Below are 72,089 nucleotides of genomic sequence, written 5' to 3'. Positions count from 1 at the left end.
CCTAAGCCTAGGCTACAATACTCAATGGGCCATACACATAACTAGACATGTCCCAAACATTGGGAAAGCTGGAAGTATCATATTTTCATATCTGGTTACGGACAAACTAAAGTTGACTGATAGGGGTGTAAGAGAACCAGAGCAGAGAATAAACTCAACATGATTGAAAATCAGAGACAGGTGTAAAAGTCTTCAGTAGAGTTCAACCCTCCCGGGGCTCTGCTATCCATTTCTAATATATATCTGCTTTCCAACCTCCTAAGGGCTCCCTCCCTGTCTCCTCCTCTTCTCAATGGGCCCACACTGTCCACCGCATAATATCGTAACAGGGTGCTATCATTATTGTGGTGCTCTTTAAAATGGCGGGCCACCGGATATGCCGGGTCACTTGTATTGATGGCCCTTATGTGCTGGAGTATCCTCTTGTGCACCTGCAGCTTGGTACTACCCACATACCGCAGGGCACACGGACACTCCAGCACATAAACCACAAATTCACTCTTGCAAGTCAGTTGTTTCTTGATCTTGCGTGCACTAGGGGTGAATGGGACTGCATATTCCGTTTTGTTTAGCCCATGTTGGCAAGCTTTACAGGAAGAACACTTCCTGAAGCCTTTGCTCTTATCAAGCCAGTTCTTACTTGATAACACTTCTGGACTTGATTTAACCAGTGCATCTTGCATCAAATATGCTTTTCTATAGGTGATTGATGGTGTAGATGGAATTTTATCACCTATGATAGGGTCACATTTGATTAAGCCCCAGTGTTTGGAAATAATCTTACTGAGCACCCTATGCTGCTTGTTGTAGGCCCAGATAAGTCTGGCTGTCTGATCTTGGGAGGGTGTGGCCACGACAGCGATTTTGCGTTGCAAAGTTTCACTGCGTGACAACGCATTGGCCTTGGCAATAGCCTTATCAATCACGCCAGGGTTATAACCCCTTGCCAGGAATCTGGTCTTGCTAGCCTGCTGAGCTAGATGACATTGAGCTTCAGTGCTACTCAACCTCCTGATACGCAGCATCTCTCCATGGGGGATGCTGCGTATAAGATGGGCCGGATGGTGGCTACTGGCATGGAGTATTGTATTGCCCGCCGTGGGCTTTCTGTATAACCTGGTTTCAAGTTTGTCCTGTCCAGCCGATACTGTCATGTCTAGGAAATGTACCTGTTCCCTGCTGATGTCAGAAGTAAACTGTAAATTATAGTTGTTGCAGTTAAGGGACTCAATAAAATGCTCAGCTTCTTGACGGGTTCCCCTCCAGACTAGGAACACATCGTCTATGAAACAATACCAGCACACAATGGATCTCATAGCAATGTCGGCGTGTTCGCCGTAGAGGGCCTGTCTCTCCCAGTAGCCCATATGAAGGCAGGCATAACTGGGAGAGAAACAGGGCCCCATGGCTACACCCCTGACTTGCTGGTAATATCTGTTGTTAAACATAAAGAAATTGTGATGTAAACAGAATGAAATCATAGATAACAACATACGGTTATGATCTGCCATAATTATCGGTCTCAATCCCAGGAAGAATTCTGTTGCTCGTAAACCATCTTGATGATTAATACTAGTATACAAAGACGTAACGTCTACTGTGATAAGCCATAGTTCTGGGTCCCACTTTATGCCCTCAATCTTACGCACAAAGTCATTGGAGTCCTGAACAAAGGATGGAAGGCTTTGTACAAATTCCTGCAAGAATGAGTCCACATAGATTGTTGTTGTTTTCTAGCAGTCCACCACAAGCTGCTATTATTGGCCTTCCCATGGGGTTGTCATATATATATAAAGTCAAAAGTTCCTCTTTATTCAGAAGATCACTCCGGACACTGCGGGGCTTTAAAAACATGTACTTTTATTCAGGATTTCTTAGCAGACCGGTTTCGGCATGTGCCTTCTTCACGTGCTATCATCCTTTTACTTTGAATGCACTTCACTTAAAATTATATTCTGGCTCCTCCCTCCTAGTGGCGGCCGGGCTCACCTGCGCCAAATTGCTTCTACTCGCATCAGTGTTTGGAACTACCACTCCCGAGATATATATATGCAGCACAACTCTTCAATAAGTAGTTTTAGTGCTCAAATCAATCACCCAGATATTGTCATGTGAGGCTACGGAGAAACAGGAGAAGTGTCCCTGACTGGCACAGGTGACAGTAACACAGGTGCAGTTGTTGGGCTCTTAGGATTATCAGGTGGAGAAGTCACATTTCTTACATCAGTAGTTGGTGAATGTCAAAGCAGGTGCTTGAAATGCAAAGAATTTTATGTAATGGACTCTCCAGGACGGTGAGCAGTCACCATGTGTCCTTTACTAGTCACATCCCTAAGGGGGTCAGCATCAAAAGGAGAATCAGACTTGTATTTTAATTTCTTTCTGACAAGGACTCTGTCTCCTTCTGTAAAGCAAGGGTTCCTCACACATCGGCGTTGTCTACATAGATCATCATCTTTTGTTTGTGACATGAATCTGTTTGATGATATTCATCATCATCAATCAATCTTTGTGTGGTCTATTGTGCCAATTTGGTCTTCATGGCTCTCTTAAAAATCAGGGTGAATGAAGAGTCGACCGGTACGCATGAAGAGCAGAATGAAGAGCGGATTTGAGTTCAAGCTTTTCCAGTGCAGCACGATAAAAGGTCTTTTTGACGGTGCTCATAAAACACTCAACAATGCTGTTTGCTTATGGCCCAAGAGGTGTGCTTTTCTGATTCTTGACATTCAGATGAGTAAGAAAGTCTTTGAATTCTCAACTGTTGAAAGGTGGGACATTGTTGGACTTCAGAATTGAAGGAACGCTTCGTGCTGCAAAAATACCACCTATCCTCTCGATTACTTTTGCCTGAGTGATCGACAAGATGTCTTCTACCCAGAGAAAATGAGACTACTCATCAATGACTACACTTAGATGATGTCCATTGTCAAGGGGTCAAAAATTCAGCAGAGATTCTCTCCCACACATGCTTTGGAAAATCAGACATGTTCAATGGATGTTGGGTTGTTTTGAGAGATAAGCAGTTGCACAAATGACAGGCCTTTAATTCCCTGTCATCAAGATGAGGAAATCAAGCTCAGTCTTGGAGAGCTCTCTCAGAGGTGACAATTCCACAATGTCCCTCGTGTGCCCCTTCATTGGCTTGCTGTTTCAAACTCTTTGGTATAATAAATCTCAAACCTCATAAGACGATACCTTCTTGGGTCACATTTTTGAATCTCTGATATTCACTGTCATTTATAAAAGGTCGAGTGTGTTGTTTCCAGGATAATGTCCTTGAGTATTAGCATACTAGTCTGTGCTTCTGGCAGCAATGATTTATTTGTTCCATTGATATTGTGACAGGTGTACTAGACAATGAAATTAAGGTAGGCATCAGCCATTTTTGAAGTGGTGCTATGACACAGTAATGGCACTCATGAAAAGTAGTCAGCAGGGATTTGATCTTTCTTTGGTCAGGGCACAGTAGTGAAACCATATTCCTGCAGTCTCAGGCCCCACATCTCAATGCAAAGGGGCATTGTTGCTTTGGAAGTGGCAAAGATGATAAGCACTGCTTGATGAACTGTGACAAAAGTGAAATATTTTCCATATATTAACACATGAAAATGTTCACAAGCCGACACCACAGGTAGGCCTTCTTTTTCAGGTTGTGAATAGGCACGTTCAGTTTGTGAGAAACTTCTCCTATTATAAGCCACCATCTGTCTTCGAGCATTTGGATATCCATTCTATTGGGCAAGAATCATGACCAACCCTACTGGGCTTGCGTCAACAACAACTTCTGGACACAGATTTGGATCAAATTAGGCCATTTCAGTGATATTCTCGATTGCATGTTTGATTTTCTTGAAGCTTTGTTCACTTTCATGTGACCATTGAAATGAAGCATTTTGTTTTGTTAAGTTTGTTAATGGTGCATTTATTCTAGAAGAATTCTGGATGTACCTAGAACAGTAGCTGGCCATGCCAATGAAAGAGATTAACATGGTAACATACTTTGGGGAACAGGTGGCTGAGAAAGCCTGTACTTTATCTGGATCTGAAGTATTCACCCATCAGGGAAAATATGGCTAAAGAATTTGAGTTTTGTTTTGTGGAATTCACACTTCTCTTCATTCAAAGTGAGACCTGCATCAGCAGGTAAACAGCACACTTGTGTAAGAGCTTTATCATGTATCCTTTCATTTGACACCAAAGACCAATATATCATCTCTGTAATTGAAGGCATGCATGACAGGCTGTATTATGCAGCGAATGACATCTTGAAACAGATCTGAAGCTGATTACACCAAAACTTAGGGGGCTATGTACAATAGAAGTGGTGGAATGAGGTGTTAGCCATCATGGCTTAACACCTCACTCCACCACTTCTGAAACGCAAAGCTGCACCATATATTACAATGACATAGTGCAGCCTTTCGTTTCCCCCTGCGATGGCGCTACACATAGCATAGCGCCAATGCAGGCACCCTTGCACCATAGTGTAAGGGTGTCTGCATGCAGGGGAGGATTGTTTATGTGTAGAAAGGTGTCCCTTCCTGCACATAAACAATCCTGAAATGCCATTTTGTGACTTTCATGAAAGTCACAAAATGGCATTTTTCTTATAGATTGTTTATGTACAGGAATGGGAGCCTTCTTGTACATAAACAATTCATGGCATTGTGCTTTTTCCATGTGTGCTGCACAAGGCAGCAAACATGTAAAGAGCAAAAACAAGGAGAAATAATGCATTTCCCCTCATTTCGCCAACTTAAGGCCAGGTTTCACCTGGTCTTAATTGTGGTGCTGCCTTCTACGTATGCTGCCCTTGTACATAGGGGTCAGCATCAAAAAGATGGGTGTTGTGGTGGAAAGCCCACCGCAATGCCCACTGCCCACCCCTTTTGCGATAAGCATAGCGAGAAAGGGGGCCTTATTTACAAGGTAGCGTTAAGCCACATTAAGTGGCTTAACGCTGCCTTGTAAATAAGGCCAAGCCCCTATCGCCACCAAAACGTTGTTAAAAGTGACGTGGTGACGATAGGGGTTTGTACATATTCCCCTTAATCTTTCATATCTGAACAAATGCATATGGGTAGAAAAGGTGCAATTTTCTACTAGTTCCAATTGATGCTATCCTTTGTTCAGATCAAGGCGAGAGAAGACTTTGACAACAATCAGCTGTGTGATCATATTAGCAATGTGTGGACCTGGATGTTGTTTTCTTCCAATTGCCTTATTAGCTTCATGCATTTCAACACATAGTCATACAGCTCCTTCACTATCCTTCTTAGGCACTACCACTATGGGCAAAACCTATCGTGTCGGACCAGTAGATATTATGCTTTACTAATGTCTCAAGTTCTTTTTCAACAGATTCTTGTAAATTAAATGCAATTAGACAATGTCGCTGAGCAACAGAACGAATGTCCTCATTCATATACAGTTGCATTTTCATTGTCGTAAGTTTTCCTAATCTATGAAACAAGGGAAACTGCCTCACTATTTAGTGATGAGCATTTATATTGTAATTTAGAAATATCAGTCCTATTTCAGCAGCATTACTGAAACTGAGTAAACAAGCAGTTGCCGATGTACCTTGAAGTACATTAATTAGTGCTTGTACTTTCGTCTTTTTGTGCTTCATGGTTGCTACAGATGTACCTTGACTTTTTAATGGCATCAATGCAGCTCATGTATACACTTTAGTCTTCGACAATGTGAGAAGGGGCACTGGAGACCGTTTGTTGAACTTCTCGTAAGGCATGATGTTTAACGACCTACCACTATGATGAAAGGTATGGAACAAGCAGTCACCTTAAGTGTGATTTTAGGGTAGTGTCTAAATTAGTTTTGCGACTTCACACAGACCTTTCTTCAATTTGTATTTGTCCTTGCATGTGTCTAATCCAACATGCGCACTTTTCTCTGTAGTTGACATTGATCTTGCACATCTATCTTATTCACTCTCGCTTGACAATCACATTGAAAAACAGTTGGACAACATTTTAGGTGATGATCGTCTTAGTTTAGTTTCTATTTGCCTCAAATAATGTGACAGCTTGGACTTGTGGGTGTAAGTAGAAAGTTTCGGGGTCCATTTTGCTTTCACGAGATGATGCACTTAGGTTTTCCTTCACTTTGCAAACCGTTCCAAAAGGTTCTCTTTACCATAACCCTTTCAAATTTGTTCAATGGTGGGACATTTATCTTCATGTGGAAAAGAAAATCTGAATCGAAGCCCAGTTTGTTTTTATTCCTTGTGTCTCTGCTTAATTTTCATGTTAAGTGCTGACTCACTCTAGTCTCCTCCAGCCTCCATGTCAACACCTTGTTGCTCTGGATGTTCCTTGGATATTGCAGCCATGAGTACTCGCTCAACACTGAGCATTTCTCTCAGCATTCATCATCTGAATGAATCAGAAAGGCAACCATCCATGACTCTGAGGCATATGGCTTCTTCATCCTTGAATTCATTGAACTTGCAATGTTTGATGAGAGAATCATGTCTTTTGACCAACTCGTCGATCTTTTCACCAGCTTTCTAACTTTCATGATTGAAAATGTATCTTTCGTAATCAACATTCGGCATTGGATTGAACTTGATATTTAGCGCCTCTTTGATATAACAGAATGAGACTTCATCAGCGTGTGGATTTTCTTTACTACTTCCTTTACTTGATCACCTGAAGGTTTCATGAGATATTTGATGATCATTTTACTTTCTGCTTCTTCCAATGCATCAAGGAAATCATCAAAAGTTTAGATCCAGGTAGTCCATCTAGTGCCAATATTCTGCTTCTTGGCAGTTTCAAATGGAAGCAGTGGTTTCAGGAAAATGGCAGTGTTATAACCTGCTGTGGAACTCACTGACAATGAGAGTATGTGCTATTCACACAGCGCTTAATTGGCACCTAATTCAGTACCTTCTGGGAGTACTGGCTCACTCACTGGACGTGCAGTGCCTCCTTTCTCTTATACAGTCAGTACTTGTTTCATCTCTTGCATTTTCAATCCTATGCATTGCACTTGGTTTCAACTGCCTTTAAAGTTTATCTGTCTCTGGCTATTTCTCTCCAGTGCTTCCTTGCAACTGGCTATCACTGGCTATCACTGCCTTTAGCGCTTCTATGTACCTGGCTGCTGCTGCCTTTAGCATTATCATTCTGCATGGCTTATAGCTCTGTTTTGCTTTTTGACATAGTACCTCTTTCACAGCCTCACCAAGAAATTCCTGGCTGATAATACACACATTTCTCTGTAAGGCCTTTTTCTTCTTTCAAATCTTTGTACTGACTGGAGTGGTGCTTTGACTCCTCATATGCCAACTATTGATCTTCATTTTGACTGAGGCACATGTGGCATGCATGAACATTTTTCTGGATTCATGGCACACTCGGTGAGAGAGCACTGTCAGTTCTTCGGGTTACGTAGCCCAAATCTTGTCTCCAGTTGTAGCGTCCTAACCAGCCAAGGAGCATGTAAATGATTATGCCACACATGTAACTTGGCATTACATGTCTTTATTCTTCAGCCAATAACCATTTAATGAACTTTCTACATCATGAATTCTATCAACCACATCCAAGTACTAACTTCACTGTTCTACAAAGTCTATTCCAAATTAAAAGTGTCCTGTCATCTTTAACTCACAAGACACTAGAGATACTAGTAATAATGTACACTGGGGCGGAATGGATGCACCAACTGTAAGGGCTTCCCCCACAAACATGTCTCCATCCTCCTAATAAGTGTCAATTTCTAGATACAGAGTTAAATTTGTATTCTCAAAAATTGGAACTCGAGTAACAACAACAATGATGAGATCACTTGACATGCTACAGGTGAGTGCATTCTAAATCTTCTCATCGAAGTAGCCAAACAAATACAACGGTTTGTGCTTGATCTCAAAACTTAATTGTACTTATTTTCTCTGTTAGTTTAAATGTTCAGTTCATGGTTTGAGTCTCTAGTGTTGCTCAAGGTTTAGCCAGTCACATCTTCAGAAGAGAATAAGGGTGTCCTCTATTGAGCAGACCTCAGGAGCCTTCAATAAAACTGCCTTGGTTTTGTAAAACGTGGACTGCATCGTTCCCCAAGTATTACACTGGCATCATATCCCTTTCTTTGAGCAGATTGAAGGGTGAAGAACTGCTGCTGTTTTCTCTGTGGAACATGATTTGTTTAAAAACTAAAATGTGCTGAGAAAAATTGAAATTGCACTATAAATGCAGCCATGAGAGCACACACTACCAACGGGAAAGGTCAGTTTGATGGAGTGCAGACTTTGGAAGAGCTCTGACTTCTTGGAGTATTTAGTAACTACTTGGGGCAGTGCACAGTTTTATAAGGTGCTTGCTTTGATATGGACTCCAAAGTCAGAGGCTTTAGTAACCACTACAATTCTTCTAGAACAGAGCACGATTAACCCTCCTGGGGTCAAGTGGTTTGCCTACCTCACTGTACATGTCTGAAAAAGGAGAAGAATGGGGTCAAAAGTATTGCTCAGACTCTCAGTGGATTTTAAGCGTTGCTGTTACATCAAAAGGACTGTTTATGCGTAACATATGTGGGAAAAGTGAGGCATGTTAGGACCATGCTGCCAATGGTTCTCTTTTCTCTGGTGAATGCTTCATGAGTGAAAGTCCGGAAACAGCTGCTGCTAATGTGTCAGGAAGGCCAGGTTATACCCCTACATGCAGCAGCCCAGATCACCTCAAGATGCGCCTAGAAGGATTGAAAAGGCACTTCTCTCTATGCATCCATCATCCGTCACCGCTGGGATCCCTGAGAGCGTGGATAAAGCCAAGTGTGGTGGCTTAGGGGTCTGATGTGTCCACTCTAATAGCCTGTGTTCGACCTCATGTTCACAGGATAAAAATCTTCCTGGGTTTACTCTGCCTATCATCCTTCTGAGGTCGATAAAATGAGTGCCATTGAGTAGGGTAACAATAAACATCTGTTATTCAGTGCCAAGATACCCTTGGGTGAATGTGTTCTTTACAAATACACACTATGTTTATACTATGGTTTCCCACCATATTGTGTTCCATCTGCACTCATGCCCCTGCTCCATGTCAATAGAGGCTGCTTCAACCTGTACAGAGAGTTAAACCTTCATGCTATTCCCTGCTGCTATGATGACTCATGAGGGTTCTTATAGTTGCATCATCTTCTTATGAGGAATAGACAACACACTTGGCGAGTTTACGCAGGAACATTTGTACTTTGCCTCAGAGACATATGTTATGATATGGTAAATGGCATTTGAGGAGTTAACGTTCACCAGAAGGTTTCTTTATGCTGAGGGACAGCGCAGTATATCCAAACCATGAGCCAAAATCCATATTATGTGAGCTGGTGGGCTTGCCTGAATAGCCAGGTCTTAAGATCTTTCCTGAACTTCAAATAGTCTGTCAACCTGCTTACAGTTAAAGACAGTGAATTCCAAATCATGGAAGCTTGTACGTAAAATATGATACCTTCCATGCTTTTCTTTTTAAATGTAGGTATAATCAGTAAATTAGAAGAGGAGGAATGGAGTTTGCAGACAGGGGTGTATTTCTTCAATCTGGTTTTAATGAATTGAGGCCCCTAGTCTGATGGTTGGAGCTTTGAAAGTGATACAGAAAGTTTTAAAAGCAATCCTTTGTCCCAGGAGGAACCAGGGAAGATCCCTCAGTATTAGTGTAATATGGCAACTCCTGGATTGCCTATAAATAAGCCTGGCTGCTTGTTTTTTTTAGCAATATGTAGTCTGTGTGAAAAGCTGGCATGGTATATGGTGTACACTTATGTAAGTGGGCACCTTGCACCAATCCAGACTACCCTAATGTCGCTTTTAGTGGTCTTAGACAACCTTAGAAAGCTCTCTAAGTGGTAGCTGTGGAGAGCAGCCTTCAGGCTTAGTCCAGAAGGAGTGTAAAGCAGCTTGTTTTACCAGAACATAATCTTATAGGTGTAGATAAAGTGAAAAAGAACTACACAGTGTATTTATAAAAATATGTATTTATTGTAAGGCACTCACTATCACATACAGGTATCTCCTACCTGGAGATATACACAATGCACAATACCTTTCAATAGAAACAGCTAATTAGCACAAAATACACATTGGTCACCAGTGGGAGACTAAACCATAAACTAAGATAGTGATATGTGAACCACGACTCGACTCAAGACTATAACCAGAAGACGTGGAACTGCCAGGGACCCATGGAACCACCCAAGGTAAGTAACCAGAAGCACTATGGAGGCTGTGTGTAGAGTGGGAACACGACCACGGGATAAATGCAAGTCAATGGGTAAATCGCTGTTGCAATTTTGAAGAAGAAGGACCATTTCCAGTGGACACTAAAGAAACCCCGTGGAAGACAGAAGGTTGGGGAGCCACCCCACCTGTGGATACCCTAGGAACCAGGATATCTACACCAGGGAAGTCATGTGCATAGGTCTTCCATCTGCCACACACAGGGTGCCCAGATTACCCTGGCGTTTTGTTTATTCATTCAATAAGCAACAATAAATTAGGTCTACAACATCAGCTGGAGTCATATTGCCTACCTCAGAAATGGAATCCTACATCAAAAAACAAATAAACAGACACACGTCAGTACAACAATTAACAAGACAGTTCCTTTCACCTCTTGCAACCTTCCATGGGTTCTTCCACTTCTGATAGCCCCAAGCAGTGCAACAAAAGTTGGATCCACTCCTTACTTAAGAGCTACTTTACTTTTATACAAATGTCCAAACTATAATAACAATTTGTGTACAATCACAGGGAAAAGTACTTCACTACTGGAGATCGAAAGAAGTACCTGAGGCACATATTGAAGAGAATAATTCTTGTTTACCCCTAGCATGCTTTGTTTGTTTACTTTGTTTTCTATAACTCAGGGGCATATCAGCAACAGACGGCGATAAATATTGCAAAGTGCGCTTAGCGCTTTTTTATTTATCACCGGCTATTGCTGGATTTCATCGCCCGGTTAGCACGTTATTAACAACGCATTTCTCCAGTGCACTCAGCCTGATGATCCACCTGCCATTGGATAATGCAGGTAAGTCAGATTTTCAGCAGACGTTAATTTTTGGCGAAAAACGCTGTTAGCGCAGATTTTAATATTGCTAATCGTGTTGTGGGCTGCCTTGTAAATATTGCGATGTGCATATATTGATAATTTACATGGTATTCCATGAGGGGTGTGCCCAGTGATGCCCACTTTCCATCTCATTAGAGATGCAGAGCGAGGCGTCGGGAAACGGCTGCAAACATGTGCTAATGCATGTTAGCACCGCCTTGTAAATAGGGCGAAAATGTTATCTCCACTTTTTTGGCTTGATTTTATGCCCCTCAGTATTTTAGCTTGTTCCACTAATGTGTACTGTATCGAATCCTTCATTGTGTACTGGCCTGAACATCTCACCATAGAAAACATTATTCTTGGTAATATGACACACATTCGTCACACATCCATCACCATGTGAGAGACATGGCATAAGAATGAAAGGGGGGTGATGGAGTCGAAACAGGGTAAAATGAAGATTATGGAATATGAGAGAAGAGTGATCGAGAGGTATGTGAGAGAAAAGGGCAATTTAGTGGAAGGAAATGAGGGTACATGGTTGCATGTGAGGGGAAGGTTTCAATAAAAGATGATCGTATTAAAGAAGAGATGGGTAATAGGATGGGTTTATGGAAATAAAGAACATTGTGAGAAGGTAAGACTAGATATAAGAAGGGAAGCTGTGACAGACATAATACCTGATGATGAGAAGAGGGCAGTGGTTAATTTGTTAAAAATATAAGTGCCAGGGTTATTGTCAGGAGGCAGGTTGCACCAACTGTTTGCGCCGCCTAAAACAGAACCAACAACTAACCATGAAAGTAAGGAGAGGATGCGGCTGAATGGCCAGAGCTGCTGACTTCAGAGCTGGGGAACCAGTTTCGAGGCTAAGCATGGGCTCAACATCCTGTGATTCTGGGCAAATCACTTAATCTTCCATTAAATGAATGTGTCCTTAACTGGTGCTCATGAAAATCTATGGTGCTGATGATTACGTGCTGGTTCTGAACACAAGAAACCACTGCCTCAAAATAAGGACTGGACGAGGGTGATGAACAGGAAGGTGTGTGACAGGTAAATTATGTGAAATGAAAGGAGTGAGAGTAAGGGAGAGTGAGATAGAGAACGTACAGTATCAATGGATTGAGACATATGGGAAGTGTTAAAGAGTAGCATGTGAAATACAGGGGTTAGAAATCAGTGTACTTGAGATAGTGGAAGGTGGTGAAGGTGTTGAGGAAGAGAAGAGGATGGGAAGACTTTGTGTGTGAGCATAGAATATAAATGAAACAGAAGGGATCAAGAGAGACAAGATGTGAACAAAAGGGATGTGAAGTGGAAAATGTACATGGGACATTAATTTAATTGGATTTTTAATAAAAAATGATTCGGCTCAAAATATGGCTATAAATATCCATAAATGAAGACATTCGTGTAATACATTCACTTAATATCTTATATAACATCATAAAAGGATGAGACATACATTCTTAAAAATAGGAATACAATAAATAGAATGCATAACCATATGCAATAAAGTGATCATTAAAAAGAGGGGACAGAAATATTTAAAAAAGAAGATATGCTCATAATTTGCAATTGATGAAACATGTGAAACAGGCTAATGGTTTACACGAATTCTGCCACAGAAGGGAATTTATTAGGAAAGCTACAACAGAAAAACAGACTGCTGAATCTTTTTGCATTCGTAAAAAATAGAGGGCTGGCCTGTGCTCGCTCAGATCCCAGTTTCCTAAAATGGGCAGCAAGTGATGACACGAAGCATTGCATAATAATTACAAAATAATTCAATTCAATTCAATTCAAAGTTTTATTTCGATACACATGTGATATCATAAAAGCACATACACAAGGTAAAAACAAGGAACCATAATTCATAGGTCACTACGATTTACAGAGTTAATAACAGTAGAAAAACATCCATGGTACAATAAATAGATTAAGAGGCGTATTAAACAGTGAAAGCTTTGTAAAAGTAAAAATTAAAAATGTTGAGTTAAAAAACGATACATCACAAAGATTTTGCTCTTATTGCCCAGGCCCAACTCAGGAATTTAGCAACCCCACAGACTAGGCGTGTGCTGGTGTCAGTTTTAAGAATTCTCAAGGCTACAGAATGACTCCTGGTGCCAAGCAATAGACATGTGGGTTTTAGCCATCTCTGCCTAGGCTTTACATATGCCGGGCACACAAAAAAGACATGGGCAATAGTTTCGATAACACCATTACAGGTAGGGCACTCAGATGGGGTTTGATACGGGGGCTTCCATTTACAGGTGTAATCATGCAAGGGTAAGTTTCGCAACCTGAACTGGATGAACAGGTCCCTTGGTTTTGCAATAAAATCCAGGTAGGGCTCCCAACGAGGCTCAATTTTATGCTGTTTAAACTCCTCAGTCAACCTACCCTGGTTAGGGTCCCTTAGATCTTGCTCATCCACCCAGTTCCAGTAGACTTGCTTAAGTTCAAGCTTGGGTACAGAAGCTCCACGCTCCCATCCAGTTGGGAAGCCAACGTCACTCAGAACTTCTTAATGTTATGGATCCAACTAACTTTATGTGAACCACTAAGGTTCATGACCTCTAGCAAACCATCAAGATATTTGGAGAGCTCAGGTGTCCGCCATAACCTGGCCCAATATAAAAGAGGCCGAAGCCTAGCTAAATCCCGGATAGGGCGGCGGCCCAAATCGCTCAATAGTGGTTTGATAGGGGTACCCATCGGGAGGGATGCTAGCTCTCTAAAAAACTTGTTTTCAGAGGTAGTAAGTGCACTAATACATTCGAAGCCCCACAGCTCGGCACCATAAAGGGCGCTGCCCACAGCCTTTGCTGCATATATATCTAGGGCCGGGGCGATAGGCTTAGAGATGGACATGCGGTGTTCCCGCCCCAGGACACCGGTCACCCTTTTGTGGTTCAAAAGCATTTTATCAATATGGGCCTGCCACTTCAGATTGTGAGTGATTCTGATTCCCAAATAATCGAATTCTTTTATGTGCTCCAAAGGTTCTCCATCAAGGTATAGGGTGGACCTGGAGGACTTACTTGGGTTAAAATAGAGCAGCTTAGTTTTGGTGGTGTTAATGACTAGGCCTCTAAGTTTGCAAAACAGGCTAAAGCGATTCAACAGTTTTTGCAAGCCCACAGGAGTTTTTGAAACCAGCAAGGTGTCGTCTGCGAAAAGTAAGGTGGGCACTTTATCGCCTGCTAGGACAGGGGCATCTGCATCGATTTCAAGTAAGAAAGAGACGACACCATTTACAAACAAAGAAAAGAGTGATGGGGCCAACACGCACCCCTGTCTAACCCCTCGCCTAACAGGGATCCTATCGGTTTTTTGCCCTTGAGAGCCCCATCTAATACGGGCATAGGTGCCTTCATGCATGCGTATCAAAAGGTTTAATATTGGAAGCGGGATCCCCATCTCCTCCAGTATAGTCCACAATCGGTCCCGTGGAACCAGGTCAAAGGCGGTCTTCAAGTCAATAAATGCCAAATAAAGACCGCCTTTGCCGATAGTGACCACCTTCCAGTGAAGTAGGAGCAATCTGAAGGCTTGATCAATTGTACTAGTACATGCCCTGAAGCCAGCCTGGTGGGGGGAAATGATTTTATTTTCCTCTGCCCACGAGAGGATCCTTTCAAGGAGAACCCTGCCAACCAACTTCTGTCCTGCGTCTATCAGACTAATTGGACGGTAGTTGGCAGGGTTCTCCCTAGGGCCCTTCTTATAAATGGGAATCACCTCAGCCGCCTTCCAGGAACAGGGGACTGGAGAGCCTGCCATCAATGCATTTATAAGGAGGGTGAAATACGTTGCCCATCCTTCGGGATTGGCTTTAAATAGATCACCAGGCACTCCGTCCTGTCCAGGTGCTTTGGCAGAAACTATTTTGGCTATTGCAGCGAGAACCTCTTTCCTATTGACTACGGTTGACATGAACTGACCGGAACCAACAACCGAGACACCGCTCAAATGCCCGGGAGCTCCGGGCAGGTCAATCCCTCCATATAGCCTAAGGAAGTGTTCAAACCATTCGCTATCCGTGATATGGTTTGTGATTTGGCTCGGGCTGCACCCAGATGATTTTCTGACTAATGACCAAAACACTTCAGAATCCCTATTTTTACTTGCGTCTCTGAGATTTTCCCAGTGGGACTCTTCCTAAGCCCTTTTAGCGGCTATAATTGCCTTTCTGTAATGTAATCTTGCCGATCGCACAGATACTGTGTTCGAGGATTTAATGGCAAAGATTAAATCAGTTTTCCTCCTCCTGCAATTACTATCAAACCAGCTCTGTGGGGGCTTAGTACATGCCGGGGTCTTTTTTGGAAGGGACCATAAACAGCTTGCCAATGTGGTCCATTGTGGCAGTATAAATGTTTTCTATCTCTACCGACCCAGCCTCCTTATCACAGGCTACAGATAACCTTAATAACTGCTCTGCAAGGATTCCGTCCAACTGGCGCAATTTTGAATCGTCCAGGCAGAACTTTGGCCATTTTAAGAATCTATTACAGTTCGAGGGGATGTGTTCTTTAGTTAGTAAATTCCTATCTTTTGAGGGCACGCGCTCTTTTGTATCCCATGGGTTTAGTAATGTGAGGGACAAAGGATTGTGGTCACTCTCAACCGATGGAATAATGACCATATCCACTACAGACTTCCAGGTTCTCCTATCGATCATTATGTAGTCAATCCTGCTCTCGCACAATACTCTATTATAAGTGTTAGCACCGTGGGTGTCAGAGGTAGTGCGGCCGTTAACGGCCCGTAAGCCTGTTTCTATCATTAAGCTGTTTAGTTGAATGACTACAGGAGACCATCTTCTCACAGGCTTGAGAGTTAAGGACGGAACGCCCCATTGTGCGTCATCCTCATGTGTTCCCAAAATATCCTCTGCTGCCATCGGTTCGAATGAACAATTAAAATCTCCAGCTACTAGGGATAAAGAGTCAGGAGCACACAACCTCAATAAATCTGTTAATATCTCAACTGTAGGCGATTTACACCCTCCCTGCGTTCCTCTTATATAAACATTGAAAAATCCCAGCCAGGCTCACCATTAATACTTTCAACAGATAGCCACATGATGTCCGGGTAGGGGACAGTATGATTTATAATCCTAAGGTTGCGATCAACCCTTACCCAAGTTAAGAGTCCCCCTGAGGGACGACCACGACCAGCCGATGTAGCAGGCACAAAAAAGGTGGAGAAACCGTGCATATGCAACGGTTCTAAGCTCCAAGTCTCTTGAAACATACAAATGTCGTATCCATTGATAAAGTCAACCCAGTCAGGCAACAGAAGCTTGCTCCGCAGGCCTGCCACGTTCCACGAAACAATCTTAAGCGCGCTAGCATTATCTCTACCAAGGGATACGACGCCCGGGGTGTCCGCTAAGGTTGGGGAGGCTTCAGTGTCATTACTATCCACCGGGTCCAAGGCTAAGCCAGTGGGTTCTATAACCTCTAATACTTGGAGTACAGGTCTTTCTATAGAGCGATCGCCCTGATGGAAAGAAGGGATACTTATTTTGCTTACAGTTGCATCAGGTCAATCTACTGCGTCCAGGCTATCATAGCGATTGTGATGAAAGGAACTATCAAAGTTTGCGGGGGGCAGGGACCAATCTCCTTGTACTACACCCCTCCCACATCCAGAAACCATGGTCCAACCATCAGTTTGGGCGGAAAAATGACCGGGAGGGTAAAAATAAGTTAGAGGGAGGGAATGGACAGTCGTGTCTGTGCTAGGGTATCTCCAGTTGCAAATAAAATCAACAATTCTAGGGTTGCTGAAATTGATCAAAATACAATCTCCCCTTATATTTTTAGCCAAATGACCTACTCATGAGGTCCTGCGAACCATAAGTATTTTGCCTGTTATATATGGGGGCAAGGGTCTATTCACATTTAGCCAGTGTATCACTCTGTTCCATAATTTTGTGGGGCTTTCCCTTTCATTTGCGGCCAATTCTGGGGCTCCCGCTAGCACCACCACAAATGGGCAAGCTTCCGGGGGTAAATTTAAGATCTTTTTGGGTGTAATGGGTTGGTTGTCCCGTTCCCCCCCACTAGACATGTATTGATCTGGGGTTTTCTTACTTTGGGATAAGGTATTCACATTGGGACAAGCTAACTCTTTAGGTTTAGGGATAATTCAGGAACAGGTACGGTTGTCTGAACTGAACCTGAATCCACTAATTCCTTGTTAGTCACTGGGTTAGGAACTATTTCTTTATGGTTTTTAGAGGGTTTGGACGATTTAGCAGCTGGGGGTGGCACAACTCTGAGAGTGGGTTCAGCAAGGCTTTTAACATCACGTTCGATCCTTTTTAAATGAACTTCAATCTTGCTCAACCTCTCTTCTAGTGGAGCTAACAAGAGCCTGATGGTATCATAGATAGCACTAGGCTCTACTTCCAACACCCTCTGTGGCATTTCCTGGATTGGTAACCCCTTTGGAGCCGCTGCAGCCCTACTTTGTGGGGCGGGTTCTATCGGGCCAAGAGGTGTTTTAGCGGCTCCATGCGTCGCAATGGGGGAATTCGCTTTCTTGCCCTTACGGCCCTTGTTTTTCTTCCCACCTGCTCTATTGGGCGACTGATGGGTCTTTTTGGGTATTGCCCCTGGGTCCTTCCCACACTGTTGCCTAGTATTATGTACCTTCGCTACAGTAGGTACACCAGCTGCAGCGGGGAGCATCTGAGGTGACAGCAACAATGAATCAGAGGCTGTAGATTGGCTGCTAAGGGTTGTTTGTGACAAATTACAATGAGGGAGCTGTGGAATAGGAAGTTCTAAGATAGGGGAAGCACTCAGGCGATTATTAGTATTAATATTCAAGTTATCAGGAGTTCGAGCGTCCGCAATTAGTCCCATGGAAGATCTTCTGGCAATGGCTAGTTCATGCGAGACACGGCGCTCCATAATGGTGATCCCTTCATCAACAACACTGTTCATCTTAGTTATAAATTGGTCCATAGCTCCAGTGAATGCAGCAGCACCCGCCCTCCCCTTGGACTCTTTAGGGGGCATGCCAAATGTCGCAATATGTTACAGGGGGTATTGGTGGCAATGTACTCACTCAGGTATTTTGTAGGAGGATGGAAAGGGGGTGGCCCGACCCGGCCTCTTCGGTCTTGAACGGGCTTAAACGGGCCCGCCCTTGGCCCGGGCTTAGCCCCGCGCTTGGTCCCGCTCGCGTCCCGCTTACGGGTGGGCGGGCGGGGTTAAGTAGATAGGAGGGGGGAGGGCGTGAAGAGTCGCAGGTGCGCTGATGGGCAGAGCGCTAGTCCTGCTGGGACTCGCAGTCCCGCCCTGACGACCCGGCAGGCTTCTCCTCTACAATCAGGGAATCCAGGCAGCGCACAGAAAAGGTCCGTTCCGTGAATCCAGGGACAACAGCAAGGATCTTTACTTGCAATCCAGGGAGCAAACAGCAAAGTTCTTTAAAGCCCCGCGTGACCACACACCACTGTGTCTCACAAGTTTCACTCCCAAGGCTACGAGCGGCGCCCGCGGAGCGGGGGCTGCGAGCCGTCTAAGTACTGCAGGCGGAGCGGGGGGGCGTGAAGAGTCGCAGGTGCGCTGATAGGCAGAGCGCTAGTCCTGCTGGGACTCGCAGTCCCGCCCTGACGACCCGGCAGGCTTCTCCTCTACAATCAGGGAATCCAGGCAGCGCACGGAAAAGGTCCGTTCCGTGAATCCAGGGACAACAGCAAGGATCTTTACTTGCAATCCAGGGAGCAAACAGCAAAGTTCTTTAAAGCCCCGCGTGACCACACACCACTGTGTCTCACAAGTTTCACTCCCAAGGCTTCGAGCGGCGCCCGCGGAGCGGGGGCCGCGAGCCGTCTAAGTACTGCAGGCGGAGCGGGGGGGCGTGAAGAGTCGCAGGTGCGCTGATGGGCAGAGCGCTAGTCCTGCTGGGACTCGCAGTCCCGCCCTGACGACCCGGCAGGCTTCTCCTCTACAATCAGGGAATCCAGGCAGCGCACGGAAAAGGTCCGTTCCGTGAATCCAGGGACAACAGCAAGGATCTTTACTTGCAATCCAGGGAGCAAACAGCAAAGTTCTTTAAAGCCCCGCGTGACCACACACCACTGTGTCTCCCAAGTTTCACTCCCAAGGCTACGAGCGGCGCCCGCGGAGCGGGGGCCGCTAGCCGTCTAAGTACTGCAGGCGGAGCGGGGGGCGTGAAGAGTCGCAGGTGCGCTGATGGGCAGAGCGCTAGTCCTGCTGGGACTCGCAGTCCCGCCCTGACGACCCGGCAGGCTTCTCCTCTACAATCAGGGAATCCAGGCAGCGCACGGAAAAGGTCCGTTCCGTAAAACCAGGGACAACAGCAAGGATCTTTACTTGCAATCCAGGGAGCAAACAACAAAGTTCTTTAAAGCCCCGCGTGACCACACACCACTGTGTCTCACAAGTTTCACTCCCAAGGCTACGAGCGGCGCCCGCGGAGCGGGGGCCGCAAGCCGTCTAAGTACTGCAGGCGGAGCGGGGGGCGTGAAGAGTCGCAGGTGCGCTGATGGGCAGAGCGCTAGTCCTGCTGGGACTCCCAGTCCCGCCCTGACGACCCGGCAGGCTTCTCCTCTACAATCAGGGAATCCAAGCAGCGCACGGAAAAGGTCCGTTCCGTGAATCCAGGGACAACAGCAAGGATCTTTACTTGCAATCCAGGGAGCAAAGAGCAAAGTTCTTTAAAGCCCCGCGTGACCACACACCACTGTGTCTCACAAGTTTCACTCCCAAGGCTACGATATAATAATATAAAGTTCTCTAGACATTGTGTAAAAGACCCATCACACAAGCAGATTTGCATTTGAGATATATCATACTGGCCAGCTGGGAAACAAAGAAAACTCCTGACGGATCCTATACAGGATTTCATTAGAAGGGATCTTTCCCACTGAGTCTTCACTAATGACAAGTATGGCTCTGGCCCAACCATAGTTTTAATAATCAAGTAATCTCTCAGGGTGAGTATACCCAGGGCCTCACTTTCTCTAGGGGGCATATTATCAATCAGGCATGGCGTTAACATTATCGCCGCTTTAGCGGCAGAAAACTGCAGCTAAAACGGCGCTAATGGGCTTGATAATACGCCGTGGAGAATGCCCATAGAAGCCCATGTTCACACCAGAACATGGGCTTCTATGGGAATTCACAAGGGCATATTATCAAGCCCATTATCGCCACTTTAGCAGCAGTTTTGTGCCCCTAAAGCGGCGATACTGTTAACGCTGTTTCTTGATATTATGCCCCTAGATTCTTTGGCACTAGAACATAATCTGTTCTAATTTTAACATCCTCACAGTCACCTGTGGAAAGGAAAAACAGGCCTAGATGTATCAAGCCTTTTGCGATTCGTTAAGGCCGAAATTCGCAGAATTTCGGCGTTAAGGAATCGCAAACGGACATTTAGCATCTTTTGGGATGTATCAGAAATTAGCAAAATAAGGAATCGCAAAAAATTGCGATTCCTTATTTTGCTTATGCATTTAAGGAATCGCAATTTTGCGATTCCTTAAATGGCATGTATGAAACTTTTTAAAATTGCGAATTTGGGTTAAGGAATCGCAAATTAACACCAATTTGAGGTTCGTGTTAATTTGCGAAATCCTTTTAAAAAACAAAATATGACTATTTTGAAGGTGGCATGTGACACACATACATGCCCATAGGGCATGTATGTGTGCCATATGCTCACACATGTAAGTTTCAGGGGTGCAGCAGGGTGTCCATGAGACACCCCTGCACCCTTGAAATAATTCTCAAATTGCGATTAGCAAATTGCGAATTCGCAATTTGAGAATTACTGCACAATCATTCCTATGGGCCTCTTGGCCCATAGGAATGCATGGGGAATTATTCCTTATTTGCGAATTCGCAAAATGCGAATTCGCAAATAAAGATAATTAAGGAATCGCAAAAAAAATGCAATTTTGTACATACATTCCATTTTGCGAATTCTAAATAGCGATTCGCAAAAAATCGCTATTTAAGATTCGCAAAATGGAATCTTGATACATCTAGGCCTAAGTGAGGTCTGCCCATGGAGACGGCCAAACACTTAACATATGCAAATCACAGAATTTTATGACCAAACTCACAGTTAAGACAATCCTCAATCACATCACAATTGAGGGATTTAAATTCCAAACTTGTGAACCATAGGAGCATAGGGGTGGTACTGATTGTGTCCTCGACCTAGGATATGCTCAGTTCTTCATGCATGGAAAATGCTCCCGGGGTCAAGCCCAAAAATGTTCTTCAAAAACAGTTCTCCTCAATCTGTAACCTGGAACAATATTTGTAACCCCAGATGTCCGCCCTGTATGTCAGCACGGGTAGGCACTTTAGATTATACACTTCAAACAAGGGCAGTATGGGTTTGCCGCCGACGCTGGAAGAGAATTAAAATAGAGACCCACAAGATTGATTGAGTCGTAAACAGTGATTGGAAAGACAAGGTGCCCAACAGTTTCATAAATCAAGGGTAATCCCTAATTAGGGGAACTCACAGACCCTCACAATAGATTTACCCTTGATTGTTATTGGCCTCAGTTTGATGATATGTCTTCAACACACCATTAAGTGCGTCTTTGAGATATTGGTGTTGAGGTCGAGGCTATCCGTAAACCTCACAAAGGCATCTACAAGTCCTCTAAGACAATTAGAGATAGGGGAGAGCAAAGCGGCATCATCTGCACATAAAGTGGCTGGGAAGGATGCAGATTTCACCTTGACCATGTCATTCCATTAGTAATTAAAAAGGAGTTGATGCTATTAATATGCAATAAAAACAAAATTAGGGCAAAAATGCAGCCTTGCCAGTCACCCAGGAGCATTCAAATAATTCAGTGTATTCCGTGCCGTACCTCACAGAGGCGCAAACCCCTGTGGGCCATGCGCGTAAAAATCCACCAGTTGGGGATGGGGTGGTGAAGGCAGATTCATTCGAGTTAAATTGTCCAAGAGCTTGGACCAGTTGACCCCCTCGAAACCACTACTTGGGCCAATGGAGGCCATGTAGAGTGTCCTTTGCTGCCACATACTTTCCAATTATTAGGTTTAGGTTTAAACATTGTTCTAAAGTTCCCAAACCTTGCCTGAGGCCATATTGTGCAGGGCAAAGGACATTATTCTCCTGCATCCATGCCTCGATTCAATTAAGAATGACCCGCCCTATGATCTTTAATGTGGAGTCTAATAATGATACGGGACTTTAACAACAGAGCTCCTGTCTGCCGCCTTTCTTAAAAACTGGGACTATTATTGCATATTTCCATGACTCAGGGATTTTGTCGTAGGTGGCAGCATTTAGAACATTAGTAATGAGACAACTCAATGTTAGCCTTGAATAAGTCCATAGGGATCCCATCTAACACAGGAGCCTTATCATTAGGACTAGATTCAATGCCTAATATAACTTCAGAGAGCTCAAAGTCGATATTCAGGGGAAATTGGGATGATACTTTGTCAGACGACCCGAGGGCTCACATGAGTATAAGTAAATAATTTCAAAGTGAACCTCCCATTTTTGATAGTTGATGCTGGTCCCAAGACCATCTGATGAGTGGAGAAATGCTGGCTTACTATTAATAGTCACCCAAAACTTCCAGGTGTCCCTGGCTCTACAAGACCTAATTGGGTGCTCCCATCTCTCTTCAGTTAGGACGAGTTTCTTGTTCCTTGTAGCCTTGTTCTAGCCCTTTCTGGCAGCTGAAATACTTGGCTGATCATGTGGTCTTGCATTCTACAGTTCATGGAGCCTATGATTAGCAATAGAACACTCTTCATTAAACGATCCCTGTTTCCTCTGCCTGTTCGGTCAGGAACAGCTCAGCAGGATAGTTCTGAATGAGTTACATAAAAACAAAAAGGCCTCCAGAAATATCAGGGGCTGATGAGTCACAAGATAACAGGTGATCTTCAAAAAGTAGAGAATTTTCCTTTATCAGCATGTGCATCAGGATGGGGATGTCAAGAGCCTGCATTTAAGTCTTCAGCCCTTGTCTTGATGGGAAAGACCAATGGCCCCTGGGGCTCCACAAGGATGAGGTCAAATGGGTAGATTTAACACAAATTCAATTGGATTGTGATCATTATAACAAGATCCTATAACCCCTCCTGAGTAGACACAATGCACCAAATCACTGGATATGCATACATGATCGATAGTGGAGCCCTGAACTCAGCCCAAAAAGTAGGGGGCAACTTATGGGCATCGCCCACCAGTTTAACAACACTAGAGTGACCTGAGACACACAAAGTTTTGTGCAACTTCCCTCCCCTCTGGTCAAGAGTGGCTTGATGAATGGGCATGTTCTGCAACAGGAAAGGGTCAACCACTGTGGCCACAGAACCTAATTTTGCATTACAATTGCCCCCTAAAATTACATTAAATCAGCTGCCCAAAGTAATAGATCTAAAATTCAAAATGTATACCACCCAAAAAAGTGTACCCAACTGACAGCCCGATTCACACACAAAATTATAAAAATGTATTACTATTGAGCAATTCAACCCACACAATCTGAATCCTTCTATGATTGATGGCTACAGGTATGACTTTTAAGGTCAACATAGTCCGGATGAAAATTTCAAGGCCCCCCACCCATGCTCTATCCCCATGGGAAACAATGGCTGGAACACAGAAGCTCTCGCATCCATCCCACATGAGTTCTTCTAGGGTCCGGTTTCTTGTAAAAGAAGTACGTCAAAAGGCGAGATGAAATTGAGCCAGTTAGGATCCTGCTGTTTGCTCCAAATCCCTGAGATATTCCAGCTAACCATCTCAACAAATTTACCCTCTACACAGACTTGCGTCAACAGGGGACTTCATAAATTATCTGACCCTTTAGACATGGGTGTGGGTGCAGGGCGTCAGTCAACTCCAGCTAGGTTGGAAAGTGGGAGGAATCTGTTGGAAATTTGGAGAGCAAATTTAGACAACTCATTCGGACGCACATGTAAAAAATTGTTCCCAACCTCTACCCTAGGTGAGGTGTGTAGGTGAGGTGGGTTGAAGATGTTTATAGAATATCCCAAAGGGAAAATGTTAAATCTAGCACCCTGTGGATGGTTCCTAAGACCACAATGAATTAATTGTTGGGACAGACTTGGACTTTTGCAGTTTACCACAATACAAACCCTTTGACAATTGGCCAACCCACCCAACCCTTCTCACAAGCAAGATGTCATCATATTCATTGATATCAAAGTCAAAATTGCAGGACAACCAATGGCAGACTTTGTTTTTTTCAGCTGGAGGGTTGGTCCCTCCCTTGAAGAATGTAAATAAGGTACTCCTGTCATAATGGCCACATAAGGGTAACAATCTAGAGTGAGGTTAAGACGGGGTTTACTAGGGTAAGATTGCAGTTTGGTGTTAGTTCCTTGAGCTGGTACTCCATGTGAGGATCTGCAACTCCTCATCACACCATCCCCCACCTCTCCTTGTTCCCAGGTCCTCTGCGCTAACAATGGGGGAGAAGGTGAGGCAATGGGTAACCTAGCACCCTGCAGTGGGCTTTGAACCATGATGGAGGCAGAACTCAATGCCTGAGACAATGTAACATTACTTGAGGAAGCCAGAGCGAGGCTCAATGATCAAACAAGTTGGCAAGGGTCTTTGATAATTTGGTAACAGTGTCTTCCAAATTAGGTTTTCTCTCTACGAGCGGAGACATGCTCATGGTCACCGTAAACTGAGATTTGTTGAAAACATGATCCCAGTCAATGTTGGATGCATCTTTTGCACCACCAGTAACAGAGGATAGATCTGTGTTAAGTGGCAGTGGGGTGGGCTCACTATCCTTTGAGATGGTCCTCTGAGGCCTAGCGGCTCCAAAAGCCATAGATATGCCCACTTGCTTAGGTTTCCCTTTCCTCTTGGCTAGGGAGCCATTATCGCTAATGTCAAGAGGACCTGGACTAAAAGGCATGCTGGATATAGGCATTGGTGATTGAGGTTGCAAGTTTCTCATATCAGGCTGGGGATTACATGCTGCAAGGGAAGCCTTATTTCCAATGTTCCATTGAAGCCCCTGTTGTCCCAGCAGACCCTCTCCCCTATCAAGCCATAAACGCATTTCCGCAAGGTCACTTCTTAGGCTATGACCCCGACTGCTCGCACCAAGAATGAATCGAGGGTGGAGCTACCTGGAGTTTTGCTAACAATATCTCTGTCCCTGGGAAGCTTACTTTTCACCATGATTATACTATGCGGACTCTACCAAAGGTATATAAAACCAAGTCCCCAGATGAAAAGATTCACCGCAGTCGGATGAGACATCAAAAAACCAAGAGGGGTAGCCAAGCACAGCCTCTTCCGGGCAATGACAGTCTCAGGATGGGTCCGCTCTTCTCCTGGGCATTGCCCAGGCACAGCCTGCAGGTGTCCCACATGGCATGACCTCTCAAAGCACTTTGTAGTACTGCAATTAGTTGAAACAGATGCAGGCGATGGTGCGTGCTGCCTCCCTGCTCCGTGGAATGCTGGGACTCATAGTCCTTGGTCCGCACTGCTCCCAGCATGGCAGGACCTCTCAAAGTGCTTTGTAGTGCTGCAGTTACCGGCAACAGGTGCCGACGATGGTGTGGGCTGCCTCCCAGGTCCCTGGAATGCTGGGGCTCATAGTCCTCGGTCTGTGCTGCTCCCAGCATGGTAGGACCACTCAAAGTGCTTTGTAGTGCTGCAGTTACCGGCAACAGGTGCCGACGATGGTGTGGGCTGCCTCCCAGCTCCCTGGAATGCTGGGACTCATAGTCCTTGGTCTGTGCTGCTCCCAGCACAGTGAGACCTCTCAAAGTGCTTTTTAGCAATGCAATTAGTAGCAACAGGGGCATACAATGGGGAGGGCCATCTACCAGCTCCCTGGAATGCAGGGCCCTTTAGTCTTTGCCAGCGCTTCTCCCTGCATGGCAGGACCTCTCAAAGCACTTTGTTGTACAGCAATTAATGGCAACAGGTGCGGGCGAGGGTGTGGGCCACCTCCCAGCTGCCTGAAATGCTGGGACTGTTTGTTGCCCCTTCAAGCAGTTAAACGTAGCACAGATGATAGGGGAATGAAATAAAGAAAAATGCTGGTGCACTCATATTGGCAAGAATCATTGCATTGCCTCTGGAAATGGAGAAAAAGATCAAGGGAACAAGTTGAGTTAAAGAGGATAGTGGTGAAGAGGAGGGAAATACAAGAGCCTGACGGAGCCCAAGAGTAAAGGAGAAGAGTGAAAGAGGGAGGGTTTACAGAATTAGGTAGATGTGCAAGGCAGGGGTGAATGGGATGTGAGGTAGTGGAATAGGAGAGGGTAAAAATACATTTAAAGGTGGCAAAAGATAAATGTGAGACCAGAGGGTGGCAAGAGCCAAAGAAAAAATAAGAAACATAGGAGAGTGGTGGAGTGGGGTTTTCTATAGCCTTATAGCCCACCGTAGAGGGCTATACTGGCTAGTAAAGGCCCTCTCCAGCGTGAAAGGCCGCGAGCCGAAGGCGAGGGCCTTTAACAAGGGAGAGGGACTTTAATAGCGGTATAGCCCATCTACGAAGGGCTATAAGGCTATTAGAACATTCTGTCAGTAGAGGGCAGAATGTTCTAACAAACAAACAAAGCCTTTTGGAAGCGTGAGTGGATTGGAATCCCCTCAGGCTCCCTGAAGCCTTTGTTCACAGCCAGAGCTGTGAGCAAAGAAACATTGGAATGTTGGAGCTCCAGGCTTATACCAGCCATTATAAGCCTGGAGCACTCCATTGCTTTCAATGGAGCTCCCAACATTCCAATGTTCTAATATACCTTAATTTCAGGGTATAATCATTAAAGAACTCCACCACTGGTTGTATGGAATTTTGTTCATAGAAAAGGAGAAGTGTAAAGAAGAGATAATCTACATCAATCCAACAATGCAATACATTTACTAATGAGCAGTAAATAAAGAGAGTTTTGTTGTATGAGTTAAAGAGTTTTATTTTTTCAATGTCTCAGGTTTTTCAATTTTATTCAGTATAAATTAGTCTTTTGTGCATCAGCGTTAGAAAGCAACATAGTCCAATAATTGATATTTCTTTAAAAGGTAACATAGAAAATTAGTCATAACAAAAGTAATTATTGCTATGATGCAGCAAGGGTGTTCCCTAAAGGAATTTCCCTAATCTAAATATATTAGAAGAAGGTGAAGATAAGATGTCAGTTCAGATACTCATTAATGAGTTCTGATGAGAGAAAATGATGCATAAAGCTCTCTGCTCTAAATCAGCAGATAATGAATAAAAATAGTCAAGCTACCTCTCATGTGGAGAAGTATTGAAACTCAAGCATGAGTCCTGTGAGAGAGTAGGGCAAAGAATCCAGCTGCTAGACTAGGAACACACACTAATATAAACACACAATATTCTAGGTTGCAACTTTATTTTCCTACATCTCCTGTCGAGTCCAAAAGGGTTTCAGAAAACTCCTGTGATTAGGTAACCTCTCCATCTTCTCAAACCCATACAATACTCTTTAGACATTAGGGGGCAGATGTATCAAGATTCCATTTTGCGATTTCTAAATAGCGATTTTTAAGGAATCGCTATTTAGAAATCGCAAAATGGGATGTATGTAAAAAATCTCTATTTTTTAGCGATTTCTTAATCTTCCTTATTTGCAAATTCGCAATTTGCAAATTCGCAATTAAGGAATAATTTACCATTCATTCCTATGGGCCAGGAGGCCCATAGGAATGATTGTGAAATTAATCACAATTTGCGATTCGCAATTTGCTAATCGCAATTTGAGAATAATGTCAAGGGTGCAGGGGTGTCTCAAGGACACCCGGCTGCATCCCCGAAATGTACATGTGTGTGCATATGGCGCACATACATGCCCTATGGGCACGTGTGTGCGTCACATGCCACCTTCAAAAATGCCAAATTGTACATTTTTAAAAGAATTCGCAAATTAACATCAACTACAAGTTGGTGTTAATTTGCGATTTCTTAACCAAAATTAGCAATTGAAAAATCTACATACATAGCATTTAAGGAACCGCAAAATTGCGATTCCTTAAATGCTATGGCAAAATAAGGAATCACAAATTTTTGCGGTTCCTTAATTTACGAATTTTCGATGCATGCCAAAACATGCAAATATACCGTTTACGATTCGCAAAGGCCGAAATTCTGCGAATTTCGGCCTTTGCGATTCGCAAACGGCTTGATACATTTAGGCCTAGAACTTGAAAAATTGCATAATCCGCATTTTGTGGTCCAGATTGTTCTTCTCATGACTCATTCTTCCTGCTGCCTCATCTCCTTTAGGTGAGAATCTCACTATCAATTGTCTAATACACAAGTGCCTATTCACTAGCTAACAAAAAGCTTCTGGAAAGTTACATCTGCAATAAAGGGAAGAAGAGCATCTCAGTCAGACAACAATTCAATATGACAAAATGCCTTTGAATGTTAATGCAGTATTTCCAGTTAACATGGCATTTACAGTTAGGCTAACTTAATTCAGAACTTATTTATTTCATTGTTAGGCCTTTAACATGTAAGTATGATTGCCTACTTTGAGAAAAGCATTTGTGTTTGCAAATAAAATTCGCTTTTGCAGAGAGAAAGCATAATGAGTGAGACAGTGAGAGACAGATTATGGGAGAGATGGAGAAAGAGACAGAGCAAAAAGAAAGACAGAGAGAGAGAAAGAAAGAGAGAGAGAGAGAGAGAGAGAGAGAGAGAGAGAGAGAGAGAGAGAGAGAGAGAGAAGCGAGGCAGGTCCCATAGCGCATAAATTGGGCAAGGCTGTAAAACAAAAAACAGCGTCTTATTTTCACAACACTGTTCGGAAACAGAAAAGGGCAAACCTTGCTCACAGTTTTGGAGCCTAGCTGCCTGAAAGTAAAGAACTAACTCCGAGAAATTTCGGGTTAAATGAACAAATTTTAAGCCCTATAGACACATAAAAGAGGAGTTCAGTTCTAGTGCCTTAAAGGTCGCTCATAATACGGCCCCACGATTTGGACCCGAACTTGTTAGTGGAAGACTTGATGGAAGAGCCTGTAGAGAATAAAAATCCTTGAGGGAAGGGAGTTAGGAAATGAGAATCACATTTTTAGTATGGTGAAGAGGGAGAGACAAGGACAGCCAGGTTTTAATCATCTAAGAGAATTAGAGAAAATGTTGTTCCTAGAAAAATCCTTAGAGAGGAAGGAACACAGACTTGAAATTCCCCAGCAACCAAATTACAGAGTACATTCGAGGAGGAAAGATAGAATCTGATCATCCACACTCTCTTTTGAAAAACACTATATTATCTTTACCTTGCCTTTCCTGCTCTTTGTTTTAAATTTTCACCCAATCTCATTCATTCTCCTTTGTCAGATTGACTATGGCCCCTCTTATCTTTATTAATCAGCCTCTCATTTATATTTTCAACATATCCCTCTTCCTTTAAATGTTTCCGCCAGTATCCCATTTTTAGGTTTTGCCTGGCGAAAGCTGCGCTCTGCGCAGCTTTTTCGTGCAGGCAGAAACCTAATGAGAATTGTACGGGAGACAGGAACGGCCCCCGTCTTTCATTGGCTAGCTCCAATAAAATGGAGGCTAGCCATTGGAAGACGGGCCTGTCCGTCAATGCCGGACCAGATTCAGGGGCGTTCCCGAGAATTTTTGGCTTTTGGCTACGTAACGCTACGTCAGCCAAAAGCCGGGAACGCCCCTGAATGTGGTCCGGCATTGCCGGCACCTGCCTTCCTGCTCCGTGAACGGTGTGATTAGAATTATTCGGAAATACAAAGAAAAAAAAGTTTCTTGCTGCGCAAAACGTCCATTGGAAAATCCTGAAGCTCTCACTGCCAACGACTTCTGCTTTTTTACGCAAGAATAATTGAAACCATTATCTGGAGAGCACAGAATGTTTTTGAAAGCCTGCCAGCTAATTTTCCAGTAACTTCTTCGGCAGTGGTATGCAGACAACTCTTCGATCTGAAGTTCAACAATTGCACTTTTAAGAGCTGGCCTCTAATTTGATTTGCAGTTATAAGATTTATATTTTGTGATTGGCTCAACGTTTAATTATTGTTTTAATTAATACAATCTTATTATATGAAAAACTAAGTGCTTACCCATTGAAATTTTACCAAAGCAACACTTTAGTTGTTTCCCTTACTTTTAACTCGGATTCACGCTGTAACCCCACATTAAAAGCAGTAACACTGGCCTTTGAAAGGGTGTGATTGCCTGCTTTATAAATTCATTTTTAATATGGATGTTAACGTCTCCCTGGTCCGTGATACAAAATGGCTGACACTGGAGGTCTGTCGAGAATTCCAGAGAGGTACTTGTTCTCGATCCGATGCAGAATGCAAGTTTGCCCATCCGTCACGGAGTTGCCATGTGGACAATGGTCGAGTTATTGCCTGTTTTGATTCTCTGAAGGTAAGAACAGTTTAATTTATGTCTTCCATTATTTGCGTGTTCTCTTCTGCCTTGTGGCACAAATCAATCTTATGAACATCGAACAATGAATGATAACATGCAATTATTAACGGTAGGTTCTTCCGAAAGTAGATTGTTTCGTGGAACTGAATGTAGAGACTTTAGATTCGGCATCAATGAACTTCCAAATATTGGCAATTTCCTAAGCTTGTCCCAGGTTACGTACTAATGGCATAAGCAACTTCGTGCATTATATACTATGGTTTAGTTTTTAGACAGATCTTGGTTGACTGATCACACAGTGATAATAGCATAGACTGAGCCAGAAATAATGAATGTATGTATAGAAGTCTTGCACAGTTCTTCACTCTACTCTAGGCATATCACCACGAAGTTCAGTCAAAATTAAGGCTTTGGTTTGATGAATATCTCATGCTACTTGGGTTTATTTGCATATTTTTACAATAGGAGCAATACAAATCTTGAAGCACAAATACATGTTTTAAATTTATAGACAACTACATCTCTTTGAAGTTCAGTATTTCCATTATGTTCAATATGATGTGAAGATCGCTAAAAGAGGGTAGGTCCACCTAGTCTAGCAGTAGAAACGGCCATAACGATATTAAAGAGGCACAAGATTGCATGCCTACAGAGCCAAGGAAACTAATTCCACGCTGCCCAGTTCGCCTGCTTGAAGATGTTCTTGAATACGACCTCGTACTTCTTTTTCCTAAACACTTCAGGGACTATTACTTGTATTTGAAGCTCGACAAGAAACATGGTCTAGAAATACAGTAACTGCAGTTTCCTATGCTTTCATCTGAAAGTCATTGATTATTATTTTCACATAATGGTCATAATATTCATCGAGGCAGGCTAAAGCTGTATATTACATTGCCTCAGTATTGAGTAATTCTAGAAGAACTACCCAGCAAGCCAGAACTAAATTTTTAGAAAAGCTTAGCATATTGGCATTTTTGGAGGAGTATTGCATCTTGAGGTTGTACATATTCATGTGAACCTGTACCTGGATATAATATGCTGATCTGAGTATACAATAGTTGTAGATGAGCATTTAAGAGTAAACCTGGGCATGTGTGGTGGTATTTGTTATATAATATTTCATCTTGGATATATGGCACAAGTCTATGCTGGGGTATACAAGGTTAAGCTTACGCATAGCCGTCCGTGGTATAAAATGATGGTACATATTCATATGAGGCCAAATACAAGGAGGTGATACTTAATCTAAACACATGACGCTGTTCCTCGAATGTGATTGTTGTAGGTGTTGTACTAGAATATTGTGTTTTAAATACCGTCCTGCAACATTATAGTAGCCAGAATATTAGCTACCATATTGTTCTGTAGGTAACTAGGTTTACTAGGACGCGCTGCTATTGGTGGAAATTTTGATCCTGGCGTGACGTGTCGGGTCTCCTTCTCCAGTGGCTAAGGACTTTTAGGTAAGCGAGTGATTTTGTGTTTTTTAAAAAAAATAATACTTTTCTTTGGTTGCCGGTAGGGTGGGCCAACTAGGACGCGCTGTAAGCGATTTAGTGTTTTGTTAACAAAATAATACTTTTCTTTGGTTGCCGATAGGGTGGGTTTACTAGGACGCGCTGCTATTGGTGGAAATTTTGATCCTGGCGTGACGTGTCGGGTCTCCTTCTCCAGTGGCTAAGGACTTTTAGGTAAGCGAGCGATTTTGTGTTTTTTTAAAAAAAAATACTTTTCTTTGGTTACCGGTAGGGTGGGCCAACTAGGACGCGCTGTAAGCGATTTTGTGTTTTGTTAAAAAAATAATACTTTTCTTTGGTTGCCGGTAGGGTGGGCCAACTAGGACGCGCTGCTATTACAAATTTGATCCTGCCGTGACGTGTCGGGTCTCCTTCTCCGTGGCGTTCGGTCTTTCAGGTAAGCGAATTTGTCTTTTGTAAAAAAAATAATACTGTCCCTTTTGTAATGCTCGGAATTTTGGACTTAATTTATCTTCCTTTCGTTGCAGGTATTTGACGGCACGGTGGGGTAACTATTTCCGGTCGCCATTTTCTTTTGGCATCTTTGGCTCGCTGTCTCCGTCTCCGTGGTGCAAGGGATTTCAGGTATGTGTTTTTTAAAAGTAATAAGGGTGGCTCATGTATTAGTGCGACTCGTTGTAGATAGATTGTAATGTAATATGTATTTTTCTTACAGGTGTCGAAGATAGATTGTAATGTAATTAATTTTCTTCTTACAGGTGTTCAGGCTCTTTTGTTTATATTCTTCTAATATGTTGCTTTTTTTTGCTGTTCTCTTTAGTGTTTCCGTGTCGGGTCTCGACTTTCAGGTAAGCGATTTTTTATCTTCCTTTCGTTGCAGGTATTTGACGGCACGGTGGGGTAACTATTTCCGGTCGCCATTTTCTTTTGGCATCTTTGGCTCGCTGTCTCCGTCTCCGTGGTGCAAGGGATTTCAGGTACGCGATTTTGGTTTTTTTAAAAGTAATAAGGGTGGCTCATGTATTAGTGCGACTCGTTGTAGATAGATTGTAATTTCGTTGCAGGTATTTGATGGCACGGTGGGGTAACTATTTCCGCTCTCCATTTTCTTTTGGCATCTTTGGCTCGCTGTCTCCGTCTCCGTGGTGCAAGGGATTTCAGGTACGCGATTTTGGGTTTTTTAAAAGTAATAAGGGTGGCTCATGTATTAGTGCGACTCGTTGTAGATAGATTGTAATGTAATATGTATTTTTCTTACAGGTGTAGTAGATAGATTAATACTTTTCTTTGGTTGCCGGTAGGGTGGGCCAACTAGGACGCGCTGTAAGCGATTTTGTGTTTTGTTAAAAAAAATAATACTTTTCTTTGGTTGCCGGTAGGGTGGGCCAACTAGGACGCGCTGCTAAGCTTTGCACAACATATTGGCATTTTTGGAGGAGTATTGCATCTTGAGGTTGTACATATTCATGTGAACCTGTACCTATGCTACTTGGGTTTATAAAGCTAGTGGCATTGCAAATAACAATGCCATTTATTTATGTTTAAAAAAAATGGTCACAAGCTTTGCCAATAGCTCAAACTTTAACAAAGGCAAAACCATTGCATTGTAAATGCTTGTTTGCCTTTCTTTGTCCGATTTTATTTCCTTCTTTTTTTTCACACTCTGTACTCCACTTCGGAAACAATGACACTGGGAGACAAAAACAATGGGAACCATACCCACTGAGGCACAGAAAGAAAGAGCAAACACTACGTTGCACAAACTCTGGTTTCTATGAAGCTACACATCCACAACAAAATATACTCCCCAGAAACTCCACCGTGCTACACGGCCACATTAGTGGCACAGATCTCTATAAACTGTAAAGTAACAAGTTATATGACCAACTTTTCTTTTTTTCAGTCTCTACGTTTGTCTCTCTTTTTCTTTCGACTGTCTCCTTTAACTCTGAGAGGCCGTACTATACACAAGTCAGAAGAGACACCAACCAAAGCAGTATTAATGTTGTAGGTGTGTGAATATTTGGAGCGCGCACTTACAAAATTACATGATAGCTTTTTCCTTATTCTTCTTTACCCAGTCTGCACAGTATCGGAGATGCTGTACAGTATAGCTAAAAACCACTGGTAAGGCCAATGAGTCCTGATGGCAAGACTTATTGACTGTACCAAAGCTTGTTTATTCTCTATCACAAATCTCAATACTTCTCACTCATGTTCCCTTTCAGAAGTATTTAATAATTGGCACTGCTTTAGCTTAATTATCCTCCTCTGTTATTATTACTCATTCTCTCTTCCACTGTTCAACTTCCTAATGCTCTATGCCCTATAATTTTTCTTCCTTGATCTTTCGCTTCCTTTGATAGATACTTCTAAATGGTGCTATCTCCCCGACACTCTTTACTTCTCTGTAACTTTCCACCATACCCCAGCCCCTCACTGTATTCCCCTGATGTTTTCTTTCTGTCACTATTCAATAGAAGCATTGTCACTATTTCTTAATCGCTATCTGGAGCCTACTGGCAAGGGTGTAGCCAGAAAAAAATCCCCCAAAAACCCGATTTCAAACCAAAGCTTTTATGGGGGCGTGGCCAGGCAGCTGACCGTAATGGCTGCATGGCACTGAAGCTCCGCCAGTCGAAGCCTAAATTCCTGCATCATCCTGCATCCCACAAACGGCTGCTCCTACTCTGTGGCCCCATGATCTTAGCCTGGCTACGGACAACCGGTCTGACCCATCGGATGGCTGAAATAACTCTGAGCTGGCGGTGGTAGAAATGCGACATGCGCTGAGGTCCCTGCTCCGCCCCGCAATTACTGAAGAGGCCCGCCGCTGAAGTGTGGTTCGGGAGCCTACTCCCGCCAGTGTCCGAGTGCTCCTGTAGGAGTAGGGGAGTACCCGCTGGGCCAGCGGCCCTCAAGGTGAGTGGGGACTGTGACGTTTCCCACCCTTGGGCCTGTGCGCCATTTGGGACTGGCGCCTAGGCCCTGATCATTGCCTTGCTTTTCCCTGGAGGCTTCATGGTGACAGGGACCGCACGCCAGCCTGGGGGCCTGTTGGGCTAGAATTTCAAGGGTGGGGCAGGGACCTGCCCTCCGTTTGCGGCGCTGGCGCAACGAGATTGTGGAGCTGTATAGCACACTACCCCTCCCGCTCTCCACTGTCCCTATTAAACTTAGACTATAAAATGTTAGCTAAAATGATCGTTTTACGACTCGCACCACTCCTGGACCCAATCATATCCCCGACCAAGAAGGGATTAGTTCCACACCTGTCCACGACGCTGAATTTGTGCACGCACTGTGCAGTATTAAACAAAAAAGCCCTAGAGGTTCCAGCCTCTGCGCTCATGTTAGACCGCGAAAAGGCCTTTGACTCCTTGGAGTGGCCCTTCATGCTAGAAGTGATGCGCAAAATGGGTATCCCCAACAGATTAATTGATCTGTTGGCCCTACTATACACTGCCCCTACTGCTAAAATTCCCTTGAATGGTACATTGTCCTCAGCATTTGCTCTGACTCGTGGGACTAGGCAGGGGTGCCCCCTGTCCCCGCTGCTCTTTATATTGGTGCTTGACCCCTTGGTCAGGCATTTCCAGGAAAACCAACTCCACAGAGGTTTGCAATTCAACACGGGCCCACTCCTAATTTCGTTATAGGCAGACGATATTGTGCACTATGTCTGTCACACTCGGGAGAACCTAGACCCCTTAATCAGAGAAATTATCTGTTTTGGGACATATTCTGGGTTATGCATAAATTTGAGTAAGTCTGAAGTCTTTCCCCTAACGAGGAGCGCGGTCCACTGGGACTGAGAATTCCCTTTGGCATGGTAGGAGTCAATCTGGTACTTGGGGATTCATACGCACCGCGACACAGAACAGCTCATTCGCCACAATTATGGCCAGCGACGCCCAATCTGGAGACACAGATCGACCGATGGTTAAAGCTTCCCTTGTCCTTGGCCGGCAGAGTTGCATTAATGAAAATTACAATACTGCCTAAATTCCTGTACCTTTTTCACAACATTCTGATCCCACTTCCAAACAGATTTTTTGACACTCTTAAATCACTCCTTGTTAATCTGGTGTGGAGCGGAAAGAGACACAGAGTCCGCTGGGAAACCATGACCTTACCATACGAGCGAGGCGGCTTCGGGCCCCCTGATTTCAAGCTTTATTATCTAGGAACCTTGGAACCTCTGTCCTTCGCCCCGCTGACATTGTTAATAATTAGCTCAGGTGGGGAGAGACTCATTTCTAAACTGTACAAAGCATGCGCAGCTCTGGTCCTAACACACAACACTAAAATCTGCGAGGTGTGGGAGCGAGACCTGGGGCTTCCTATACTGGATGACCAATAGTCATATTACTGTGCCCAAACCAAAGAGGTTTATCTTAATCACAGGCACAAGTTAATACATTTCAACTATCTATGGAGAGTCTACATGTCACCTGCAAATATACATGCCATTGATCCCTCACGCCCCCACAGTTGCTTGAAGTGTAGCAGCCCACACACAGACTTCACTCATCTCTTATGGAATCGCCCCAAAATTGGAGACTTCTGGAGACAAATATTTAGCATATTTTCGCAGATGACACACCTGGAGATAGACGCCATGCCCGAGGTCGCCCTACTGTGCTATGTTAACAATATGTCTAATTGCAGCCGTAAATTCATTGCCTTGACATTATTATTGGCTAAACGTGGGATAGCTCTTAAATGGGGCAGCAGACTAGTTCCCTCCACCAAATCCTAGCTATCTAGTCTCACTTTCTGCAACATCAGTAGTGAGCTCTACGCCACAGTACAGCCCCCGGCTTCTCGACCAAAAGACATATGGGGAACATTGAAGGACTATTTACAGTGTCAGACTCAAATACTCACACGTCACAACCCCCGTGATTGTCCCATCTGGGATAGGCTAACTTGGTTGGTACTTTATTTTATTTATTTTATTTCAAATGTTTTATATAGCGCTAGCTGGACCCAAGAGTATCAGAGCGCTTTACAGGATCTGGTTAAACAGAAAGACAGGCAAAGCTAATTACAATTGCCAAAATAAGGTAAGGAAATTGAACTATAAGAGTGATTTAAGGTTAGGGAGTTCAAAACCATGTAGCAAATATAAGATAGTAGAATCAGGAAGACAGAGAAGAGTTGTATGGTATAGTGCAGTTGTGGAAGGGAGGGGTGAAGTGAATTATCAGCAGAGGGGAGCCTGTAAAAGTAGTGAAAAGAGGAGGAGTTCAAGGCTAGAGACAGTAAGTGTACTTAGGGACCCCAATATTTGTTTATAAGGAGCAGCTTGAGGTTTTTTTTTTAATAAGGGGTAGGGTGGGTTACAGCGTAGGTCTTTGGGAAGAGTATTCCAGACAGAAGGGGCGTTACCGGAGAACGAGCGAGATTGAGTTATTTTATTTTTTAGCTGAGGAGGGACACGGACAAGAGTGTTGGTGCTCCTCAATGGTCTAGAACACCCAGCTTGATGGAGTTTGTCAGATAGTTAAGAGGGGGTATTTTGGTGAAGGGCTTTGTGTGTGACGCAGACAATCTTGTAGGTGGATCTGCCTTAAATTGAAAGCCATTTAAGGTTTTTAAGAACATGGGAGATGTGATTGTATCACTTACAGCTTTAATGTCTGTGAGTCAATGTTGAATAGGGAGCAAATTGTTTTTGGGAGAAAATAGGATGATTTCAATTTTTTGGGGGTTTAGTTTGAGGTGGTTTCGATGGAACCATAATTGAATCTTAGCCAGGGTATCGTTGAGATGTAAAATGTCGTCATGGGATTTGATTTTGTAGTATAGTTGAGTGTCATCAGCGTAGAGATGATAACTGATTTTTGCTTGTTTAAGAATAAGGGTGAGGGGTTCCATGAAGAGTTTGAAGAGAGTTGGAGAAAGGATAGAGCCCTGTGGAACGCCCAAAGAGACAGGTTGAGGTTTGGAAAGGCATCCATTGACCTTGATTGGTTGAGTTCTATTTTGGAAATAAGAGGAGAACCACTTGAGAACTTCCCCGCCAAAACCAAAACGGTCTTTGAGAATGTTGAGTAAGGTGACATGGTTAACAGTATCGAAAGCAGCAGAGAGGTCAAGAACAATGAGGAGTGAGGATTTGCCTTTGTCCAGGAATCGATGAATGTCATCAGTAATGTTGAGCATAGCTGTTTCCGTGCTGCAACCCTTTCTGAAACCTGATTGGAAAACGTCTTAGAGGTTGAATGTGTCGATGTGTTTGTCCAGCTGTATCAGGAGACACATTTTTCGAGGGCTTTGGATTGGAAGCGAAGGTTGGAGATGGTGCTCAGGTTATTTAAGTCGTTGGGATCAGCCACTGTATTATTGATGATGGGGGTAATTTGTGCTAGTTGGTGGGAAGCAGGAACAATACCTGTGGCAAAGGAAGAGTTGATAATATTGGCCCATAATGGGATGAAGATATGTTTCAGTTCTTGAACCATATGGGCAGGAAGAGGGTCTCTGGTATGCGAGGATGTTTTAAGCTTGGAGATGATGCAGAGAGCATCCCTTTCTGATACTGTACAAAATTCACTCCAAAAAGGATTGTTTTTTAGCTGGGGGTTGGTAGGGTAAGGTTTATAGTGGGTGATAGGGAGGGGGAGTTGAGAGAGATCTTGGGGAGGGAGGGAAGTGGAAGGAGGTACAGGCAGAATGTTAAGGAGGGGGTGTTGGCAAAGTGGTGGGGGATTTGGGGCAAAGGATTGATCAATTTTTGTGACTTTATCAGAAAAGAAGCTAGGAATTTCTTCACACCTCTCAACAGTAGCTAGTAGTTTTGGGGGGGCTGTGGTAGTTTGGTTTTGACAATGTTAAAAAGTTCCCTAGGACGATTTTCAGCCTGATTTAGTTGGGAACAGAGGAAGGAAGCTTTTTCGTTAAAGATGTGTTTTTTGTAGTTGGCCCCAGCAGCTCTTAGGAGGACAAGATTCAAGGTAGAAGGTTGGTTCTTCCAAGTGCGTTCAGTCTGCCTCTCTCTATGTTTAGGTCTGAATTGAACCAAGTTTTGGACGGAATAGTTTTTTGGAGTTTTAATTTGGCTGGGGCAATTTGGTAAAGGACTTTGAGGATAGAGTTATTGTAATGGTCAGTAAGACCTGTGGTACTTTGGGAGAGAGGGGAGAGCTGTAGTTGAGCTTTTATTGTAGATTCCAACTCGCCTGGGGGAATCAGGTGAAGATTACGGGTTAGCTTCTTCTGTTTGCTGGAGCAAGAGGGAGGAGGTGTCATAGCGCTGATAATGGTGAAGAGGATGATGTGGTGATCTGACCAGTCAATGGGGATGATGTGGGAGAGAGAAGGAGGGGACTGAGGAGTAGAAGTGATTGGGAGGGTTATTAGAGGTGGGGAAGGATACGTCATTTCTGAGGGAAGAGAGTTCTAATACGAGGGTCGAGAGGTGCAATTCAATTTTGAGGAGTGATTGGGTAAAAAGTGTGATAGGGAGGTGGGCTAGGGGATCGGGAGGGAGATGTGAAGAATCTATGTTGGTTGGGGGAGGAGGTCTGGTAAGAGGAAGAGGAAGAGGAGGGAAGCCAGGAGGGGGGCGGAGAGGGGAGTTAATGTGGGGAGGTAGAGTTGGAGTAGAAGGGTGGGGGGTTGGGTTCCCAGAGTAATAGTGTGGGTAAGGGGAAGTAAGTATGGACTGGGAGTTGAAATTGGGAGCGTTGGTTAGATAATGGGAAGGGGGTATTATTGAAGAGGGCGGGGGGAGATCGAGGGAGTCATTGGGGGAATAAGGTGATGATTTAAACAGGAAGAGTGTAAGTTTTGAGTGGGTGGGCGCATTTTACCTTTCGTTCTACAATTATTATCGTGCTAGTCCATTGTTGGTATCTGTGACCATTCCACGTTCATAAAGTCTCACGCAAAAATTATCCTTCAATAGGATTATTTTTGCGTGAGACTTTATGAACGGTAAGCAGGTAAGCAGACAGCTTTGAAAGTCAGTGGGAGTGAATAACACCGAGTGGAGCGGGTTATAAGATAACATTGTTCTCTGTTTTAGGAGAAACAGTGTCCTGGTATAAATACAGTGGGCGATATGAACTTGGTAGTGAAGCCATAAAAATTTTGCAATTGAACAAGAAGTAGCATTTGAAATATGGGAGCAAGTTGGCTATAAAGGTGAGCCTCCCACTCAGGACAGGTTTTGTTTAGTGATGTGTTGTGGCTCCCAGCCGTGAACTCTGGCCTTTTACCTGCTGTGCAAGCTGGAAGGAACCAAACTCTGCTGCTGACCTGTTGTAATGAGTGCAGGCTGAACTGGGATAGTGCGGGACTGCGAGGACCAGAGGGCAGAGCGTCCCGTCACACGACGCAGCTGGTGCCTCTTCCCGCCCACGCCTCCCTGCAATCACTGCCTCCCAACACTTCAAAACGGCTCGCGGCCCCCGCTTCGCGGCAGCCGCTCGCAGCCGTGAACTCTGGGCTATTACCTGCTGTGCAAGCTGGAAGGAACCGAACTCTGCTGCTGACCTGCTGTAATTAGTGCAGGCTGAACTGGGATAGTGCAGGACTGCGAGGACCAGAGGGCAGAGCGTCCCGTCACACGACGCAGCTGGTGCATCTTCCCGCCCACTCCTCCCTGCAATCACCGCCTCCCAACACTTCAAAACGGCTCACGGCCCCCGCTTCGCGGGAGCCGCTCGCAGCCGTGATCTCTGGGCTATTACCTGCTGTGCAAGCTGGAAGGAACCGAACTCTGCTGCTGACCTGTTGTAATTAGTGCAGGCTGAACTGGGATAGTGCGGGACTGCGAGGACCAGAGGGCAGAGCGTCCCGTCACACGACGCAGCTGGTGCCTCTTCCCACCCATGCCTCCCTGCAATCACCGCCTCCCAACACTTCAAAACGGCTCGCGGTCCCCACTTCGCGGGAGCCGCTCGCAGCCGTGAACTCTGGGCTATTACCTGCTGTGCAAGCTGGAAGGAACCAAACTCTGCTGCTGACCTGTTATAATTAGTGCAGGCTGAACTGGGATAGTGCGGGACTGCGAGGACCAGAGGGCAGAGCGTCCCATCACACGACGCAGCTGGTGCAGCCCCCACTTCGCGGGAGCCGCTCGCAGCCGTGAACTCTGGGCTATTACCTGCTGTGCAAGCTGGAAGGAACCGAACTCTGCTGCTGACCTGCTGTAATTAGTGCAGGCTGAACTGGGATAGTGCAGGACTGCGAGGACCAGAGGGCAGAGCGTCCCGTCACACGACGCAGCTGGTGCATCTTCCCGCCCACACCCCCCTGCAATCACCGCTTCCCAACACTTCAAAACGGCTCACGGCCCCGCTTCGCTGGAGCCGCTCGCAACCGTGATCTCTGGGCTATTACCTGCTGTGCAAGCTGGAAGGAACCAAACTCTGCTGCTGACCTGTTGTAATTAGTGCAGGCTGAACTGGGATAGCGCGGGACTGCGAGGACCAGAGGGCAGAGCGTCCCGTCACACGACGCAGCTGGTGCCTCTTCCCGCCCATCCCTCCCTGCAATCACCGCCTCCCAACACTTCAAAACGGCTCGCGGCCCCCGCTTCGTGGGAGCCGCTCTCAGCCGTGAACTATGGGCTATTACCTGCTGTGCAAGCTGGAAGGAACCGAACTCTGCTGCTGACCTGTTGTAATTAGTGCAGGCTGAACTGGGATAGTGCGGGACTGCGAGGACCAGAGAGCAGAGCGTCCCGTCACACGACGCAGCTGGTGCCTCTTCCCGCCCATGCCTCCCTGCAATCACCGCCTCCCAACACTTCAAAACGGCTCGCGGCCCCCACTTCGCGGGAGCTACTCGCAGCCGTGAACTCTGGGCTATTACCTGCTGTGAAAGCTGGAAGGAACCGAACTCTGCTGCTGACCTGTTATAATTAGTGCAGGCTGAACTGGGATAGTGCGGGACTGCGAGGACCAGAGGGCAGAGTGTCCCGTCACACGACGCAGCTGGTGCCTCTTCCCGCCCACGCCTCCCTGCAATCACCGCCCCCCAACACTTCAAAACGACTCGCGGCCCTCGCTTCGCGGGAGCCGCTCGCAGCCGTGAACTCTGGGCTATTACCTGCTGTGCAAGCTGGAAGGAACCAAACTCTGCTGCTGACCTGTTGTATTTAGTGCAGGCTCAACTGGGATAGTGCGGGACTGCGAGGACCAGAGGGCAGAGCATCCCGTCACACGACGCAGCTGGTGCCTCTTCCCGCCCACCGCCTCCTTCGATAAATTTACTCCCATTGACACGACCCACGGGACGCACGCGGGCGTGCGCCGGGCGAAGCCCGGGCCAAGGGTGGGCCCCTTTAAGCCCGTTCAAGACCGTACCAGACCGGACCGGGCCCCCCCCTCTATACCTTGTGTGAGCGGGTTTGTACATACACTGTTACCCATTATTTCGTCAACACTCTCACTTCATCTGTGGATTCCAAATTTTGTATAACAATATGTCCACACAAGAAAGTAGGAGTAAGGCTGTTGCAGGAGGGTTACAGTTAACGGGTACCTTAGATAACTTTATAATCAGGGCCAATTCCGTTATAGATCAAGTATTAGCTTAATGGAACGCAGAGTATCCCACGACTTAGCTCTAGCTAAAAGGTCATCCATGGGTCACTTTGCTACTGCTCGTACCCCAGAGCACACAAATAGAGTAAACACTCTAGAGACCCAAGCTGATGTGCATAGCATACCTAGTCAGTTAGATCTACAACATACACATACACAGTCCTTAGCTGTCCCACAATCTTCCCTGGCATCAGTGAATACCCAAGAAATAATTTTGGCTGGTTCCCAGGAAGACACGAATACTAGGCAACTGCGGGCCAGACGGGAGGGTGCCATATCGAAACGTAAACGAGCCAATACAATCGCCCCGAGAGGTAGAAAAGTCACGGTAGCTAAAGGCCAAGGCGATACTGATGCATCCAGTAAGCAAGGGGAGGAGCTTGAGCAAGCCACACGGATTGGCCCGGACCAATCGCAGCTAGATGTACAACTTGAGGTGCCAGATTTTAGAATTATAGAAGACCCTGCATGTATGATTGTTGATTTTAACGAGGACGGGGACAGTCAATTGTTAAAAAAAATGGGGAACTTGTTTAAAACTATTCTTTCACCCCTGGAAATCAGACTGTCGCGCATTGAAAAGCAACTCTCTGAGCTGGATAAACTCACTAGGAAGCAGAACATCCCAAGGGCTAAAAACCCACCATGTAATAAATCTATAGGTAAGGGACCTGAAGGACAAGTCATCAATAAGCCCCCGCCTTTAGTGCAAAAAAGCAACCTAAACCCCCCCACTGCACCAGGGAAGAAACCTCCGGAAAGACCTCCTGGTATAAATCACCCTCTTAGACGGGAATCGATCACGCCTATTGCACCCTCTACGAACCCCAGTAAGAACCGGGCAGGGGGGTTTTCTGAGGGCAGATTTGCTCTAAATCTGCCTCCAGAAGCCAGCCCATTTGTGGTTGTATTGACCGGGGTCCCAGAATTGGATGAACCCAGTGAGGAACTATCCTGGTCATTAAAGAATAAAGTCTCTCACTGGCTCAACACCAACCGTCCATTACCACCACATATGACGAGTAAAATCTTAATGGTTCGTAGGGTGTCTTGGGTTGGGCGTGAAAGAAAAACATGCCATGGGGACTATGTGGTGGTCAATTTTGAGGACCCACGCACGGTCGATTACATCTGCTCATGGAGATCTCAAAGCACTAGGGCAGTTATTGAAACCAGATTGCTTTCCTATTTCTACCCACCTAGAGATCTACATGACCGAGGAGGAAACTGGTACAGTGCTAGAGATCAGGCATGGGGAGGGTTTGAAAACAGTGGACACAAGCACATGAATAGCTGGAAAGGGGTCCCCAATACCAATAGATTTAGCTGCCTAGAAATGGTTGACTGACTGCAACCGACTAGGGAGAATAAAACTGATCCTAATGAGGAACAATGCAATTTAGATTCCACCGATGTGCTTAAGTCAATAAAAGGCAGGGACTTAATGGGCGATTGTGGTGTAGGTCATTCTATTATCATATGCAGTCCATCGGATAAGGGTGAAGGCACCAATGTTGATCTAATTGAGAGGAAACTTGGGACTGACCATGCGCAGGGAGATGTAGGACTGGAAGCAGACCTAGTTGATGCCACACGAGATGAATTGGGGGACTTAAACGAGTGTCTAGTCTCCATACCATAAATAACGGTATCGCTACCACCTTTATTTGAGAGATTCATTAATAGAAAGGACAGTACCCAGGGGAAAAATCGCCCTGCTATCCTGGAATATAGCAGGTTTGGCGAATAAAATCAAGGATCCTGCATTCTTGTCTTTTATAGACAATTTTAATATCATTTGCCTTCAGGAATCCTGGCAGCAGTTTGAAGTGCATATTACTGGCTTTCGCACTTTCTTTACGCCAGCAAAGCAGTCAAGCAGGGGTAGAAACTCAGGAGGCCTCTGCACTTTTATATCTAACACTCTTAACATAATGGTTACGCCACTTATCACGGGGTGTAACTATTACCAGATATTTTTACTTAAATTGGAAGGCAATCAACAAGTCATTTTGATTAACCTTTATAACAACATTCCCAAGTCTGTATTTAATAAAGTTCTGGAGGAATTAGTAAATACCCCGAACTGTACACCCGAAACCAGACAGGTTGATAATTGTGTCATACTTACTGGTGATCTAAACTGTCATCTCTGTCCTTATAGTGATTCTGATATATGCTGGTTGGTTAACCTCAAGGGAGATCCATGCACCCTATTCGAGCATACGATGAGCGGGAGCTCATTCAATAACCTACTATTCCAGTGGGACCTGGGGTTTGTAAATGAGCTTTGCAGCCCACGGGCCGCCTTATTACCCACTTTGAATGGTCGTGGAGACCGGTCAGTGATTGACTTTACACTGATCTCCAATAGCTATCACAGCAGTGTTCTCAGTTTTAATACTGAAGACATTGCAATGAGTGATCACTTCCTGATCAGTACTACTTTCCACCTGGGCTGGAGTGGCAGCCACATTAATAACATAGCTGAAAACTTATATCGTCACGGGATAGCTTTGGCTGTGTGAACGGCTTTTCCATTAAATGGAACAGGGTTGAGCCCAAAGACTTCCTAGAGAGTCTGATAAAAAGTCAGTTTACAGACTTTATGATATGTTTAACGGAAAGTGCTGATTTTCAATCGGTCATATCAGCTTTCCAAAAGATCTCTGAGCAGATCTCCAAAAAATTAACAGGCACGGCCCGGGATGGTTCGGGTCGCAAGGCGGAGGGTAGGTTCGATGCTGAGTGCAGTAAAGCGCACTCGCTCTTAAAGAAAACACTTAAAAAAGAACCAAAGAACACCCAGGACATAAGAAGCGCTAGAGCACACTATTATTCTGTTTTAAAGAATAGGAAAAGAGTATTGAAGGAGGCAGCGTGGGAAGCACTTCATAAGGCTTGCGCCCTGAGAGATAACACTGCCTTCTGGAGAGCAGTAAATGCCCCTTTCTTCGTTGAAAGGAGTACAGATTGGATAGAGATCGCCATACAGGAAGACACATGGGTAACCCACTTCACTGAGCTGTAGAAGAAAGTTGATTTAGAGCGCCCAGGGCACTGTGAACAACGGGGTGACTTACAGGCTGACATCTTGGGCCTGTGTCCCCTAGACATCGATTTTACTCTATCGGAAGTGGAGCTAACAATTTCAGAAAGTTATATTGGTAAAGCGGCTGGACCAGATGGTGTCCCTATAGATATTTATAAGTCTAACATAAAATTATGGACACCCCTCCTAACCAATGTACTTAATAGCTGTAACAAAAGGGGTTTCCCATTGACCTGGCAGGAAGCAATAGTAGTACCAATATTCAAAAAAGGAGATCGAAATGACCCAAAGTGCTATAGGCCCATTACACTACTAGACTCTTTGATGAAAATTGCTGGTAGAATAATATTAAATAGACTACAACTATGGGCAGATGAAACAGGAGTTCTTTCCAAGTTCCATTATGGTTTTGAAGCAGGTCTGGGTACGGTTGAGCAAGGTTTAAATTTGGCCCTAATCACGGGCAAATATACTGCGGCAAAAAGAGGTAATTTATTCATGACTTTCGTCGACCTAAGTTCGGCATTCGACTGTCTAAGCCACGATATTCTGTGGGACACCTTATTACTTCTTGGCATTGGACATAACATTCTTAATTTTATTAAAGAACTGTGCAGAGTGGCAGGGGCAAAGGTGCGCTTTGGGAAGAAGGGGGAATGTACATCTAAATTCCCTATAATGAAAGGTGTCCGCCAAGGTTGCATTCTTGCACCCTTTTTATTTAATTTGTACATCAACAGTGTGGCGGAACATTTAATGAGCCATAATCTGGATTTTCCCCAAATTGAAGGAGCCCCAGTACCTATTCTATTGTACGCAGACGATGCGGTTATAATGGCAAGGACCCAAGTGGGCCTCCAGAAAGCATTAATCATCTTTTCAGATTATATGGGATCTCGGGGTTTAAAGATTAACATTGGGAAAACCTATACCATGTGCTGCTCGTCAAAATCAAACATCCAATGTAATACTTTTTAGAACAGTCAAAGATAGAACTAACCAGTACTTTTTCTTACTTAGGGATCGTTTTTAATAAAAAGGGTACTTGGACAACAGCCGCCACCACAAGAAAGTTAGCATTTTCCCGTGCGATTGGGGCAGTAAAACATTTTGCTAATAAGCTGGGGGGACGGCCGGTTCAGATTTTGCTAGATATTTATAGAGCAAAATGCGTGTCGACTGCTATATATGGAGCAGGTATCTGGGGGGTCACTTACTGTCAAGAAATCCAACTAAGGGAAAATGCTTTCCTGCGTTACATTCTAGCGGTCCCTGAATCAACATTCACCTATGTTTGCCATAAGGAGCTTGACTTGGTTTATATCTCTGATTTAATAAAGCTAAGCCCTGTTTTGATATGGCACAAGGTGTGGACTTCTATAGAAACTCAGTTTAACAGGGAAATAATCCAGGATTGTCTCAAACTACAGGGGGCACAAAAAATAGCCTGGTTCTCCTATGTAAAGGGATTTCTAACAGACATAGGATATCCTGAGGTTTATGATACTCCGTCCACACTGACCTCCATTAACAGAAAGGCATTGAAAGAGCTTTGCCTCACGTTTCTGGAGGACAAACGTTGGTGGATGGAGGAGAAGAAGGTCTCTGTCATCCAGAACCAACTAATCCTACAAGATCCTGGCATGCAAGGCTATCTAACCTCTGTCAAGAGTTGTTACAGCAGGATGTTGTTATCAGGGTTAAGGACATCTAGCTTTATTAGGCTGCTTACTTTTCCAGAAACAAATAATTGGTCGAGAAATCTTGTTCCGTGTCCCTGTGATGATACTTCTGAGCAATCTTTGATACATTGCATTTTATTTTGCAAATTTTACTCACATTGCAGAAAAAGATATCTGTTTCCATTATTAAAGAACTGGGGTTCGAGACAGAGCAGACCTGCTCTCTTGAAAATTCAAGCGATGCCTTTTAATCGTATCTGCTACTGTAAAAATGGTTTTAAACTTATTTATGTATTCTACTGTGCTTTTATAATTCAATTTTTGTAATCGAATAAAGCTATCTTTGACTTGACTTGACTTGACTTGGCATATAAGAATTTACACTAATCTGTTGGGCCTATAGTAGAATTTTAAAAGGATTGGACATATAAAACACAATATATACTGTGCAAATCAGGCGAATTAGGCAACAGTAATATGAGCTCCCCTGGTATGTTAAAATACAGGTGAAATTGATATTTTGGGTAATGAAACGAGAGGTAGGTCTGCAGTCATAAACAATGAATGCGAGAGTTTTTCACTACCAGGACATGTTAAACTTAAAAGTATATACTCTGACCTGTCCATGGCCTACCCTAGGGTTGACTTATGTGTATTAAAAAGGAACATTTGTGCCTTGCAAAAGGATTACTTTGCTGGGTCAAAATGGCAGTTTATAATTGCCCTCACAGGCTGCTATTGCAGACCTGAGACAGGTTTAAAAGTGCTAGTTAAGTGAGTGGCACAATCAATGCTGAAGGTCCACTAGAAGCATTTCATTTATAGACTGTGGGCAAAGGTAGTGCAACTGTAGTAGGGACTTATAAGTAAATTGAATATGACAATTGAGTACAAGTCAGTTCTATCATTTTTAAAGACGAGAGCACAAGCACTTTTGCACTGGTTAGCAGTGGTAAGTGTGGAGAGTCCAAAAAGCCAACAACAATGGCTTCAGAAACCAGAAGGGTGAAGGGAAAAGACTTGGAGATGACCCTGCAGAATGGTCCAAGTTTAACACAAACCCTCTCCAGGCAAACACCAGAGTAGAAAAATCAATACCTTGATGGGCTTACATGCTTAAGTGACAGAACATAGACGAAGACCCTGCTATGCCCTGCTATGCTGTGGCACTTGTCAGTTCTACACCTCTCTAAACTCAGTTGGATCTCTCTGTCTATACTCTCCTGAGGCACTGAACGGGCCCATAGGGAACCAGACTCCTCACTTGTAGACCCCACCTGTTAAGCGCCTAACCTTAATTTGCTCACAGATGTATCCCTGAAGGCAAAAAGTACCACCATGACCAACAAAGCAATGGGGCCCATTCCGGGGGCGTGGCCAGCCAGCGAACATGGCGGACGCGATCTGATAACGCTCCGCTGCACGACCCCGTAATTATCCTGACATTCTACTGATAGAGGGGCCTCCTGCGATCGCAACCAGCGGGAGTGGTGGGGGAAAGCAGTGGGGAGCCTGTGGAGTCCAGCGGTCATCGCCTGGAAGACGTAGGCGAGGAGGCAGGGGTCTGGCTGGAGCGCGGCAGCGCCGGTGTTGAAAGGCAGGAAAGTGACCTGGGACCTAACGGCTGCCGGAGAAGCCCACAGAAGCGCTGGGGCACCCCTAAAGACACCGCAACCTACCCTTGAGCTTCCCCGAAGGTCTGTGATGCTCTGGAGGTGAGGTGCCTGCGGGGGTTGGCGGGCCCGTAACCACCAGGCGCCCGTGAGGAGGAGCGCGGCCGGGGACAGAAGGCGGGCACCCGTGGGCAGTGGGGCACCAAGGAGGAGGCCCTTATCTGCGGCCCACAGACGGCACTGAGGGACCCAGGTGCCTGAGAATGGTGACAGAGGCGAGGCTGGCGGAGCGCAGTGCAGGTGGCGGCACGCAGAGTGGGGGGCCCCCGGAGGCATCAGCTACCCCTGCACTCATAAAACATAAGGCCAGCGCACCTAGGTAGGGCCCGAGCCACAAGAACTGCGGAGTTGAGGCCTAGGAGGAACTGTGCAAAAAGAGGAGGGAGGGGGCCCTGAATCCGGTGCTGTCTGAGGCCCACAGAGTTGACTCGCTTGGCAGGCAGTCCTGCGGTGCCCGTGGCGTGAGGCTCGGCGGGAGTCCCGGGCTGGGACATTCCTACAGAGTGCAGGCCCCTATGCTGTGTTAGAGGGGTGAGGAGTGTGGCGCAGGAGGAGACCCCAATTGCCTGTGAGTAGGAGGGGAATCGCACTGCACCTGAGGACATTGCCGGGGTGCGAGCCTCCAGTGAGGGGCTTGGGCACCCACTGTGAAAGGAAAATACCTGGTGGTGCTGGTAGAGGCTGGGGCTGGCGACGCTGGGATCTGGGCGCCATCTTGGAGTAGAGCAATCTTGACCTGGACTTAAGCAGAGGTAGTGTGCCCTCGGGGTTGGAGTTGTATGAGCGCGAGGAGGACCAGCGTGGCCAGAAGCATCGTCGGAATGCTGCGCCTCTCCTGAGGGGGTGCTGCCACGGTCCTTGGCCGGTGGAGTCAGGTGGAGCCCAGTTGTGTCTGGCGGAGTGGTGGGAAGAACAGTTCGGCACCTGGTGCAATAGAGAGAGGCAGGCCCTAGAGCTGCGCAGCGAAGGTGTGCTGCGCGCTGAACGGGTCTCAGAGCCGGTGGGCAACACAGTGTGGCTGGCTCCCTGACAGAGACTGAGGCCCTCCAGATGGGGGTCCCTAATTGGCGGACGGCGCTGCTAAGGAACAGTCGCAATAGACCCTCTCCTCGGCACGGAAGATAAGGAGGGTCTGGGCCCTGGAGGATTGCAGCTGACCAGGCTCACCCAACTCAACGACCGGGACAAAGCACAAAATGGGCAACAGAGGGCTGAGGCTGACAGTCTTAGACCTTCACTAGGACGCCAGAGTGGAAGTATGGAACCCCCAACGGCGACACTTGCGGCCAAAATGGACACGGTGCTGGCAGCGGTGGAACGGATTGGCACCACACTAGAGCAAACAAAGGAATCCTTAGAGTCAAGGATAGACAAAGTCACGTCGGACTTTACTCACCTACATGCTGATCACCGTAAGCTGGCGGAGTCGTTCGCCCTGCAGAACCAGACGCTCCAGGAGATCCAGCCTGTGGTGCAAAACCACACCATAGCGCTCAAAGATATGATCGACCGGGTCCATGCGCTGGAAGACCGCATAGAGGATGCGGAAGGACGCTCTCAGCGCAACAATGTCCGTGTGGTGGGCCTTCCCGAGGGCGAGGAGGGCAGAAATCCAGAGCAATACATTGAGACCTGGTTGCGTGACCTCCTGCCCCGAGGGGTGCTGTCGCTGCAGTTTGTGGTTGAGAGGGCATACAGAGAACCGGCGCAGAAACCCAGGCCGGGAGCCTGACCCCACCCATTCCTTTTCAAGCTCCTTAACTATTGAGACAGGGGCGTGGTGCTCCGCGAAACCAGGAAGCTGGGCGACCTCACGGTGGGAAATGGCCAGGTGATGTTCTTACCGGACTACACAGCGGCGGTTCAGAAGAGGAGGAGCACCTACATGGCAGTGAAGCACCAGCTGAGGGAGTTGGAGTTGACTTACTCCCTGTTGTTCCCATCCCGCCTCAGAGTGGTCTCGAAGGAGGGGACCCACTTCTTCGATGCCCCGTCGGACATCTGGGACTGGTTGGAAGAGACGGGGCAGTGGAAAGGACAGAGGCCCTCAGGCCCGGACTACGGCGGCTGGCAGGAGAGGAGACCGAGGAGGCGCAGGTGGAGAGGGGCCCGTCGTGACGCAGGGTCTGGACCAGTTGCACCCAGCCCAGAAAAGATGAGGCTGGAACATCAGGAAGCTCTGGAGGTGGTGGCAAACATGGGAACAACGAGGAGCCATGGCCACACGGAGGGTCACGGAAGCAGTGACATGGGAACCAGTGGGTCATCATCCCCATCTACTGTGTTCTCTGAGGACCTGAGTATGCCAGTGGTGACGCCTCAGACGGCCGACCAAATTGTGTGATTGAACGATGCTGAGTTGTACTTCTCCATGCCCCACAATATGTGTATGCCGCACACTGCTCCTCTCATTCCTCTCACCAAAAACACCCCCCCGCCTGCATGTCCACATGCATGCTACTGAAATATGCTATGTACTAGCGGTGTTTTTGTCATCTGTTGTAAACTGTGCGCTTGCATGCGAGAGGCCTTGCTAGTCAGGGTATGGGGCGCGCTGCGCAGGGATCGTGGTTGCCAGTCTATATTGAGGGGTCCCACACCACTCCTGCGAGACTGACTAGCCTATGACTCCTAGCACACTCCCTGCAAGGACGGGAGGCCCGAGAACGGGTCGTAGAGCAGACTCAATGCTGATACACCACACACCCCACTAGCCACCCCACTGGACTAGCTCTTTAACCTAAATGTTTGGCTCAAAATTTGGACGTATGCCCTTTCGGGGATTTGCCCCCTCAGTTGCATTGTTTGAGATTGTTACTATGTTTAAGTTGCAGCACACCGACACAACCCCCCTGAAACACGACTATGGCCCACCCAATGCGGCCCCATTGCCCTGTGCTGCGATGACTTACCCGGCCACATGACGCACACTAATGTCGTGACCTGGAACATTCGTGGCATGCACACGCCATCGAAACTCCGTCTTCTCCTACCTGCAGAGACATGCTGTGGGGATCGCCCTTCTGCAAGAAACTCACATGACCCAGACAGAGCTTGACAAATTGCGCAGGCGCTGGAGGGGGTACATTTATGGCACAGTCTTCTCGGCGCACACGTGAGGAACCCTGGTCTGGGTGAGGGCGGGCACAGCTTTCATATGTGAAGAGGCAAAGGTGGACCGAGAGGGTAGGTACCCCCTGGTGCGGGGTAAACTGAATGGTCAGGAGATACTACTAGGATCCCTATATGCCCAGAATGTAAATCAGCCATCCTTTTAAGCGCAGATGTCCCAGGCCCTCCACCCCTATGCTGGGCTCCCTTGGCTGCTTGGGGGGGATTTTAATATGGTATTAGACGTGCACCTGGACAGGACATTCCCCCAGTGCAGGCTGCGGCGGTAGCATCCACTGCGCAGGCGTTCCGGGACTGACTCTCACACTGGGCTTTGCAAGTATTGTGGCACACATTGCACCCAGAAGACAGACTCTACTCTTATTACTCCAAAGTTCACGACTTACATGTCCGGTTGGACTGGATAGTGGGTTCCCAGTTCCTGGTCCCGCTCATTCACAACGGTTCGAGAGAGAACTGAGAAAAAGCAAAAAGGCCAATCAAGGGAAATGTAAACTCAAATTGGTCTCAGATATGGATGGTGGTGTACACAAAATCACTGTAATACATTGTACAAACAAACGTCCTAATCCACACCACTGACCACTAATATATGAAAGGGGGTTGTTAGGTGACTGGGGTGTGAGCCCTGCTCAAGCAGGAACCACAATCCTTGTTAGGGTGAGGCACAAGTCAAAGCTAAATTAACCTGTCCTCAATCTTCTAGTAGCTCAGCACAAAGCAGTCAGGCTTAATCTGGAGGCAATGTGTAAAGTATTTGTGTAACAATTCATACAGTGATAAAGTGAAAAATACCACACAAAGTTAGAAACATAGTTATTTTTAATTTAAAAAAAAATACCAATACGACAAAAATCCAATCAGCACAACAGGAAATATACAAATGTAAAGATTTCAAGGGAAAAAGCACAAAGCACCAAATATGGATATCTAGTCGCACCAGACCGGGACAAAGTCAGGCCGACAAAGTTGGACCATGGAACGACTACAGGTACCCAGTTAGGCCCACTGAAAAAAGTACTGTAAATCCTGGTTTGCGGAGCTTTGCAAGAGTTTGCATCAAAGATGCATCTCGCAGTCAAAGTGATGGGTTGGTGCTAAGATGCTGAAAAGAAGCAATGCAAGGTCCTGCATTGTTTTCAAGGGTCCTGTCGATGAGGAATTACATTGCCAGTCCAGCTTCGAGGATGAATGGCGCAATCGGTGCGATGCATCGTTTCCGATTAGGTGCAACCCTGTAATGAGGAGTCTGGCGTTGAGGCTGTCATCGATGAGTGATGTGAGGGCCTGCTGGATTTTTATAGAGCGCGTGGTTACCCTGGAGTGTCCCAGCGCTGTACCACTGGGGAACCCGTCCTGGCTTTCCCTGTGAGATGGTCCCTTTACGGGGCATCCCCAAGGTGCAGCCAGGCATCCCCAGCGGTGATGGGGCCGGAGTGGAGACTAAGCAAGCTATTGCCCAGAGTTGCAGCGTGGGACCCCATGGTTAGAGTGGCACCGAGGCGAGATTTATCGGGCCCGCTGACATTGGTCCTGCTCCCTGCCGCATCGGGAATTGAACACTGGTCCCAGGCCGACCTCTGCCTCTGGGTCTGCCACCTCTAACCGTTGAGCCACACTTCTCCACACCTGTGCCAAGGATACAGTACTCAGTGGTGGTTCCAAATAGGTGGTGTGCTACGATACAATGCAGGTCCTTGCGATGCTAGAGTTCCATACAGCAACGCATCGGTTTTGCTCTGGATTGCTCAACAGAGGAGATTAGTCAACTCTGCAGGATCCATAGAGGCTGACAGAGTATGCTATGCCCACTTCCAAAGGTCTAGGACAGTGAAGGATAGCCCTGGGCAGGGTAGACTCACAGATGGCAGAGTTCAGATGCTGGGGATGAGGTTGTTGGAGCCTTCTGTCCCTGAGGCTCAAGTCAGAAGGCAAGCCAACTGACAATTGTAAACACTTTAGGATTTGGGGTTCAACAGATGCAGGTCTAGTTCTTCTCACTTAGGCAGGAAGGCAGCAGGCAGCAGGTCAACACAGCAGGGTAGCAATCTAGCACAGTTGCAGTCATTTCAGAAGCACAGCAGTCTTTCTTCCTGGCAGAATTTTCACAGGTCCCGAAGTGTACTGAAGAGTTGGTTTCTTAGGTCCAATATTTATACTCAGTTCTGACTTTCAAGTGGGAGAAACCTCTAGAGGCATGCTTTTGAAGTGCACAGGTGCCCTGCCCTCCTAGCCCTGGCTTCACAATAACTATAGGGGCTATGAAGCTCTTTGTGTGAAGGCAGGACACATCCTATTCAAGTGTAAGTGGGGCTGTGTCCAGCTTCTCCCACCCATCCTGCCAGTGATGGCTCATCCAGGCACACCTATGCTCCTTATTGTTTGTGGCTGTCTACGAGAGGAATACTCGAAGTCCATTGTCAACTAAACCCAGTCATGTGACCTAGAGATAGCTGTCAGTCACCAAATGGTTAGGACAAGATGGTGACAACTTTCTAAAACTGCCATTTTCACATTTGTGTTTAAAAATCTGGCTTTACCATTAAAGAGGGTTTTTAATTACAATTCTTTAGACACCAAACTCGATTAGTCTATGTGGTCCCAGTTGGAAATTGTAGCTTACTAAATGCACTAAGGTAACTGAAAAAACGTGTTCAGAAACCAGGAGGGTGAAGGCAAAAAGTTTCAGGACGACCCTTCGGAATGGGGCAAGGAAACACAAATATGTTTTAATTTTTTTTATTTTGCTGTAACTTTTGTTCCCTGCAGCCCTTTTCAATCAATAGCGTGGTATTTTACTCAATGTATTTTTGTCTTTTAGAGAAATTGGTGAGGATGTACCAACCGACGATCTGCACATCATAACATCTGGTTAGAAGGAAATCTTTTGGAAAGGGTTTCCCATTATAAATACTTGGGATACTACATTGATGATAAGTTAGCCTTAAAAGAGCAGAAAAATTATATGACACAAAGAGCTGGGGCCTTAATATTTGCATTCAGCTCACTGTCAAAAAAATTGGAACGTCCATCTCTTAGGCCGCTCTTAACTGTGATTGCTAGTAAAGCTACCCACCTTAGCTTATGCAAGCGTCGCAATGCATGGTAAAGATTCAGAATTTCTGAATAACTTGATTACTAAAATCTATAAAAAAGTCTTTCAACTTCCATATTCAGCATCACCAGCGCAAATGCGGCTAGAATTCGGTCTAATGAACGAATCACTGGGACGACTGTATACATGCATAAAGATGTGGTACCGAATTAAGCAAAACACCAGTGATGAAAATCTTAATAAATTAGAAACACAAAAAAACTCAGAGGCAAATATATTCCTGTCCCGTGCTCTGGAGTTAACATGCTCTTCTAATTTATGGGATAAAAAACTTGCCTTTTACCTCATTCAAGCAGGCATTAAAAAAAGCCGCCAAATTTCATTCGTTGATCACAGACAAAGAAATTTTCTCTCATCGTTCCCATTCCTGGACTGTGATCAATAGTTACAAAACTCTTACTCCTGCGGCTTACTTGGACTCTACATACTCTATCTACATTAAAAAACGATTGATGGCACTACGCTTCGGTAAATTTCCAACACTAGCCGACGAACCATCCTGGAAACAGGGAACGAGCAATTTTCTTGAAGACCATCTTTTGGAATAAGAGAATACGTACATGCAGGACAGCTATCATTGGTGGCCTGGACTCAACAGATCCCCAAATGAATTGTAAGATGGTAAAGTTTTTGTTGGCTTTTGAAAAATGCTTGAAAGCAAGCACGTCTATAACGAACTAACTTTATTAAGATTCATTAGGGCAATGGACTAAGTCTGAAGGAAGTTCTTTCTTTTTTTAAGGTTTTAGGAAAGATATCTTTCGGAATCAACTTTTATTGAAACTTATGTTCATCGTTTTCTTTTTATTTAGGTAATTTTAACTTACTATTGCTCAAATGTTGTAAAGAAAAGTTGTTATGGTTTTTACTAACTAAACAATAAAGACTACATTTGGTGAGGATGTATATATATCTTCAAGCTATGTAGATGTGTATGTAAGAAAGGTAAATCTATAAATACCTTTGCTGTTATTGTGATAGTTGGTATTCGGGACATAATAGTTAATCATCTGATATTATGAGATGCCACCAAGGAATGCTCTAATGCATAGGTCTTCAAATTGTGGGGCGCACCCCCCTGGGGGGCGCAGCATCCCCTCAGGGGGGGCGCGCACTCCACCACACCACTTCATCTTCCATTGTTGCCTCCAGGCGCCAGTTGTGCGTCTCAGTCATAGTCAGATTGGAGATGCAGGGGCGCTAAGAGGTGAAAAAAACAACAAAGCCTCGTTCACACATGAATGGTCTTTTAACGACCTGTGAAGTACTCGGGTGCAGCTGGCCTCTGCTCTAGAGCCAAAGGAAAATCAAGAGGGAGGGAAATAAAAACACAGCACTGCATGCTCTAATTTATTCACCTAGATAAATAAAGGGTCTTATTAATGAGACAAGAACTTTCCAAAAATGCAAAACATTTCTGTAGCACGAAGGAGCGGTGACCTCTCGCACAGACATTATACGATGTATTATGTTTTTATTTAATGGCAGCTCCCAGTGGTGTCTACTGCAAACTCTGATATATCATTGTAATTCCATCAAAACACGCCACAAGCTCACAGGACCTATTGCAGTGGTCACGTTTAAAAATACTTTACAATAAGACCATCCCATGCATGCAATAACTGTTTCTGCATTTTTAAGTAGTTTATTTCTATGTTAATATGGAGGCTGCTGAGGAGTTTAAGGTAGCTACATTTCTATGAAATGCACTGCATCTGTGTGAAAGTCACCCGAAATAAAATGTATTGGAAAAGTTATGGTAAGCTATGACGTCCTCATGCAGGCCTTATATCAAATTGTTGAAGAGTAAGACCCGCACAAGAAAGGTGCCCGGGAATTCGGGAAAGCGAGCTAATGTCTGCAAACTTCAATGATGAAATGGGATACGTGTGATGCTGCAGTGGCAGCTGCGTGGGATACCCTGCCAGCGATCTGACCCACGTGAGTTGATTCTGTGTCTACAATTAATTTGTTATCTGTGAATCAAATTCTCTGCGTCCTGGGTGGGACTGTGTGAAACTTCTTATATCTAAGTGTATTCTTGTAAAATTAATGAATTTTATGTTACCTAAAATGTGCAGATCTTTACCATTTCCCATAATGTAACAATTCCTGCTGGATAATGGATCAAGTCATAAATGTCTCAACAAAGTCGGACTTCAAATCATGATGCAGCTTGGAGATCTCTACCTCACACATATACACAATGGGACTGATTCACAAAGGGACTCCACCCTCGTGGCAGAGGCCCTGCAGTCGTGGGGCAGTCTCCTCACTCGGGTGGAATCTCTGCAATGAGAATACTCATATTTTACAGAAGACACTTGTGCAACCCCTTCAGTAACACTGGTAAACATGTAACACCAGCGCTATCTCAAGTCAGCAGTTCCTCATTTGCAGGGGGGTGAATCTCTTTGCCTCTCCACCTGTGCCATAAAATGGACTTAGCTAAAAAGGCGAAGAAGCCATCAGGAGGCTACAAAAGGTGGCGCAGCACTGTCAGTGCACCCCCTAAAGGCAGCCCTCTGTAGGGAACTCAAGATGTCCCATGGGTCCTCCAGACATCTACCAGCAAGCAGACTTCAGTTTACTAAACACTCTTAATTTATTTAATATTATTTTCCCTATGCGACCTGGGCTCTGCAGGAGGGAAGGGCCATCAATGATGCAGAGTACCAGCTTCCAGAACCTTTTTGCCAGGTGGTGGTGATGGTGAGTGAGTGGGGGGGTGAGGGGGGCTCGGTGTGTAAAAAGTTTTAGATGGGGGGGGCTCAACCGACAAAAGTTTGAAGACCTCTGCGCTAATGTCTTATCTTGAAAAACCAAAGGGCAACGTGAGGTACATAGTTTCAGAGCCTTAGGAATCTTTGGAACTTGTACAAGGAGTTAGATTGCCGCCAAATGAAGAGGGCTTTCACTTTTCTAAATCCACTTCTATCTCTTTTGCTGAAACAATATGACTGGCATCCCTGACTCTGGAGCAGCAGAACTCGGCAACCGAAAAGGGAATCTTGAGGTCTTGCTTTCATAGTTGATAGACTTTCAGTAATTGTTTCTCCCGCAGTGCCTTCCTGAAACATTAAACGACTAGGAGATTTCTGTAGCATCAGCAATTTAAAACTGACCGCGCATACAGGGATGACATGAGCCATCTATTTGAAACTGTAGATGTTTAGTGTTAAGTGAATCCCATCTTTTTTGATGTTCTTTGCCCTTTGGAACTTGATAGAATCTGCATTATATAGGTCCTGTACTGAAACCAGTGGCATCCACAAATGCTCTGACTGACATCATCAACACAAGCATTTTTCAAAGACATAAATACTGATTGTGGTAGCGCTCAAACAAAACACACAAAACCTTTCACAGCTTTGGTACATCAAAAAGGACCTAGAGCATTGTGGTAGATACAGTCCATGAATGTTTCACATATTTTTTTAATCTTCATTTAGTTGTACAAAAGTGTTCACTTTTCACTGAGCTACTTATTTAATTTAACTATTTGGTGGAGTTAGGTAATGTCATGGCTTCACAATGTTTTATTTTTATTACCTCTTGAGAGGAACTTGGCCTTGTTTGGTAGTGCTGACTTCGAATAGAGCAGAAAAATCCCAATGATAATATAACCAAGTACCCATTACAACGAAGAGCAACTCCTGGCTGAAGGTCACTGGCACCGGAACTGCATGATTTAAAGATTCAAACGCATAGTGGTAGCGCCCAAAGATGCATAGAAGGTGTGAACCGAACCTTCACCTCGAGACGTGTACGGTCTGGAATGATTTGTTGCATTACGCGGCATCCTGTATATGATCTCACCTTACTCAGGGCTTTAAGTGGGATGAAAAAACTGAGGAGGGTCTCTCAAAGGGGCGTGGCTTAAAAGCACCTGAGCTAAAAATCTATGCTTAGTTTAGTGTGCCTGGTTTCTGCTACTTCTATCATTACAGCCAGATATATAATATAGCAAGTAACATTATGCTTACAATAAGCCAGTACTATTGGCTTTGTCAATGGGTGTTCATTGCATAGCATGAATAAGCAACAACCATGGCTTTGTAAACTAGCATATTGAAAAGGCTTAAATTCTGAAATGTTGGGACTATGAAAGAGCTCTAACGAGTCTCTTTGAAGCTACATCAAAGGTAGTGAAGGATGGTATTGCTGCAGAGTGAAGATTTAAGTTTTTCACCCTGAGGGTGACGGCAAAAATGGAGAGTCCGATAGGACCCATCCCAGCACTTGCTTTTTAGAACAGCCGGTGATGAGCACTGGCAAGACCCCGCCCACTTAAAGCCCTGACCTTTGCATTTTTATCAAAGTGGATGAGGGGCAGGGATTGCAAGACGCCTGTAGCATTTCTTCTTCTTTATGATCCTCCAGGTGCCTCTTCATGTCCTCCACATCTGTGGGTGAAAGATACTCGTTACCGTTCTTTGAAAGTGGTGTGAGTCTTCAGTTAAATGCTAAATATGACTAATTTGGCTTCTCAGATGTCCCACTTGCACACTGAGAAGGCAGGAGGTTGGTGGTCCAGCCTTTGCCTTAGGTTCTTATTAGTAAATTCTAGCATCAGGGAATCCTAAAAGTTCAAGTATCCTTGGTCGACCTCAGGAATTTGCTGAAGAGTTACAGTCACCTGGCCCTCTGTGAGAAGTGAAAACAACCGGACCAGATTAGTATCACCTTCTATGGCCGTTTGTAATGAGCACAATAAAATAAAGAATTGATTCTGCAGCCCAAGGGTACCGGGAACCTTTTATCCTGAAGCCTCTTGGCTGGCTACTTTCTCCTAAGACTTCATTGAGGCTGCTATGTGATAGGTTAGATCCTGCTTTGAGCGGATGCCCTTTCTTCAGCACCAAGGACCCTCTGCCAGTAGATTTCTTGTTGTTCTCTTCTTTTTGATCTACAGACAAAGTGAGTCAAGTTGGGAGGATTGCCCTTCCTTCCTTTCAGTTGGAATCAGAGTAACAAAATCTGGGCTTCACGTGTGTCAACAAGAAATTGTTCAATAGGAGTAATGTCAGGCTCAGGGGTAATGTTAACTTAGTTCTTGCTGGCGACAAGCTGCAATACTTTTTAAATTAGTTCTAGAGCTTGGTCAGTTCCTCCCCTCTGAATTGATGGGCAGTGCCCTCAAAAGGTTTTTTTTTTGTACTTGGCTTCATCCAGACGGGTGTGTGTCAGTTTGGTGATAACTTGGCTGATGCCTGTAATAGTGGTGCAATAGGATGTAGTGGAAGACTCCTCTCACCATGTGACAGTAAATGTGTTCATGTTGTCCCCAGTACCAGAAAATGAAGGCTTATTCATTTGTTGCAGTTTCTTTTTTTTTTTTAAACCTTTTTATTGAAAATAATTTTTCCCTCTTTTTTACCCCTGATACAAGGCATGTACTTTAGTTACAGTTTTTACATTCAATCATAATGCAAAAGAATGAAGAAAAACGCAAGCATAGAAAGGAAAACATAAGTTGTTATATAGCAGTTCTACTATAATTTCACTTATCCAAGAGTCAGTTATATAATGAAGGTAAAACCACATAATAGCACAAATAAAGCAAAATACATTAACAAGCTGAGCAGGAAAAAAAAACACAATAAAACATCAAACAGTACCAAAATTACATATAGGGACATCTAGCTCACCATCTCATTATACGGGGTAAACTCAGCTTCTTGATCCCTCCACTTCATCACCGGACCCCAAATTTTTAATCCTAACTTTTTCCCTCTTCTCCCTTTCCTGGCATATATTGCCTTTTTAGACTGTAGGCTGACAAGAGTCTGCCTAGCCATTCCTGATAAGTTGGAGGTATTTTATCCAGCCAGGCCGTTGCAATTGCTAACCGTAATATCGCCATAGCGACAAACAAAAAGTAACTATAATCTAGTTGCACTTCTGCATCTATTACCCCAAAGATAATAATTTGGGGTGTCAGTTTCAGTACTATTCCTAAGGATTTTTTTAAAAACATCTCAATTTCTTCTCGGAGCAATTGTAAATGGGCGCAAGACGCAAACATATGCACAATTTCAGCTTGGTCTGAGCCACATCTAGGACAAGTAAGTCCCGTGCTTCCCCCCCCACTGTGCTATCCTTGCCGGGGTGTAGTATAGTGAGTAAATGGTTTTAAAATGTTGCGCCTGAAGTGGGGCTGAACAAAGGATGTCCTGCCCCCAATTTAGGGATAGTTGGAATGTTTCTTTAGCTATACCCAACTTATGTGCCCATTTTTGTTCTTGTTTCTCCAGATCATCTACTTTGTTTTTAGTCAGTTTAGCATATAGATTTTTAATTGTACCCCCTACTCCTCCCTGTATAAGGTCCAATATTGGATTTGTGTTAAATCCGTTCGGGCCTCCTTTCTTTGCCGCTATAAAACTCCTAACTTGCAGGAATTTAAAAAAAATTCTCTGATCCAGATCATATTTTACTCGTATTTCAGAAAATTGCAACATTCCCTGATTCCCGATTATATCTCCCAGTTTACTTATCCCCGCCTACCCCAATCAACAAGCACCGTGTCTGAAAAAATTTCACGTGGAAGTGTCTCATTGTCTGTCACCCTAGTATACCTATTATACTTCCCTAATCCAAATTTTTTTGTAAAAGCCTTCCAGATGTTGTAGGCTGTCAATACAGTCTTAAATTTTGTTCTTTTATAATAGGAGGAGTCAGTTTGTTTCAGTAATACGCTCTCTGCTTCTGAGTTCAAGACCAGTGCGTAGATGGCAACCGTTCCCATTGGGTCCTGTCCTTCAGCTTCTGCCCCTCCCAATAGCCCAGCCATATATTGCAATGCGGCCGCCTAGTAATATAATTTAAGATCCGGCACAGCCCATCCACCTCTCTCCCTAGGTAACTCCATATATCTCAGTGCCCTTCTTGTCTTCCCTTGTGCCCATATGAACCTATTTATCATGTGCTCCCAGATCTTAAACCATTTTGCCTCGAATAACAGTGGAATCGCCCTAAATATATACAAGAATTTCGGCAAAAATACCATTTTAATATTATTTACCCGCCCCACTATTGACAAATGTAATTTATTCAATCTATCTAGTTCTCGTTTAGTTTTACCAAATATCGGTGCTATATTCAATTCCACTAGCTTGTCTAGTTTTGACGTAATTGTGACCCCTAAATATGTACCTGCTGTCACTACCCTTGGATCAATAAAGCTTGCCTTAGTATTTTGTATGATTTGAGTTTTAGAAGTATTCAGAGCATAACCTGATACCTGGCCAAACTGTATCGCCTCAGCCTCCACTTCCCTTATGGCTCTGGCGGGATCTGAGGTAACTATCGCCACGTCATCTGCATACGCTAGTATCTTACAGTCCCCCCTATGAGTCTTAATTGGGGGGATATTATTGTTAGCTTCCATTTTACGTATGTAGGGATCCATATATAAGGCAAATAGCAGCGGCGAGCACGGACATCCCTGCCGTGTCCCTCGCGTAATTTGTAATGGGAGAGTGTATCCTGCGTTGACCCTTACCCTAGCGGTTGGCGTTGTATATAAAGCTTTCATTGATGTTATAAAGCCTGCTCCACAACCTGCTCTTTCTAAAATAACCCATAGATAATCTGAGGAGACCCGATCAAATGCTTTCTCAGCATCTAGCAGCATTGCTGCCATCGGGTCCCCTGGGATCTCCATGGCGTCAAACAAGGTAATAACTTTCCCTATATGATGGGTTGTGCCTCTCCCGGGTATAAACCCATGCTGATTTATACTAACCAACTTGCCAATCATTTTAGCGAATCTCAAGGCCAATAACTTAGAGAATATTTTAGTATCGGCATTCATCAAAGTTATTGGTCTATATGACCCTGGTTCATCAGCTGGCTTCCCTTTCTTTAAAATCACTACAATGTCAGCCCCCGCCCAGGATGCTGGTATCGTTGCCCCACTATGAGCTTGTTGGATTGTATCCAGAAGATCCTGCTTAAGTATTCCCCAGAATATCTTATAAAACTCTACAGGGAATTGGTCAGGTCCTGCCGCTTTACCTGATGGGAGACTTAACATGGCCAACTCAACCTAGCACCCCCTCTGCTTCTTCTAATGACCTTATTAAAATTTCCATTTTTTATTTCTCCTCCTTCTGTTTAAAGACGCTAAAGCTTAGGGTTTCCCCCCGTGCAGCGGCTTTAAACGCATCCCAAACTACCCCCGTCTTTGCACTCCCTCTATTTATCTCAAAAAATGACTTAATCCAGCGTGACATATGTTCGATATAGTTGTCATCCTTCAGCAAAGCTCTTTCAAACGTCCATACTTTTTCTATTTTCTGCTTTATTGTTGCTGGCAGGGTTAAAATCAGCGGGTTCTGATCCGAAAAGATCCGGGGCAGCCTCTGAATCTTAATCCCTGATAGCAAGGAATCAGATACAAAGAAGTAATCCAACCTTACACACAACCTATGCAGTGCCGAATAATATGTGAAGCCTAGATCATCCGGCTTCAGATATGGCCATACATCACTAAGTAGATTGTTGTGTACAAGGTTAGTTAATGCACGATAGACCCTCTTTTTCCTCCCAGAGTACATATTTCTTCCATTCCCACCGGGAGACCACCAGCCCCATTTATATTAAAATCCCCAGCCATAATAACCCGAGGGGGCCATGTAGCTAATTCAAGATCCAGGAACTCCATAACCTCTGGGTCATCCTCTGTTGAGCCATAAACCGATACCAAAGTAGCCCATTCTTCCCCAATCATACACTCTATCAAGAGCCATCTCCCCCATTGATCCTCCAGCTTCCTTCTTACTACAATGTCAGTACGCCTCGCCAAGATAGCTACACCCCTATTTCTAGTCCCTTGTTTTGAATAAGCTAGAAGATTAAATCCTAGCTGCTCCAAAACCCCTGCATTTGTCCCTTCTATATGGGTTTCTTGGAGAAACACAAAATCTGTCTCATAGTCTTTAACAGTGTTGCCACCCGCTGCCTTTTCTGCCTATTATTTAATCCACAAACATTCCACGTGATTACTCGTGTTCCCATTTAATTATAAATGATTGCCATTCAAATGAATCTCCATTCACCATCCTTTTTACATCCTGGTTTTCCTTTATACTATTTCCCTCTACCTCATTTTGTACCCCCATCCATCCCAAATGCCAATTCTTCTGAGTCAAGCTCCTAGACAGGCTCCTAAATTGTGTCTTTTTAACATGCCTTGTACCCGCTCCCACCCCACACCCATCTACCCCACAACCCTCCCCTCCACCCCCCCCCCCCCCCCATTACTGGCAATTGGGTCAATCCTGACCCAAATGTGACAGCTCACAACCCAGAGCATCCCCCCCTCTCCCTCACAAAAAACCTAAAAAAAAATTGAACCCAATGGACTTTCCATCATTCAATATGTAGTGTTATTGGCTACCAAGCCTATGTATAAACAAAGAAGAGGGATTTCTCAAAGCATTAACATTAACACATTAGCACAAAGAAGAAACCCCCCCAACTTGGTGACATCCTGCCATCCACAGTATATCCATTTTTCATTTTTCATTTTCTGTGTTCTTTAGAAGTACCTTGTCTTACAGCGACTACCATCACATTCTTGCTTGTCTGCCCCTTTAACTCCTCAAAATAATCCTGAGCTTTGATTTCTGACATAAAAAAATCGAACATGCCCCTTCAACACTACTTTCAACCTGCAAGGAAAAAGCAAGAATGCCTCACAGCCTAGGTTTTGAAATGGATTAGTTAATTGGCGCATTCGCCACCTTCGCTCAACTGTGGTGTGGCAGAAGTCTGGCCTAGCAAAAAATGTTACCCCATTAAAAGTATGCCTTGCAGTTTGTTTAGCCTTGTCTATTATTTCCTGTCTCAGTAAAAAGTTTCCAACATAAACCAAGATAGCTCTTGGCTTATCAGGCTCTGGATTTCGTATTTTTTGATCAAATGGAAAACGGTGGGCGCGCTGCACCTCTACCTCCCAATTCCACATTTTAGCCTCTGGGAAGGCCCCCTTCAACAAATTAATCACAAATGACCGATTGTCCTGGCCTTCCAGTCCTTCCGAAACTCCAAGAAGTCTAATGTTATTTTGGCGCTGTCGATTTTCGAAATCCACGAGTTTCCATTGCAAATCAGTTGTTGTCTCCTCCTGTTCCTGTCTGAATTCCTGCCATGAATTGACCTCATCTTCCAATTGTCCCGTCCTCTCCTCTACTTCAGTGACTCTTGAAGCCATGTCAGCATATAACTTATTAACCTTCCTTAATCACCCCTGTAACTTCTGATTTGCCTGCCTCACCCTCCTACTCTCTGATCTGGCTTCTAGCTGCATTTGTTTCAAGGTATTATACAGCATATCCATAGTAGTAGTTTGATTAGGGGTATGAGGCTCCTGATGATTGCTTGCACTACCCTCGGGGTAAGTTTGGGAGGTGGCAGAATAATCCCAGTCTAGTTTTTATGAGACTTGCGTGGGGCTCATCGCTCTTTTAAAAGTGCTTCGTGATTTACGCATTTTATGATGCAAATTTGCCCTATGTGCTGTGTTATCCTCTGGATCCGTAGTATTTCCCTCAGAGACCTCTAGAGAGCTTTCTCCTGGGGTTGATGTAATATCTGACTCCTCATTGTCACTTTCCGCATCATTCAGTGAGTAAAAACAGTCATCACTGGGAGAGCCAGGGGCTACCGTCATGGTCTTAGTCTTGGTGATTCGTGCTACGACACTTTGCCGGGGGGGGGGCAGTTTCCCCTCTCACTCTTCTTGATTTTATGGATAGACCTGCCAAGTCTTCAGGCCGAGCAGATTGATAAGTCTTTAATACTTTAGGCCCTCCATGCACGTGGGCCCCTGCCCCCTCTTTCACTCCCATATTGGTTTCTAAACCTGGGGCTCCCATAGTCATAGTCTCTGCTCCCTCCTCATTCAAGACAGTGCTCCCCTCAGAGTTAATGTTCGGGCCATTATATTTATCTATTACAACATTACTGAGTAGCTCATTGCTGCCTTCACCATGTGACTGGGAGACCTGTTCGTCGCTACTCACGGTATTCTCCTGCAGCTCTCCATGCTCAACATGCTCAATGCACTCAGTACCTGTCAAAGGGTCTTGCCGTACCGGCCCTCCATCGGTCCCAGCCTCTCCATCTGCAAATATGCCTGCCTCCTCAGTCCCTGGCAGTAAGCTGATTGTATTCCCGTCTTTCACCGCCGGAGCGTCAATCCATGGCTCTGAACCCGACGCTGTAGCCTGCGGCGTCGTAGAGACCAGCTGACCGTGACTCGGCGCCTCCAACTCAGGGATCGGTTCCTGCTCCTGTAACTCAGTGGCGATATCCGCGGGTGAGCCTGCATCCACACTTGGAGTATGAGAGCCTGTGTGAGAACCTGCAAAGGCTTCCATCAAGGTGGGTTGCCTTAACGCGCTTTCTTCATTGACCCGCTGTTTCAGTGCTCTCTTCCCCGTGATCATTTTTTCTTTCTCTTTTTTCTCTTTTTGTTGTTGCCCAGCATTACAATCGTCTTTCATCCTCGTCAGGGCTTTCTGTGTCTGTGTCTGTGTTTTTCCCCTTAGATTGGAAGAGGGAGCGCCAGAGTCACTTTGCTCATTGGGCTCAGCGTCTTTCTCCTTAGTTTTCATTGTTCTTCCTCCCTTTTGCGCCATAATAGTCGTCCGACTATAGGAACAAGCGCAAGTGTAGGGATTCCAAAGCCTTTTCAGGAACACCTCGCCGGCTATTAGCTGCCGTTTATATGTTGGTTGAGTACTTCCACCGTCAGTGAAGCGCCAAGCCCAAGGTTGCTGAATAAATCTTATAGCAGTATTCATTCCGTTGTTCCATCCGCTATTCCATCAAAGGCCCGCAGTCCTCAGGTCCATTAACCGTCCTAACCACGGGAGAGAGGGAAGAGTGCGACCGCTCTCAAGGGCTGTCAGCGGCCATCTTGCCCCCCGAGTTGGTCCATTTGTTGCAGTTTCACATTATTCTGAAGTGGCAGTGCGTTTAGTGCCAGTGGTGGTCCCATGAATGGTTCTAGTCATCAACATGCCATGTAGTGGTAGGTTTACAGCATGGTCAGCACAGAAAGGAATTTGTGTGTGAAAGCGTGTATTTGTTTCACAAAGTGTTGCAAAATCAAACAAAAAGTTCTTGAAAGGTGGCTTGCGGGTTACACAAAATTCGGGTGCATTTCGCCCTGGCCTACAAAGTTTGCCATCTTGGCATAGTGGTGTCTAAGACCCAGAATAGGTAGATAAGGTCCCTTATGATTTCAGACAGACAGTCTTGTGTTAATATCGTATTTGACATTTTGATCTGGTGACCGCCTGTGACAAGCCATTTTAGGCGAGCACTGCCTTCTGCCGGTAGAAAGAAACAAGGTGAAGGCAATCAATCTTGTCATGTGTCTCTAAAGCTGGTTGAATACCTGCAGTATGCCTAAAGGCTGAAAGAAAATGTAATAGTGTTTGCCAGGAGGTAGAACATTAACTGAAGCTCTGACTCACCATCCTTGATAGGCATCGCTCTCCAGCGATTGATAGGCGAAGATAAACATGAGTACTGAGGAGAACAGAGGTAAGGACTTACTTGGGTGTTTTTTGAAGAGGTCCCCTCCTTTGTGTTAAAACTATGCTTAGGATGAACTTGCCTAAACTTGGGGCTTGGAACATCTGTAGGTGTGGGGTGGGAAAGGCAACTGGAAATGCACTGGCAGTAAGAGAGAGATGCCATTCTTCACTATACAGAACACCAGCACCATCTCTCCTGCTCCTGTTAACATAGACAAGTACTACAAACTATGAACATCAAACAAACTTTCATTTATCCAGCCTCCGTAGGAGGAATTGTGTAGAGTGGAGCATGGAAACCAACATCAACTATATGGTTTATCCCACTTTGGCCCCAGGGTCACCGTCCTCCCAAGAATAAGGAAGGAAATAAATGGCAAGAGAAAATCCCCTGACTTCTGGAAAACGGCTAAAGCCTGATGAGATTCCTCCAGTGAAATGTCCCCCATCATTAGTATAGTTTGGTAAATAATCTTTCGCTGGTCTAGCACTTTCTCAAGAAATCAGGCGATTTTCAATTACGAAACCATCCAAATTCATGGCCAATGCCAATAGTTGATCAAATTTGGGGTCTTTTTGAAACTGGCAGTGTGTGTAAATCTAAGGGTAATTGTAGGAAGACTTTATGGCTTGGACCTCTGCATCAACGGAGAAGGGGGGGGGGGGGCACACTGGTTGCTGGTGATGATGTAGTTGCTTCCAGGGCTAGTGATATATGGCAGTCCGGTGACTGAAGTTCGAAATGGAAGGCTGGGTTGGCTGGCAATTGAAGGAAAGAATAGGGAGGTTACGGGAGTTGCCCCAGAAGCCGGGATTGGTCCCAGAAAAACAAACCAGCCAGGATGAAGCAATGTAAGCTCTAAGGGCTCTCAGTCAAATAATCCTCTGGATGAACACAAGAATTAGACATTCATTAGGGTGTGGAATCCCATTGAACGGAAGGACCAACTTGCAAAGGCTAATACGAAAGATACTACCCTCAGGACCGTCTTGGACCCAATGAAATAAATCAGGAAGAAGTCTTAGAATCTGTGGAGCAGCAGCAGCAGGTACCAAGCCAGGTCTGCAGGGCAGCATGCCCATTAGCTCATGCTGAATAGTGACGCTGGCAGGCTCCTGGCTTCCACCCTCAAGGCTTTGCCCAGGAAATGTGTCCACAGCAATACCAGGTTGGTCATGTCTTCTATACTCAACCCATAGACTCTGGACAGGCAATTTGAAGTAGATTCTGGGCCTGCAATCGAGCAGAACAGGAATGCTGTATTACCTACCGATGTAGCTCTCTAAGTGTTTGCGAGATCCCACCATCGTGGGCCTATATGCCTATCCAGGCTCAGTTGATTGCCATGTTGGGCAACATATCTTCGAGACCGTTAAGCTGCTTAGGAAAGTGACTACCAAGCACAACTCATGGTCATCCTCCACTGAGTTGAGTGCTGTGGAGCTTCTAGTGACTTTAGAGTACCACATTACATCAGGATTCATGTAGGAACTTGTGTCCTGTTCTCTTTCTAAGTAAATTGTCTTTTTGATGAAGTATACCTTGGATTAGGGCATCTCTCATATCAAAGCCGTCGTAGGAATTAATCCCACTTTGGAAAGCTGCAGGGTCAATGCCTCTTTCACAGAAATTGGAGTTGCATCAGAATTGTGTCATCCTCTCTAAATGCATGGACTGCTAAAACACCCTCTAGACCAAGAGGTTTATTTACAAACCAACTGCACCGCCTTTACATCACTTTTTCCCATATTAAAAGTGATGCCGCAAAAGGGGCTTGTAAATGAGCCCCAGAGGGCCCGATGTACGACCCACCAATTTGGGACACGCATATTGCGTAGCATTGCGACACGCAATTCGTGCCTTGCAAATTGGGATGTATAACAGTATCTCAGACACTGTTTGCGATTCCTAATGGGGTCGCAAATTGCATGCCTCATGAATATTAATGAGGCAGGCGAAATTTGCGACCCAATTAGGAATGGCTAGCACTCCCAAGGATGGTGGCCTGCTGGGGTCAGCAGACCACCATGTCTGGGACTGCTTTTAAAGAAAGCACTCTTTTTTTTTTTTTTTTAACAGCCCGTTTTCCTTAAAGTATAAACAGGGTGCATTTAAAAAGAAAAATGAAACTTTTCAGTTTCATTTTTTTAAGGGCAGGCAGTGGTCCTTGAGACCACCGCCTGCTATTAAAAATATGTACTCACAAAGGGGAAGGGGTTCCCTGGGGACACCTTCCCGTTTGCGATTTCTTTACCACCTTCTTTAAGTAGTTGGTGAACTGCGAATGTTTTGCAGCCGCAAATGCAGTTGCAAAACAATTGTGCATGGCATGGTGACTCGTTATTAGGAAGGGACGCCCTTCCTAATAGCGGAGTCGCAAATGCTTATTTTGTGAGTCAGTGACTCGCAAAATAGCATCTGTACATGCTATTACCCATTTTTGCGGTCGCAAACGTGAGGATCTCCCGTTTGTGGCCGCAAAAAAGGTTTGTACATCTGGCCCCAAGTCTGTAACAAAGAATAGTGGAATAAAGGACTTCTGGCCAACACGACGGGCAGGAAGACTGCCATCACTGGCGGTGTTTTTTTTTTTAACATCCTGTGAAAAAAGGTTAGCAACCAGTGCTTAATTTGTGCGTACTTATTTCTAAACATTTGCACTTATTTATAACAGTTCACCACATGGTAACACAGCCTGTCTATTTTTTAACAGAGCATTTCAAATTCAACACACTTAAAAAAATGATAAAACCAATAAGTTTACTCCATCAATACAGCATAAGGTGATCTGGAATAGTCCAAAATGGTCCGTTTGTAAAAGTGAAATTATTAGTAACCAGTGATGACACTAGAATTCAGGCAGCGCTGGCTTGGGCAGCGGGTGTCGCCGGCCATTGTGGCTTCCTGATAATTACTTTGGGCCCTGGCATTTTCCTTTCTTTTTTTTTTTTTTTTACAAATAAAGCACTGGTGAATGCCACAGTAGTTGTTCTTACACACCAATGGCTGCAGCAAGTTCAGTGCCTTTCTAGTAAAAACATGCTTTGCACATTCTCAGGTGTGCTATGCCTTAGAGGTCTTTGAATGTAATTTGATGAAAAGTTTGTCTGATGCACTAGACCCAAGGACCACTCTATATCCAGTTAGGAGGAGGGGAGGCACTGGGGAACAGAGGCTTTCAGCTCTTTGTCCCACTCTCCTGCTTTTTAGCACCTTCCATTTCAGGCTCCCTTCTCCAGGGCCTGGTAAACCTGAAGCTTTCTGTGAAAGTGCAAGTGATCTTGAGAGGCCTTTCATGTTTAAAAGCTCCCTGAGGTCCTGCGGAAGAGGAATGGCGGTTGTATATTTTTTGACGCTCTTAAAAGCCTGCTGTTGAAGACCACCCAGCGCTGCAAGGGTAGGCTAATGTGGCATGGAGGGAATGGAGTGCAAGCAAGGGTTTAAAGCAATCCAGTTCCAAACGCAGCTGAAGGGGGAAAGTGCCTGCTTGTGTTTGCTGTATCAATGTGGGGATTTCTGGAGCCATAGACGAAAAATAAATTGGCCCCTTTGATGCTCCACTTTCTTGGCAAGATGTGCATATTTTGTTATTATAGATGCAATCTGTCCAGTGCTTGTGATAGCACCTGAAGTGATCTTCCAGTATATACTTAATGTAGGGCTATTGCTGCCTGTTTCTGATCTTAGACTCAAATTTACTATTGAATATCATGGGGGCTCGAATGACACTACGATCAAGATTCGCCAAGGTTTAGAGTTGGGTTAGCGTTACTTTTTTAATGCTAAACCTTTTTGGGGACCAACAAACCAACGTAAATTAGTATTTGCATTGGTTTGTATGGAAAAGTAACAAAAAGCAGTGCGAAATGCTGCTTTTCATAACTTTGCATCAAGGGGGCGTTACATGGGTGGTACATATGCATTCGTGTGCTGCCACCCATGATTTTTGATGCCATGCCCTATCTACTAACATTAGTAGCCAGCGTTTAGCACCAAAAATGAATGCTGCTGAAAAGCAGGTGTTGAAAGGAACAATGTTTTAATTTCACCTTGCTTTTGCGACATTGCATGTGTGCTGCAAAGTACGGCACACATACAAAGTAGGAAAAGGTTTTTAAATTGTCTAGCAATAGTATTTTATACAGGAAGGGTACCGTATCTGTACAAAACCTACGGTAAACTTAGGCACGCACCCTAGCACTATGGTGCTATTGTGTGTGTCTGGGGCATGGCAATACAAATCAGCGCCGGCTCTAGGGAGAGGGGAGGAGAGTACCATATCTCTGGGAATACTGCGCACTCCTGCTCTCTCCCTGTCGCGCAG

Source organism: Lissotriton vulgaris, chromosome 11 (assembly GCF_964263255.1).
Source record: "Lissotriton vulgaris chromosome 11, aLisVul1.2, whole genome shotgun sequence".
NCBI classification, from domain to species: Eukaryota; Metazoa; Chordata; class Amphibia; order Caudata; family Salamandridae; genus Lissotriton; species Lissotriton vulgaris.
Note: the sequence above shows the minus strand (reverse complement) of the source record.